The sequence below is a fragment of the Brachycentrus maculatus genome, unplaced genomic scaffold (assembly GCF_059751285.1).
Source record: "Brachycentrus maculatus isolate JH-2025_06_01 unplaced genomic scaffold, ASM5975128v1 h1tg001751l, whole genome shotgun sequence".
Lineage (NCBI taxonomy): Eukaryota > Metazoa > Arthropoda > Insecta > Trichoptera > Brachycentridae > Brachycentrus > Brachycentrus maculatus.
In genome coordinates this window covers 4,642-66,207 of record NW_028282349.1, presented here as the reverse complement: position 1 = coordinate 66,207, position 61,566 = coordinate 4,642, and the positions used below count along the sequence as shown (strand labels likewise).

The 61,566-nt window shown below is 32.8% G+C and overlaps 3 protein-coding genes across 3 annotated transcripts in view; 2 read left to right on the top strand and 1 right to left on the bottom strand.

Moving 5' to 3' along the window:
- Positions 1-1,679: 1,679 nt before the first annotated feature.
- LOC148298680 (zonadhesin-like) lies at positions 1,680-9,663 on the bottom strand (the record flags this gene model as incomplete). The annotated part of the gene is made up of 6 exons (XM_088276720.1): positions 9,581-9,663; positions 6,854-7,011; positions 5,887-6,054; positions 4,450-4,659; positions 2,447-2,614; positions 1,680-1,823 (listed from the first exon to the last, which is right to left on the bottom strand). Coding segments are annotated over exons 1-6 (931 nt in total), but the record flags the coding sequence as incomplete, so codon positions are not given.
- Positions 9,664-21,740: 12,077 nt separating this feature from the next.
- Positions 21,741-52,747, top strand: LOC148298679 (uncharacterized). The gene is made up of 7 exons (XM_088276719.1): positions 21,741-21,753; positions 22,513-22,725; positions 23,695-23,823; positions 32,190-32,381; positions 33,672-33,800; positions 46,048-46,239; positions 52,560-52,747. The coding sequence occupies exons 1-7, from the start codon at positions 21,741-21,743 to the stop codon at positions 52,745-52,747; spliced, it is 1,056 nt and encodes a 351-aa protein (XP_088132845.1).
- Positions 52,748-57,947: 5,200 nt separating this feature from the next.
- LOC148298678 (uncharacterized) overlaps positions 57,948-61,566 on the top strand; it is a gene marked incomplete at its 3' end in the record, with an annotated part of 8,065 nt that continues 4,446 nt past the window's right edge. Inside the window, exons 1-2 of the mRNA XM_088276718.1 lie at positions 57,948-58,020; positions 59,032-59,271. Coding sequence (XP_088132844.1) covers positions 57,948-58,020; positions 59,032-59,271 — 313 coding nt within the window. The remainder of the gene's footprint in view (positions 58,021-59,031; positions 59,272-61,566) is intronic.

The following is a 61,566-nucleotide window of genomic DNA, read 5'->3' as shown; positions in this document are numbered from 1 at the left end:
ACTCAAAATGTTGTATATATATATGATAATATGTGATATATATATGATAATATGTGACGTGTTGTGTCTTATTAAGACATTATCAAACACTCAATAAGACAAAACGCGTCACATGTTATCATATATATGTAAATAAAAGAGGAATTCAATCCAATAACCGTGTTTAATTTTGGATAAACCATTTTACCCAAAAATTCAATATGGAATTCTACCAACTGTCTGCAGTTACAATAAATGAGCTTATAGATTTATAACTAAAAACTCTCATTATTCTTATTATAAAAGGAAAGGGAATTAATGATGATGTAAAGACGAGAATATTCATTGTATCCCATACAAAATTAGAAAATATTTTATATGTAATGACTTTCCTCAAATTGTTAGTTTGTATTTTTTGTTGTTGTTGCATTGTTAGTTTTTTTTTTAATCGAAAGAGATACAGGCAGACCATCATACATTTGAATAGATCTATTTCGAATCGTTGGGTGTGAATCGCATACTCACAAATATCTCCATACTTACTACTCAACCGATATTTGTTATGTTCCTCAAATTTGTTTTGAGAGATGGTTGAGATGGAACTTACGACAATTTTCCGGCTGGATGCATTTGCCCAGATGAAGAAGTAATCCAGGTTTACAGTGACACCCCATCACACACTGACGCGTACATTTCACAGGGTTCCGCTTTTCACAAGTAGGGGGACATGCAGATCCGCATATATTGTATACCATGTTAGGGTCCTCACATCTTGCTGTAATAACATAGATTGCAATAAAAAGATTATTTCAAGAAATGTTATAATCGAAGCTGTGTATTTTTTCGTCATAACTAACATAAATGATATCCGGGTTCAATTTTCAGGGGGGCCAGAACAAATATTTGTCGTTTTTTCACTCATAAAATGATACTTTCACTCATAAGTGAAACTCTTTTTTTCACTCGTAAGTGATGGTACTTTGTAAAATGGTAAAACTAATCATACTATCCTTCATAATACTCTTCAAACTAACACTGCGTCAATGTACAATAAACCAATGGGTACTGACAAGGATCTGGAGGAATTTTTTAAAAAGAGAGATAAAATAAAAAATTAAGTTACCTGGAAAAGAACTAAAGTAGAGGATATTTATTTATCTATTTATTGAATGGGTAATGCCTTTAACAAAATACATATATGCAGTATCTAATATAAAAATGCAGTAATGAATACACTAAAAGGTAAACAAAAAGTCTAAAACATAAAATAATAATAAAATTACAAATACTAAGCACTGGTAAATACACGTCTCCTTCACACACTATCAGCGAACAGCAAGAGAGAGTGAAACACAACCAGGATATCACGGATTGCGTGACAAAACTTGAATGGTAATAGGCAGGACATATTGCAAGACAGGGATCCACAAGATGGACCCCAAGAATTTTACGATGGAGACCTTGGGAGAACAAAAGAGGTGTCAGAAGACCCCAAAAGAGATGGTCCGACGACAAAGTTGCTGTGGGGGTAGAAACTGGCTGCAAGCAGCAACCGACCGGAGGAAATGGAAAGAAGGGGAAGAGGCCTATATCCTGTAGTGGAGGTCAGAGGGCTAATGAAGAAGGTGTGGAGAAACCCAGATTTATAAACAAGATTTTGGACACAGCCAAATATGTTGTGAATATTTAATTTCACTTACGACAGCTGGACCGTGGTACGCAGGAGTTGTCTCTGTCGCGGACGTAGTCGGGGGCGCATTCACATCCCGGGACGCAGGGTCCTGGGGAGCAGGTGGAATACGGAGGGTCGGTGAAGCCATAAGGTCTGTAATAGTAACAGTAATCTGCGCAAGTGTTCACACAATCTACGTATACTTGACTGGGGTATGGACATACTGGAGCTGCAACCAAAAATTACAGAACTTAGATTTGTATCAACATAAAATTGGCTAAAATACAACATGACTATATCAGTTACAAAGACTAAAAGCATGGTATTCTCTCCAGGTGGGATGAAGGTGGGATGAGGCGTGACTGTGAATGGCATCTTAGTGGAACAGGTGGAAAAGTTCAGATATAGATATGTGTGGTCAAATGGATTTTCCATCTCAAGATGCCTGAGAAATTGTATATGGAAAAACCCTGACATGAAGATTGGCAGCACAATTAAAATACATTAAACCTGTTTGCGACCCGTCATGATATATGGAATCGAATGCAGATCGAACACCGCAGTCAACAAAAAATGCACTAATAGTCTCAGAAATGAAGACTCTAAGGAGCATATCCGGCGAGAGTCTACAAAATAGAATAAGGAACACCAGGGTAAGAGAAATATGCCAGATTGAAGATGTCAATAGGTGAGGAAGGCAACAAAGAAGTCAATGGAAGTTAAGAGGAATGGAACCAATAAGATGGATAACGGAATACAATTAGATAGTCAATTTTAATACGAAAAATAACTCACGGCAATCCTCTGGTTTGATACATTTGCCCTTGTGAAGGACTAAACCAGGTTTGCAGTGGCATCCATCCACGCATATGGGAGGACAAGTTATAATGTCCCCAGTTTCGCAAGTACGTGGGCACGCAGAGCCACATTGATCGTATACCATGTCTGGGTCGTCACATATTGCTGCAAGAGATCATAAAAATGCAATGTGTATTATTGGATTAAATTTGAAATTCAGTTAAATGGCAAATTAGATCTAACGCGACCTATACAATTCCTGAATTACTCCAAATGTATTATACTGTTGTGAGACATGAAACTTACAATGGTCCAGAGCAGCTATATATCGTGGGTATACTGGCAAAAAATGGTAACTGGAAAATATGCAATTATAAAGTTTTCAACGTTCTATGAACTGGAAAAATACACTAAGCAGTTTGAAATGTCATAAGCATATGGTTTAAAAAGTAAATTCAAATTTAAGTTTAATAGGGGGTATTTTATTCAGGATAAAAGCTTTAAATAACAGGGATTATTCAAACAGGGATTTTAGAGTCAATGTTTTTTGCAAGTATACCAACGATATTAGCTCTGAGATTAGATGTGCGGTAGTTTGAATTTTTTCGTGTGATGATAGGTTTGCTTCTTTCATGGTCAGTCTTCACCCGGCTCTATCTTCTCCTCCAAGTAAAGATCAAACAGCCACTGTGACATTATACTTCAATGTTTAATTGAATTGACTTGTCAGCACTCTTCAACACTTTCCTTGCACACTTCATACACCTTTGACACCAGCTCCTGCAGATCGTCTCTAAAGGACATTGGTAAACAGGACTAAGGTAGGACACAAAATGCCGAACCCTCTTCTAGTGGAACAGAAGGTCTGCTGATGACAGTCAACAGTCTGCCATCTCCTGAGGAGTTTTACGTGGTTTCCTCCCAGCAATGAACAAATGCTAAGAAGTTCCCACACTAGATTATCCCTCCTGTTCCCAACCAAGATTTAAATACAAACATATTTATAAATATAATTTATATTTGAAGCACTAACTTTGTGATTTTCCATTTTACAATTAAAATGTAACTTTGTTTTAAAATCACTATAAATACTATATTTTATTATAATTTAATTATATTGTCAACGGGTTTCGAAGCTAACCACTTCTTTATCAAAATTATAATTAAGTTATAATAAAATATTTATGGTGATTTTAAAACAAAATTGCATTTTAATTATACATATTTATTTAGTTAGAAGAAACAAAATTCCACTTAAGAAATGCAATTCCCATCCTCCTAAAATTTAATAATTTAACCTTTTAACAGCCGGCAGGGACATGTACCCAGCACGCCGCGAATTTTACTACAAAAATAAAACTTTCTAAACATATCGTTATTGAAAGTGTAATAAGGTTTATTTATAAAACTTACCAAACAAATGAAAAGCGCGCCAGTCGTGCAATCATTTATCCATATTCATAAAGTTAATTGTTCATGGTGCAGGGTTGTCACAAAATTTGTTATAGAAAATGTGAAAACTAAATTATATGTCAAAAGTAATTTTTTATGTTAGTTTAATATTAAAAGTATACACACACACACATACACACAATGATTTAAAAAAAATTAAAAATCAAATTAAAAAACATCAGAATCAACACTAAAATCACTGTCATCAGATTCGGCAGTGACGGTAACTCGGGGATTATTGGACAACCCTGAGCGCCATCAGTTGTTCCGACGACAAAGCTCTCTTTAATTTACGTTTAAAGTGGTAAAAACAAATTCTGTTTCAATTCTAAGTATGCAAAGATATTTTCAATAGATGTCACTATGCGTTCAATATATTTGTACATTTTAAATAATTGATTTTCTTAAGTAAAAGCCCATTTAAAACGGCGCGACTTAAGACACAATTTTTGTATGAGTGGCGCTCCGTTCACCGAAAATAATGCGTCTTAAGACGCTTTTGGAAGTTAACCTGATAAAGATACTAATTGTTTATTTTCTTCACTTACGGCACATAAACTTTGGGATGCAGACGTTGTTCCTATCTCTTATGTGTTCCGGGGCGCAGTCGCATCCCGGGAAACAGGGTCCAGGGGTGCAGGGGGGTCGCGGGGTGCGCTGTGGTATGGGGAACTCGGCATAAGTGATATGTTCGCAGGTCTCAGCACATGTGTCCACACAATTCACCAGAACCTCGTTAATACCAGGGCACGATATATCTATAAAAAATTTAGAATACAGTGAAACCTCTATCTATCGTTTTTAATGGGACCTATTAAAATAAACTATGAATACGGGAAAATAATGAATGCGGGATTAAGAGGTCAATACCCATCTGTATAGCCATTCGTAGGCTGAAATTCTATGAAGAATACAGGTTTCAGATGCAAATGTATTTATATTTTTTTTAAATACAAACCTGAATACAATTTTTAAAAAATACTAAAATTTATTGATCCAAATTTGTTTTTTAACTGTTTTATTTTCGTAAGTCAATAGTATATTTTCTCCTGCTATCGGTTACACAAGCTTTTGATCATTTCTATCCCATACGTTGCCGTTGAATGTAAGAAAATTGAAAATAATGTAAAAAAAACAGACAAAATGTATCAAATATGCAGCTTAATTCGAACGATAAATGCGGTAAATGGTAATAGAGAAACGATCGCTGCGATCTATTTTAGTATGAAATTAATTCAGGATAGAAGAAATAAACGACACATCCGGGAAAACGATTATTCGAGACACGATAGATAGAGGTTTCACTGTACTCTATTAGCTTATCTTTTTACGTTTAGACATATGTATTGAGATGTGACAGTGATGTGAGATGTGTGTTGTCCACCTCCATAGTGTAATGGTCAGCACGCTCGACTACTGTTCTGGAGGTCCCGGGTTCGATTCCCAGGAGGGGGTCAAATAAATATAAGTGATTTTTTCACTCTAATATTTATTCAATATTACCCTGGACTGGTCCCTGAGGCGCAGGAGTGATTACCTTGCCTTCATTTAAGTAAATATCAAGATAACACTGCGGCAATACGATGCAGTGTCCTATGGGTTAGAAAAAGAAGTAATAAATACGAAGGAGTAATATAGATGGATTGATGTATGTGATTATAATCCAGACCTCACATACTAATAAAAGAGTTTCTGCTCAATAAAAAGCTTCTTTTCATCTCACCAATAGAAGTCACTAGTAAAGTTCTAGTGATTCAAAAACAGTGTTTCTAAATTGGTTCATATATATAGAACTTCCAAGAATTTGAGTAGTGTGGTTGTCAATAATGGGTAGAATTGGTGAATGTTACACGTGTGTAAAGTGATCACTTAAACCAGCCTATGACGGTCTTTAGCCCCGTAAATGGCCAGACTTCCATATTCTTCTTCATCTTTTATGAGATGTCAAAAAATAATAGTTAGCGTTTTAGTTAATTTTTTCTTACCGCAGTCCTTTCCTAATATACATTTCCCGGCAGAATTTTTCACGAATCCTTTCTTGCACACGCACTTTTTCTTCCAGCAGCGTTTGGAGCCACAATTCGGAGAACCGTCGCAATTTACATCACAAGGGAATTCGCAGTCCACGACAAGAGCATTGGGGTCATTGCAACCTGAAAAGTATATTTTGTTAATACATTTCGGTAACAGACAAGACTACTTGTATTTCATTTTATTAACATACATATAATAATAATTATAATAAAGCCCTTATCCGCACCCCAATGGTGCACAGGGCACTGTGTCATATTAACGCAGTGTTATCTTGATCATTTACACATGAAGGAAAGGTGATCAGCCCTCCGCTTCAGGTACCAGTCCATGGTAGTGTTGAATAAATATTACAGTGAAAAATCACTAATATTTATTTTACCCCCCTTGGGAATCGAACCCGGGACCTCCAGAACGGTAGCCGAGCGTGCTGACCATTACACTACGGAGGCGGACAAAATACAAGACTACATTTATATCATATTATGAACATACAAGATTACTGTATAAAATAAAACCACTTTTTTTTAACCACTTTTTATTGAGCCGAACGATAGTTAACACACCATGACTGACGTCGATATCTTTATTTGTATCTTTTCATCATTTGTATGTAATAATCCAATAGACTAAAGAAGAGATAGCTTTACAATATACAATGCAAAATGACTAACCGGCAAGTCATTGATAAGCTAAAATTAGTTTTATGTTTTATGAGTGACAATGTTATCACTGGTTATATTCGTTAGAAAGAGATTTGTGAGATTTGACTAATGGCTAGTGGCCAGTATATTGTATACGTATTACAACTCCATACAAGCATCATGATATAATGATTTCTTGATGTATCATAGTATTTGTAGCTGTGACTGATGTACTAGGAACACCTCTAGGTTTCACCAAAAATATAAGGGGACTCACAGAATTCAGGGGACACGCAGCTGGCTCCGTTTCTTATAAAGCCAGGAAGGCACTCGCAGCGAGGTCGGCAGATGTCTTCGTAGCCTGGAGGAGGTCGCACGCAGTCCCGGATATACCCGTAAAGGTAGGAGCCGCAGTCGTCGTCGAAGGAGCAATACCTTGGACACCAATTCCACCTCTCGTTCGGGCCACAGCTTGGAGCGGCTTTAAAATATGAGAGATGTCAATATAAGTTACTCTTAATTGGACAAATCCAGACTTGAGAATAAAAATTTGGACAAAATATTGTATAATCCATATGTATTTGCAGGGTTTTTTCTTCCATGTAAGGACGCTTGTGCACTACATGGAATTTTACTGTCCGGCAGTTCGGTTTTTTTCAAATAAAAGCAACTACGACAGTTTAGCGTAATCGAATTTACACGCACCGTGATCACGCACCGATCAAACTCAATTCAATTCAATTCAATTCAATTTATTTAATAAAAAAATAATATATACATAACAAACAATATTCATTATAAAAGTAAGCAATAAGACTTAAAGGTGTAGAAGAATCCCGCTTCGGAAAACTCCTTCGGACACATGGAACAGATCAATATCCAATGTGATATTGTTCAACATAGCGGTAGCTATACAGATCCGAAGTAAGACGGTCAAAAGTACAAGCCAATCATCACAAGCGTAAAAGCGTGATAAAACGATGATTGGCTTAGATTGGCTTGTGCTTTTGTCCATCTTTCTTCGGATCGGTGCTCTTGAGCTGTGCGTGAATTTACTGCGCGTAAATTCGATTACGCTAAACTGTCGTAGTCGCCTTCATTTTTCAAAACCGGAATGCTGGACGGTAAAATTTCGGGTAGTGTACAACTGGGTCACTAACGCTGTGGAACGGCGTTCCGGCACATTTTTTACGGATATTTTTTTGTGTAAATTTTTTAAATAAATATATATTTACACATTTAATTCGTCAAAATTATGAAAAATGGTATTGTAATAAATATTTAAATGATATTTGAATATTTTTTTAGTGAGTTCTGGGACCTTTTTTGTTTTTAAAAAAACCAGTGTATTTGGAATTATAAAATATTACAACATTTTGAGTGTGTCCAATGCTTGTTCTATAATCTGGATTATCTCCAATTATGAGTTATTTTTTTAATATTATATTGACATTTCAATATAGACGAAAAAGAATATGGAATTCTGAGCATTTTACAGGGCTTACGACTTATCATAGGCTGGTTAAGTGATAACTTTACACACGTGAAACATTTGCCAATTCTACCCATGATTGACAACTACACTACTCAAAGTTTTGGCACTTCTAGAATCTTAATCAATCTTACCCCCTCTTCATACTTCAACATCCTAAGGGCACAATTAAAAAAAATTATACTTAGCTTCGCATTTAGTGTTTGACAATGATGCTGAATGCTTCAAAGTACGTATCACAATATATTTTAAGAAACAGTGTAATTTACCAAGTAAAATTTTATTTAAAACGATGTAATTAAAAAAACATGTCGTGTTTTTTTCGCTTTTTATAACTCTTCTCTGGTGGTAATCCTTGAAGTAAAATTATTTTTTATCCTACACACTTATAATATCTACTTCTTTTGAAACATTGTTTGTGGATGAATCAAGGATCCCATACATTGAGGCTACTTCGAGATACCACCGGGTAACCGCCTTCCCGGAAGACCATGATAGAGATGGAAGGATATCTGGGCGTCGACATCACAGGAGGAGTCACTTTCTTAAAAAAGATCAGATCTATTATCAAAACAAACGTACCACCGGACTTTCGAAGATTACACTCTACAGTAGAAAAAAATAGTCATCATATCAGCCCGTTGAGGTCCACTGCTGGACATAGGCCTTCCCCTTCCGCCTCCACTTCTCCCGATCCTGCGCTGTCCCCATCCACTGTCTTCCAGCAAACTTCCTGATGTCGTCCACCCACCTCATCGGTGGACGTCCTTGAGGCCTCTGGTTCCTCGGTCTCCACACCAGAACGCGTTTCGTCCATCTGTCGTCGGTCATTCTGGGTTACGTGACCTGCCCATTTCCACTTCAGCCAAGCAATTTGCTCTATCACGTCACAGACCCGTGTCTGGCGTCGGAAAAAATAGTATAAAACATAAACCCCATCCACCAGCTTTAGGAAATATTTTCACTCGGGCTTAAATCCCGTAAACCTATTTGGACAGTGGAGGTAGACGAAACCAACATATAGGAAATGTAGAAAGAAAAATGGGCCACTGAAACGTCACAAACAAACAATGAATCGTGGACCCAACATTTCGAGTACCGGGTTTTGGTCTACCCCGAAGGACATGGGTATAGCAGAACAGAGTAAGAATGGAGCAAGATTGCTGCAACTTCTTGCTTAGATGTGAGGGAAAAAGAACAACCCTGATTGTGAGTGTGGAGCTGAGCAGACCATAAGACACATAGTGCAGGACTGCCAGCTCAAAGGTTTAGGTAGTGACCTTCGGGATATCCATGAGGTGATCCCAGAGGCGATAGACTTGCTGACAAAACTCTAATCCCATAAGACATAACCCATATGTGTGAAGAAGAAACCGGAGCTACACGCAAAGTTAAGCCAAGTATGTAGATCTAATATAGGAAAAATAAATAGAATCTGAAGATTTATTTGTACTTGTATATCAACTCACGACAATTGTATATGCTGGTGCATTCGTTGTTTTCGTTCCTCACGTGTCGCGGTATGCATTCGCAGCCGGGGTTCCTTCCCTCGCAGGGTTGCCAATTCCAGGGTGGATCGACTGGGAGAGTGGCATTTTGACAGGACCTCGGCTCAGGGTTCAGGCAGAAAGTGAATTGTTCGTTTACTCCATTGCAAGTAAAGAAAGCTGTAAACGCATGTAATCATCATAAAATTATTGATTAATTTAAGTTTCACTTGGTAAATACCACTTTTCCTTAAAATCTATTGTAACACGTTGTGTTTCGATGCATTCCGCTTCATTTTCAAACACCGTATGTGAAGTTTAGTCTTAATTTTAGAGTTGTTTCCTTGGGATGTTGAATATTGAAGTAGAGGTTGGAGCTAATTCTTATATTTATTTATTTATAATTTTTTATTAGTGTGACCATAGACAATAAAGGGAGGCTTTTGTCATTGTAATATTGTTGATTATGGGTTTATTATTAAGCATGAATGTGTAAAATTAAAATACACCGAAATACATGTCAATAGATTTTAAGAAAAAGTGGTGTTAACTTAGTAAAACTTAATTTTATAATGGATAGATTTTACCACAAAGTGACTGCCAAATCAATCAATAAAATTAATTATACTAGCCGGCTCGGAGCTACTTACTGCATTTTTTGCTATATCAAAAATAGCACTAAAGAAAATTTCCCCTGCATTATTTTATAATTTATAATTTCAAAATATTGATTTTTTTAAAGCACAGTAAGTCGGTTTCGTGTGTTCTTTGTACTTATACATTGTAATTATATATCAGGACTTTGATATTAAATTTGAAAATACATTTAATTGCCTTAAAATTACTTGTATGCTATACATAACTTACAAAAATTGAGTTTGCTATACATAACTTACCACATTCAGCGGCAGGAATGCATTTATATTCAGGGCTATAAACATAACCAGGGATACACACACATCTCCTCATGGGACATTCGATAGTGCAAGAGCCGTGAGGAATTGGGTTGTCACATGTAGCACCGCAGTCTGTCGGACACTCTTTAGGGACTGCATTTGGATCCTCACAGCCTGATTAAACAATATAAACATAAGGACTTTTCACTCATCCAGGAGTGTGGCCGTACATGGTCGTCCAAACAAAATATTCCTCAAAGGAGTATGGGCGAACAAGAATGACCGCGCTTTTAATTTAAGCCTGGCGACAGAATAGAGACCGCTCATACAGTTTAAATATGATCAAACATATATTACCTATATAACGACAGCCTTAATTTAAAACTACGGCAAAGAATGGTTAGGTGTCATGTTTAGTCAGTACTTGTATTTTTTGTTTTAATATATTTTTAAAAGTTCTTTAGTTAGCTTATATTACATCTAATACAAACTATTTTTTACACTTACAGACTCTTTTCAGTCTTCGTACATTCAAGCATCTCATCATACATTTAAAAAAACTTATATACGGAGTTTAATCGTGGACCCTCAAGATAAGCAGTATGAACCAATTAGAGGCATTCGAAATGTGGGTACTTCGTAGAATGCATTCTATGGACCGTTGTGTCAGCAATGTAAATATTCTCCAAACATCAAGAGCAGGGAGTCAGTTGCTAACTGATATCAAGGTCCAGAAGGTGTCCTATCTGGGGAATGTGCTAAGAGGAGAGAAGTGGGAGTACTACACCTAATAAAAGGCAAAATAGAGGGTAGACAAGGTGTGGGCAGAAGACAGATCTCCTGGCTCCAGAATATACGCGATTGGATGGTGATCAGGATCGTCGAGGCGCTGATTAAAGTTGGCCAAGATAAGGATAGTTATTTTCAAGTGATAGTCGACGTCAAGGGCACCTGACATGACACCACAGGAATTCGCTTTTGGGGAAAAAGAATGCACAGATTGACCCAAAGATGAATGAAGGATAATAAATCTTTATAAAATAAAACAACTTTGTTTTAACCACTTGTTATTAGAACACTTTATCCAACCGGTTTCGACAAGAACCTTGTCATCATCAGGACAAGTTGTCATCCGGAGTTGACGTATTCGCTGCGCAATGCTCAATAAAAACAACATTTAGGAGTTTTTTTCACGTTTATTAAATCATATTTTCATATGGTGTACGGAGTGCGTGGATGTTTTTGGTATAGTAAAGGAAGGGTAATATTAGTATTAACTATCACCTAACTATGAGTATTTCAATGTTTTAGAATTCAGTACATAAACCCTAATGATGACAAGGTTCTTGTTGAAACCGGTTGGATAAAGTACTAATAAAAAGTGGTTTAAACAAAGTTTATAAAATGTGCCACACTGCGAAAAACATTCAAGAGAAAATAAATCTCTTAAAAAAAACCCTAAACATGATCGTATACTACATATATAATCCAATTAAATACTCACAGTTATTTGGTAAGACACATTGGCCATTAATTCTGACAAATCCTGTAAGGCATTCGCAGCGACCAGTGCACTGGTAGTCAGGAGGCGGAGCCTCGCACTCTTGTACCACTCCATCCAAGTAAGAAGAACACGACTCATCAAAAGAACAATATGCCGGACAAGAGTTCCACACTTCATTTAGACCACACGGCGCTGTATACAGAACAATGTGATAAAGCAAAGCATACAAATCACAATAAATACACTATATGGTAATTTGCAAAGAACTGCAAGAACCAAAACACAGAAATATATTTCAAAAACCTACCAAAAAGGGAAAATCAAAATACAAAGAACAGGGTGACCAAGGAAAATTAATGTCTTCTCATTCCTGGCTCTATCTTAACTTATCATCTTTGTAGATTGTTGGGGTCAGCTCTCCTCATCCTCAGGTTGTAGGTCCTTTTATCATATACGTCACCTAGGCAATGCTTTCGAATCATGCTATCTTTCAGTATCATCCATGACTTTTTGGTCTTCCTCTATATGTCTTTCGAGGAAGATCCATGGCGATTGCCGGATTCACAATATGATCATGTTCTCTGCATTCTATGTGCCCATACCATCTGAATTGCCTTTCCTCTAACTTATCACTGATGCCTGTTACACCCAGGCTTCCATTTATGCGCGAACTCTTTATTTTGTCTCTAAGGGACACTCCAGCCGACTATCTAAGCATTCGCATTTCAGCAGTATCTAGTTGTCTTTAATAGGTGTTACACATCGTCCAGCATAGAGGAGTGTGACAATTTTGTTGACAGACTTTTTCCTTTAACTTGGTTGGCATTTTTGGGTAACAAAAGACACCTTTCTCGGATTAAAGCTTTATCGATTGCATACATCTGTTGCACACCCTTCATCCTGACCAGTATACGGACCAGTTAAAAGAAAAGAAAGACATAGTAAAGTTCAAAAAGCTAAAATATATTTTTTCTTTAAAAAAATGAGAAATATTTGTGTTTTTTATTATTTACACAAATATTTCAATTTCATACTACTTATGTGAGCCTAAGCAGCTCATTTTTAGAAATAGGTATCAAATTGTGGTAGAGTGGGTTCGAACCGAGAAACTCTGACTTAAGAGTACAATAACCACGGGACCACAACCCGACACGATATAAATAGTATTTTAAACCAAACGTATAGTTACTTCTTTTGATCAAAACACCTTTATTATTATTAAATAATGAATTAAAACCTTCTTCCATTATCCATAAAGTCATTAAAAATAGAAACTTAATATAAAAGAACATGTAAACATATGTGTTTACATCTATAATATTATTATAAATTTAAACGTATATATTCATAAATAGATAATGAAAGCGGGGGGATCACTTAACCAAGCCTATGATTGTCGTAAGCCCTGTAAAAGCCCAGAATTCCATATTCTTATTCATCTAAAGATGTCAAAAAATAATGTTTTTTTTTTTATTAATTTTTATAATTAATAAAAAAAAACATTTATTTATCTTTTAACAGTTGTTTAAAAATAAAAAAAGAGTTGTCATAAATAAATTATATAATATAAATTTATTTACGTACTTGTTGAAGGTGCAAGTGTTGTAGGAGTCGTGGGTGAGGTTCGTGGAGGAGGTGAACGGGTGCGGAAAAGTAGCGGTGTTTGTGTAGAAGGTGGTGGAGGAGGGGGTGCAACTGGTGGATAAGTGGGTGGTGGGGGCGGTGGACGAGGGGGTGCAACTGGTGGATAAGTGGGTGGTGGGGGTGGTGGACGAGGGGGTGCAACTGGTGGATAAGTGGGTGGTGGGGGTGGTGGAAGTGGTGGACTGGTGGGGGGAGGAGGTGGTTCACGAGTGGGTGGAAGTGGTGGACTGGTGGGGGGAGGAGGTGGTGGACGAGTGGGTGGAAGTGGTGGACTGGTGGGGGGAGGAGGTGGTGGACGAGTGGGTGGAAGAGGTGGACTAGTGGGGGGAGGAGGTGGTACACGAGTGGGTGGAAGTGGTGGACTAGTGGGAGGGAGAGGTGGTGGCTGAGGGGGTAATGGAGGCATTAGAAGAGGTGGCTCATCTACCACGGGATCATCTATAAAGAAGATTTTATAATTAGACTTGTGTATATATATATATATATATATATATATATATATATATATATATATATATAAATATGTATATATATATATATATATATATATATATATATATATATATATATATATATATATATATATATATATATATATATATATATATATATATATATATATAGGGTCCGCCATCTAAAGTTTTTTTTTTCAACTAGTGCTTATTTCGTGAATGGTAACACTTAGCTCATGTCTGATTTGACAGATAATTAGTTTTATCCTTCCGCTGAGCGAATATGGTTGTGTATACGCTTGAACAACGCTGGGAAATATTGCGACATTACTTTGAAAATCATGGTAATGTTGCAGAATGTGTGCGAAAATTGCGTACGGTTTTTGGAAGAAGAGAAGCACCGTCAGCTCCGTATGTTCGTTATCTTGTGAAAAAAGTGAAAGAAACTGGCATCCTCATCGATAAACCAAAGCGTGAAAAGCCAAAAACAGTGCGTACACCCGAGAATATCGATGTTGTGGCAGAAAGTGTGCGTGAAGCGCCATCAACATCAATTCACCGTCGTTCTCAACAATTGAACATTTCGGAGACATCATTGAGACGAATTTTGCATAAAGACCTTGGTATGACGCCATACAAAGTCCAATTGGTTCAGGAGTTGAAGCCAACTGACCATCCAATGCGTTTTCGCTTCGCTGAGTGGGCCTGCGATCGACTTACAGAAGATGCCGATTTTGCCAAAAAAATCATCTTTTCGGATGAAGCTCATTTTGATCTTGGCGGGTATGTAAACAAGCAAAATTGTCGTATTTGGGGCACAGAAAACCCGCACGCATACATTGAAAAGCCGGTACACCCAAAACGAGTCACTGTTTGGTGCGGATTTTGGTCCAGAGGCATAATTGGGCCATTTTTCTTTGAAAATGAGCAAGGAGTGGCCGTTACAGTCAATGGCGATCGTTATCGGGCCATGTTGAACGGATTTTTGTTCACAAAAATTGAAGAGGAGGATATTGGCAACATTTGGTTTCAACAGGACGGCGCTACGTGCCACACAGCCGAAGCTAGCAGCTTTTTTTATTATAGCATTTTCAAAAAAAAAAAGTTATTTGGCGGACCCTGTATATATATATATATATATATATATATATATATATATATATATATATATATATATATATATATATATATATACACAATATATTTATATATATTTTTTTTTAAGTTTACCAATTGGAGGATGCCATAGGCAGTAAAAGCCTTGAAGACGAATCGATTTCACACGACCTTGGCACTTTCTTGTGAATGAAAATGTTCTATTTACAACATTTTGAGTGTGTCAAAATACTTTTTCACATAATCTGGATTATCTTCAATTACAGGAGTTATTTACATCTCACCAATAGATGTCTCTAGTGCTAGTGATTCAAGAACAAGGCTTCTAAATTGGTTCATATATATTGAACTTCTGAGAATTTGAGTGGTGTGGTTGTCAATAATGGGTAGAATTGGTGAATGTTACACGTGTGTAAAGTGATCTCTTAAACCAGCCTATGACGGTCGTCAGCCCCGTGAATGCCCAGACTTCCATATTCTTTATCATCTTTGATGAGATGTCATAAAATAATATGAAAATGTTCTGTTTTTTCTCATGTCCAAATGATTTCTTATTGAACTCTGGTACACGATTTCACGCGTACCAGAGTAGTTGTCGACACCTTGTCGAACTTTTACAACTGAAAAAAAAAAAAGGTACCTACTCACAAAATTTTGAGTGTCCCCAAATACTTGTTCACACATCTGGATTATCACCGCCTAAAAGTTATTTTTTTTTTAATTTTTGACATCTTAACCCTTTATAACGCAGACCCCCAGGCAGACCTCCAAAAAGATGGAAAGACAGCTGGGAGTCAACATCCCAAGAGCGACAAGCGGAGGCATAAACAGATCCTTAGGATCTACAAAAAGAAGAAGAAGAAGACATCTTAACAAAGATGAAGAAAACTTCTTTTTATTTAGTTGAGATGTCAAAAATGTTAATAATAACTCCTAATCGGAGATAATCTAGGTTTGTGAACAAGTATTTGGACACAGTCATAATTTTGTAAATAAAATAACTGGTCAAATTATAAGCTACACGAAAAATTCTAAATCATATTTTCAAGTAGGAATCAAGTATGTATATGAATTTAATCCAAGATTCAGACCTTGAAATACAAATAGAATGTCTTTGCTCAAAAAGCTTTTCCTATTCCAGCATAGATGGCTGTTGAGAACTCACATGTCACTCACATGGATAGAATTGGTGAATGTTACACGTGTGCTAAGTATGTCACTTAACTAAGCATAACCGTCATAGGACGGTCGTAAGCTCTGTAAATGCCAAGTCCTTCAAATTTTTCTTCATCTATTTTGAGATGTCAAAAATATTTAAAAAATAAACTATTTATATATTTTTTAAAGGAATAACCCGCAAAGCCGTTACTTTTAGAGGGTTGACTGCAGGTAAGATAGGGTAAATGTGAAAATGAAATGTATGTTTTGTCCGCCTCCGTAGTGTAATGGTCAGCACGCTCGGCTACCGTTCTAGAGGTCCCGGGTTCGATTCCCAAGGGGGTAAAATAAATATTAGTGATTTAACACTGTAAAATTCATTTAATATTATTTGGGTAAAATAAATATAAGTGATTTTTTCACTGTAATATTTATTCAATACTACCCTGGACTGGTACCTGAAGCGGAGGGCTGATCACCTTTCCTTCATATGTAAACGATCAAGATAACACTGCGTTTATATGACGCATTGCCCTATGCACCATTGGGGTGCGGATAAGGGTTTTATTATTTATTATTATTACATACATGCAAGACAATTTTTTTGTATTTTATTAACATGCAAGACTATTGTATTAATTTTATTTAAATATAAGACTTCAATGTTTATGAGGATACATTCAAGAATTTTAACACTCTTATGGTAGAGAAAGTCCAAAAGAAGTTTTTGAGGTATCTCTACATCACAAACAACTTGGCCAATTGAAAAAATATATTTCTTTAAATTATGTTGTAGTTGACGGGAATCGAATCCGCGACGCAAGTTTCGCAGTCGAGAGTCTACCCAACTACGCCACCGTGCCAGTACATCTCACAAATTTAATAATATTAAAATATGGAATTACTAAAGCCAATATCAAGAAGGATGTCCATATTTCCCTACCTTCATTTTTCGTAGTTTGCACATAATCTAAGGAGATGAACAAAATAGTAAAAAACACAAAAGTACATTTCATTTTGGCTACACACTATCCAGTAACTCTCCTATGAAATAATAATTGACGACTTTTATATGCGTATTCAAAATTTCAGTTTATTACTCAGTGAAATCGTGATTCACGATAAAAAGAAAACGTGTGTGAAATACTTTTTTATGATTTTCAGAGTCAGGTTAAATGTTTTAGTTTGTCAATTTTTTTCATTTTTTTTAATTTGTCTTAATTATTTTCTTTTTTACGTCGTTTATCAATCGTTTTTATTGTATTGTATTATATACAATGAAAGCGATACTGGAATGAATATATAAACAGAATGTCAGAAGACAGACTTCCACGTATCGCCCCTAAAGGACGCAGACCCCCAGGCAGACCTTCAAAAAAGGTGGAAAGACAGCTGGGAGTCAACATCCCAAGAGCGACATGCGGAGGCACAAACGGATCCTTAGAATCCACAAAAAGAAGAAGAATATATATATATATATATATATATATATATATATATATATATATATATATATATATATATATATATATATATATATATATATACAATATATATATATATATATATATATAAATAAATATATATATAAATATATATATATATATGTATATATATATATATATATATATATATATATATATATATATATATATATATATATATATATATATATATATATATATATATATATATATATATATATATATATATATATATATATATATATATATATATATATATATATATATATATATATATATATATATATATATATATATATATATATATATATATATATATATATATATATATATATATATATATATATATATATATATATATATATATATATATATATATATATATATATATATATATATTTATATGGTTAGAGGCATTCGAAATGTGGCTACATCGTGTAATGCTACGCATTACATCGATAAAAACGATCAGTAACTTGAATGTGCTCCAAAGAGCAAGAGCAGGGAGACAGTTGCTGACTGATATCAAGGTCCGGAAGGTGTCCTATCTGGGGCATGTGCTGAGAGGAGAAAAGTACGAGCTATTGCACCTAGTCGTTAAAGGCAACATAGAGTGTTGACATCAGGGGGACCTGACATAACAAGCACAGAAGAAGAAGAAAAAATATATACTTGAGTAATTGTGACAAAATACATATAATTTGTCATAATTCATCTATAATAGATTTGACGAACTTCAGAATTGGACCTTTTTTATCCAATCTGTATCCTTATCTGTATCCAATAGTGTATAGGACACTGAGTCACATTTAAGCAGTGTTATTTTCATTGTTAATTATATAAATACCAAATCTCTGTTCCGAGCTGCAGCATCCAATTGAAGATAGCCATGATGATCGCCGATCTTCGTTAGAAGTGGCACAGAAAGAAGAGAAGAATTATATAAAGGCAATGTGACTAGTGCCGCGCTTCAGGTACAAGTCCAGGGTAAAAATCAACCAATAGATTGAAAATCACAAATATTTATCTTGTACCTATGGAATAAGATTCTGGAGTATCCAGCATGGTAGCCAAACGTTCTGCAATATGGAGGTGAACCATATACGTATATTATTGTTTTTTTAACTTTACAATTTTACCTGACTTTTTAATATGGGTATCACACAGCATAATATAAAATAATAATAAATACATCAAATATACGAGTTCTCATATTATAATTATTGATATATAAAGGTTGTTTATTGTTTTATTTTATGAAAAGACATTTGAACGATTGAAAAGAAAACATTGAACATAAAAAAAAACATTTGAAAAACATGAAACATTCACATTAACATTTCTATTTATTTATTACGTTAACTGACCATAAGTATGAATATATGTATATAAATATATATATATATATATATATATATATATATATATATATATATATATATATATATATATATATATATATATATATATATATATATATATATATATATATATATATATATATATATATATATATATATATATATATATATATATATATATATATATATATATATATATATATATATATATATATATATATATATATATATATATATATATATATATATATATATATATATATATATATATATATATATATATATATATATATATATATATATATATATATATATATATATATATATATATATATATATATATATATATATATATATATACATATATAAAATAAACATTTTTTGAAATATTGTTAACGTCAGATAGGTAAAGAAAGTTTAATATCAGCAAATTTACCTCAAATAGTATACCCGTGTTATGAATGGAAAAATCGTACAATATGAATCGATCCTTGGAGATCTTTTATTACCCCAAAATGTACATATTTCCATATCGTGGATATATTATTTTTAGCAAAGTTACTAAAACAAAACCACCTTTACCTTGGCAATGTATTTTCCGGGAAAGAATCGATACGTATGTATGCTGTCTACCAGTCTGACATTGCGTACTGCAGTTTTATCTTCATATAAGAGTTACATACGGTTGGCAATTTATTACGACCAACACAAGTTTTGAAGTTATTTTTAAATAGGGTAGAAATGCAGTGAAAAATATAATAGTATCCCAGTGCTTTCTACATTCGAATAATTGGAATAATTAAAAATTTCCTTTCCATTCCCATATTTTCCATTCCAAGGTTTTCACGTTTTTTCAAAACCAATTAAGGTGTTTTTTAAAAGGTTTACAAATTCAAATTATCCCCAATAAATTGATGATGACACCCGCAGTGTGGTATGCTGCGCCATCTTATTAAAATCACGACTCTGTCACATCAATGCCATTATACTGAGGTACGAAGAAGTCAATAATCATGGTTCTGCAGCGCTCTCCATTGCTCTCCGTAACATTCTGGCTGGCATCGTCTTTACAGAAATATCGGCCAATGATCCACCTGCCCATAAAACACACCAAACAGTGACTTTTAATGGATGCAAGGTCGTCTCGACAAAGGCTTCTGGGTTTTTTCCACTCCAAATTCAGTAATTCTGATTATTGATATAGCCATTCCAACTTTAGTCATACATGCCTCTGATTGCGTAGACTTTTGATATCACCAGATTTTAGGTCCTGATTCATCTGATCGTGCCAAGTTTATTCAGACATCCTCGTTCTGTTCTCCCACTCATGTTCGCCAAATATACTAAGTCATGCTCTCGTTATCCATTCGCTCCACATGTCCATACCACCTTTTCTTCATCTTTTCAATTATCCTTAGATTACATTACATTCCTTTCTAACATCTTTGAATTTGATTCTATCACATTTTCTTCACATTTGTCTAAGGGAATGCATTTCAACGGCGTTTACTCTGCTTTTATCCTTCATTTGCCAGTTCCACGTTTCACTTCCATACATCTCCAAATCTCCGATCTCCGTTGTGAACCGCATGGTTGGCTTCGATTGACATTGTTTTTTGCAATCACTCTGTTCAAGGCAGCATTTATACTTGTCTCTTCATAAAAAAATAAACACTTGTTATACCACATAATGACTTTTATTTTATTTAAAAAATAAAGGAACGGGTAAATGATCGAGAATTAAGTTTTTGAAAATTGTAAAATAGTTTATATTCTAATTTTTTTCTCTCTTTTTTGTGTGTATATTTGGTTAAAATGGTTAAAAACAATAAAAATGTTTGTAAAAAGAAATCCACCGACAAGGCAAACAAGATGGCTTGGTGAGTCTCCGCAAAAAATGTTTTAAATATGTTTAAAATTGTTCTTTAAATAAATGTATCCAAATTATGTTACTAAAAAAATGAAAATCTTTCATTACACACAGGTGAGTAGTAAAACTAAAAATAATGTCATTCCACAAAGCTAATGCCGAATTAATAAATAATACTCTATATTCTTGGCTATATTAAACTGCCATCCGACTGTATTTATGTCTTCAACCAAATCACGACGATTTTTTCTACTGTAACAATATCGTGAATTCGCAATATAAAAATATATTTATTCGCATATATGTACTATAAACTGATTTTACCAGACTATAAAGGCTTTAATATATTTTTTAAAATCACGATTGCGATAAATTACGCACGATGACAGTTTAAAAATGAATAAAAACATCGTTTTTCATGCTTAAAAAATTCATTTTTCCATGTAAACAATTGGTATCATTGATTTTTGTAACTGTGTCATGAGATTTTTGGGTACGGTCATCATATTTGTCGTACTTGGAGCCGTTGTATGTGATAGTGATAAAGGTGATATTTTTAATGTACTTTTTTTATTTCTTCTTCTTCTTGGTGTAGGGCTTGTAGCCCATTTTTAAGAGGGATTAGCCCCTGCGATATTGATTATCAGCTGTCAATCCATCTCTTTGGTGGTCTGCCCGGGAGTTGGCCGTGCAGTGCGAAATGGGGGAGTCTGGTTGGTTCTTTTCTCCTCACATGCCTATATCATTGTCTTCTTCGTTGTCTTCCCCACCTTACAACATCTTGGATCTCGCATATTTCTCTCTGATATTTTAAAAAATAATGCCAAATGCGCCGAAACACGTGTCACAGTAGATGTATATCGCTCACTTTTTTCAAGAACGTCATAAATAAAAAAACTCGATTTTTTACGTTTAAAAAGTTTAAAAATATAATACAATGTATCAAAAATAAATATCAAGCCACTTACTGAACTTTTTACTGTGCAACAGATTTTTTTAGGTAAAATCTGAAGGTTTTTTCACCATTTAAAAAATATTTAGTATATTTAAAAAAATTATTAAACAATACCTTTTATTCAAAATGCAAAAACAAGACTTTCTGCCCTGTAGCTGTTTTGCTGGGATATAGTACACTTTCTGGGTATTCCAAAAACACGCATAACTGAAAATTTACGATTTTTGATTTATGACGTTCTTGAAAGGAGTGAGAGATATGTGTATGTACGTGTCCGTTTGGTGAATAATACAGTGTATGATGAGTTATAAATTACTAGTTATATAAAACATTTTGATTGTGTCCAAATACTTGTTTACAAAATCTAGATTTTCTCCAATTACAGAAGTTATTTTCATATTATTTTTTGACAAAAAATAATATGAAAATAACTTCTGTAATTGGAGATAATCCAGATTTCCAGACTTCCATATTCTTTGATGAGATGTCAAAAAATAATATTAGTTATATTTTCAAGATGGAAACAAGATAGGGAAAAAGGGTCGAGGATGCAGAGGTGACCCCAATGCAGTTTTCAAGCCTTGCGGGGACCCTTGCCCTTTGACCTGCTCCAACAAGGACCTCCCAGGACCTAGGCCATGTCGCCTAGTGTGCATAGTCAACGGCTGCGCCTGTAAAAAAGGCTACGTAAAAAATGTAGATGGCAGATGCATCCTCCCTAAGAATTGCCGTAAGTTCTGAATGAATTATAAATCATTAACTTTATAAAATTAAACCACTTAGTTTTAATTGTCCGCCTCCGTAGTGTAATGGTAAGCGCGTTCGGCTACCGTTCTGGAGGTCCCGGGTTCGATTCCCAGAGGGGGGGGGTCGAATAAATATATGTGATTTTTTCACTCTAATATTTATTCAATATTACCCTGGACTGGTACCTGAAGCGGAGGGCTGATCACTTTTTCTTCGTGTGTTAACGATCAAGATAACACTGCGTTTATGTGATGCTGTGCCCTATGCACCATTGGGGTGCGGATAAGGGTTCGAATAAATGTTTTAATCACTTTTTTTATTATGAGTACACTTAACCTAACCTAACCTAACCTAACCTAACCTAACCTAACCTAACCTAACCTAACCTAACCTAACCTAACCTAACCTACCGGTTAGTAATGTAGGAATGTAGTATTTTCAATACCATTTCCAAAATTAAAAGAATGATTGTTAGTTGATATATCGCTCACTCCTTTCAAGAACGTCATAAATAAAAAAAAAAAGATTTTTCAGGAGAACGTTTTTAATGTTTAAAAGTATTATACAATGTATTAAAAATAAATATCAAGCCACTTATTGAACTTTTTACTGTGCAACAGATCTTTTTAGGTAAAACCTGAATGTTTTTTCTCCATTTGAAAAATTATAAGTATATTTAAAAAAATAAGTAAACAATACCTTTTCTTCAAAATGCAAAAACAGCACTTTCTGCCCTGTAGCGGGTAAATATTAAGCTGAAAATATGCCTTTTTTGCTGGGATATAGTATATGACGGCCGTCAGCCCAGTAAATGCCTAGACTTCCATATCCTTCCTCATCTTTGATGATATGTCAAAAAAATAATATGAAAATAACTCCTGTAATTGGAGAAAATCCAGATTTTGTATTTGGACACACTCAAAATGTTGTAAATGTTTTTTTTTTATTGCAGCGGGATGTGGCGGTGATCCCAATGCGGAGAGGAGGCCATGCGGGGACCCTTGCCCATTGACCTGCCAAAACAAGGATAGCCGGAAGCCGAGACCGTGCTTAGATATTTGTATTGTAAATGGCTGCGCCTGTAAAAATGGCTATGTCCAAAATGATTCAGGAAAATGTGTCCTGCCAAAATATTGCAAGTGAAATGATACCATTTTTTATTTATATGTTAAATTGTAATAAAATTTTGAAATCAAGACCAAATTTTGATTGTTTTTCTATGCAATAATTTAATGAACGCTTAGTTGAAAGAATCGTTTTAAAATAATGGAACGTATTCCAGTACGCATATATATATATATATAAAGGGTCCGCCAAATAACTTTTTTTTTTCAAAAACAGGGCGCAAAACATCGAGTGTAGCTTCGGCTGTGTGGCACGTAGCGCCGTCCTGTTGAAACCAAATGTTGCCAATATCCTCCTCTTCAATTTTTGTGAACAAAAATCCGTTCAACATGGCCCGATAACGATCGCCATTGACTGTAACGGCCACTCCTTGCTCATTTTCAAAGAAAAATGGCCCAATTATGCCTCTGGACCAAAATCCGCACCAAACAGTGACTCGTTTTGGGTGTACCGGCTTTTCAATGTATGCGTGCGGGTTTTCTGTGCCCCAAATACGACAATTTTGCTTGTTTACATACCCGCCAAGATCAAAATGAGCTTCATCCGAAAAGATGATTTTTTTGGCAAAATCGGCATCTTCTGTAAGTCGATCGCAGGCCCACTCAGCGAAGCGAAAACGCATTGGATGGTCAGTTGGCTTCAACTCCTGAACCAATTGGACTTTGTATGGCGTCATACCAAGGTCTTTATGCAAAATTCGTCTCAATGATGTCTCCGAAATGTTCAATTGTTGAGAACGACGGTGAATTGATGTTGATGGCGCTTCACGCACACTTTCTGCCACAACATCGATATTCTCGGGTGTACGCACTGTTTTTGGCTTTTCACGCTTTGGTTTATCGATGAGGATGCCAGTTTCTTTCACTTTTTTCACAAGATAACGAACATACGGAGCTGACGGTGCTTCTCTTCTTCCAAAAACCGTACGCAATTTTCGCACACATTCTGCAACATTACCATGATTTTCAAAGTAATGTCGCAATATTTCCCAGCGTTGTTCAAGCGTATACACAACCATATTCGCTCAGCGGAAGGATAAAACTAATTATTTGTCAAATCAGACATGAGCTAAGTGTTACCATTCACGAAATAAGCACTAGTTGAAAAAAAAAACTTTAGATGGCGGACCCTATATATATATATATATATATATATATATATATATATATATATATATATATATATATATATATATATATATATATATATATATATATATATATATATATATATATATATATATATATATGTATATATATATATATATATATATATATATATATATATATATATATATATATATATATATATATATATATATATATATATATATATAGTATATATATATATGTATATATATATATAGTTATATATATATATATATATATCTATATATATATATATATATAAATATATATATATATATATATATATATATATATATATATATATATATATATATATATATATATATATATATATATATATATATATATATATATATATATATATATATATATATATATAGTTATATATATATATATATATATCTATATATATATATATATATATATATATATATATATATATATATATATATATATATATATATATATATATATATATATATTATATATATAATATAGAACGCCACACTTATGTGTTTTTCCCAATTTGGTTTGAGTTGGATTTTGAAGAACTTTGGGGTAAATTTTTGCGTTTCTCTAATAAAAAGTTAAACTTAATTAATTTCTGTGTTTTTTTTTAAACTCTTTCCTACTTATTTAGTTCCATTTACTCACTTACTGTGTTCCATTTAAATTGGTTAAAGTAGGGTCAGTTTCTTCATAAATTCCATAAAGTGTAGATTTATGTTTTTCTGTCATTTTCATAAATGCAAAATAAATTTATTCTATCGACTGCATAATGTAAAAACCTTGACCAGTACCACAAGTCTTTTTTTGACTTGTTAGAACGTTGTTCCGCCGCGTGTGTGCCGCGGCACACTGGTGTACCACGGTGATTAGTTAGTGTGCCGCGGAAAAAAGTCTAGTTTTGTGAAAATAACACAATTGCTCCAATTTTTTATTGTCTGTGCTTAGCTATGGAGGCTCATATTTCGTTTAAAACATAATATATTTAAAAACGTTACCATAATATGGTAAGTATGCACCTCTAAAATTTCTTATTAAAATTCGGGAGATGTACCTTAAATAGAAAAAGTTTGCGGAACACTGTGTTAGAAGATATTGATTTTTATCGTTAATCCAAATGTATTCAGGATAAGACATTTTAGAAATGAATCAAATACACAAATACTAAAACAGTTTATCCTGTAATAATATAACAACATAATTACGGTAAATATAAAAACAAAACACGCCTAATTTCAAAATCCGCCAGATCCAACTTTATAAGATTTTGTGAGAATGCCAATTGTGGGTTTTATTGTTTAAAATATTTACGTACTTGAAAACCCTGCTAAAAATACTTAAAAACAGCGTTGTATTTCAAATTCCGCTATATTCATGAAACTTGCCTTCTGACCCATATCAGAGAGCGGGAATAGGTAAAAAATTAAGAAGATGTCATTATCGATTTGTGTCTTGTGTTTTTAATACAATAGGAAAAATTCTCTATTTCATAAAATTATATCTTTGAAACATAAACGTTACCCGGAGAATTTTGCATTTTTTGTAAAATCGACTTACATGGTAGGCGACACATATGTATCAGCTCTCAAACGCATGATAAGTCGTTCGTTTGCAGTTTCAATAGGTATTTTTTTCATAGACCTGAAAATTTCAGGTTTCGCACCAGAATGAGCATTCGCGGGAAATCATGTGTTTCAATTTTCACTGAAAGAAAACTGCTGCTGAAGCGCATGGGATGATTGTTGAGGGTTACCTCAAACATGCTGGACTAGGAAAACTCAAAAAATATTTGGTTGGTCCGGGTCAACAATCAACATCACAGGCAAAATTCATCCATGAGAAGGCTTTTCCCTGCATCTGGTGGGATTAGAGAGGTGCTGTGAATTTTGAAACCTGGTGAAACAGTTACTTCTAATCGCTACCGACAACAGTTATAGCTGTTTGGTCAACTTTTATAGCTATTTTGAGGCGGCCTTTGGCGCGTTTTGTGGTCACGTGTTGGTGATCGTGTTTGTTAATGTAAAGTTAATGTTATAGCTGGGGTCACCATTTATAGCTAGTTGATATGTTGATTCCGGCTGGTTTTTTTGTGGCGTGTTGCCGTTATGATGTGGATTTGGTGACCAGAGTAAAAATGAAAGAGTGTACTTACAGTTGGTTTCTTTATTTAAATAAATGAAAATTTACACTATATACTAAAATCAAATAATGACAAATAATTTATAATATATGAATTTAAACAAGTAAAGTTAAAATCTAGTTGAGGCGTCTGTTCTAGTCAACGATCGAAGCAATTCTCGCGGCTTTTGAGTTCTCTCGCTTCAGAGTCGGGTCCGCTCGGAAATCTTCTGTTTAGTTCGTATCAGAAACGGCAACCCAACGGTGTGGCTACATAGCCCACAAGCTTATCAATCTGAATCGACACATGGCAGTGTCTGTTGGTCCATTCACAAAGTGATTTGCTGCAAGACAATGCCCGGCCGCACGTGGCTAGTCTAGTAGCCAGCCAGTCCAGGAAACGTTGGAAACACTAGCCTGGGAAGTTTTACCCCACCCCGCGTATTCACCAGACATACGTTACAGATTACCACTTGTTTCCTTCAATGCAACATGGACTGTTGGCACAGCAATTCAGTTCTTATGAAGAAGTTCAAAATAGGACAGTCCAATGGATTTTCTAAAAAAAAACAGGATTTCTTCCAGCAGGGATCCCGTGCTTTGCCTGAAAAATGGGCGAAAGTAGTAGTTAGCGACGGCAATCATTTCGATTATTGTAGTTTTTCCTTTGATATCGAAAAAAAAATGTTTCATATGCAAACACCCAATCGCTCACTCCTTTCAACAACATCATATATCAAAAATCGAATATTTTCAGTTGTGCATGTTTTCGGAATGCCCATAAAATGCATTATATCCCAGCAAAAGCGGTATATTTTTAACTTAATATTTGCCCGCTATAGGGCAGAAAGTGTTGGTTTTGAAGAAAAGGTATTGTTTGATTTTTTTTTTACATATACGAAATATTTTTTAACTGGAAAAAAAACGTTCAGGTTTTACCTAAAAAGATCTGTTATACTGTAAAAAGTTCAATAAGTGGCTTGATATTTATTTTGTAATACATTTTATTATATTTTTTAAACTTCAAAAACTTTCTCCTGAAAAATCAAGTTTTTTTTATATTTATGACGTTGTTGAAAGGAGTGATTGATGTGTAATTACATGAGTTGTCATCTCAACAAAGAACTCAAGAAAACAGAGCAGGGTTAGTGTTGGAAATTTTGTACAGGATTGTTTCTAAAACAAATGTTGTTTAAAGATTTGTTTTATATTTAGATATATGTGTTCTTTAGAAACATGCGTTCTTTAGTGGGGGTTTTCTAAGACATGTCGCTCACTCCTTTCAAGAACGTCATAAATCAAAAATCGTCAATTTTCAGTTGTGCATGTTTTTGGAATGCCCAGTAAATGTACTTTATCCCAGCAAAAGCGGCATATTTTTAACTTAATATTTACCCGCTATAGGGCAGAAATTATTGTTTTTGCATTTTTGTATTGTTTAAGTTTTTTTTGTTGATATTATAAATATTTTTCAAATGGAGAAAAAACCTTCAAGTTTTACCTAAAAAGATGTTTTGCATAGTAAAAAGTTCAATAAGTGGCTTGATATCTATTTTTGATACATTATATTATATTTTCAAACTTTTAAAACGTTCTCCTGAAAAATCAAGTTTTTTGATTTATGACGTTCTTGAAAGGAGTGAGCGATGTGTTAGACGTACTCATCCTGATTGTTAGTGAATTATGCGGAAAAAATTACGCAGGTCAAGAATATCGTTAAAATATTAACTGCATACGGACGACAAATTTTAAGTAGGTTAAACTGGATAGCGCCAGTAATCGACCACGTTAATTTTCTTGACAAATTTGGGTATTCTATTTCAGCCTTTTTTCTAGATTTTTAGACATTTTTCTAGGCGAACAATATGTTTCCTATATAAGAGGGTTTATGAAGACACAGTTCGAATATAAATCGTGGGAAGTCATGTTCAATTATTAATAAACCAGTTAACTAAGAAACGACTAAAACTGTAGTCTTTTTATTGCCGCTTCATACTTTTTTAATGACATTTTATGTTTAAATTTTTGAGGACGAGTTACGATGTTATGAACGACGAACTTTTCAAATCGCATAGTAATTCATTATTTAAAAAAAAGTTTACTTGGTAAAAACCACTATTTCATAAAATATATTGTACCACGTGTTTCGATGCAAAACTAAAATTTAAAATGTTTCATTATTACCACAGTGTGACCGCTGAAACACATAATAAAATCACATTTTTTCTTTTATCATTTAATTAAGGAACCTTTGGACAAAATTATCTTATAAAAATGGTTCTAAATAGTACATGTCCATTTTTTGCTAAATAATTATTCAAGTGTTTAGATACAATTTATTAAAGCTCTGTAAAAATTTCCAGACTTAAAAGTCTGGACATATTTAGTAAAATATTAACTCTGGAAATTATGAATCATATCTTATTTTTTCCAGCTGAGATATCAATGAAAATATTAAGGGGATATTCACAAACACAGAATTCATCCCACCGGAGACCACCACCGAGGTCACATGTCTGTTTACGTCCGATTTTTATTGAAAAATGGACATTTTTTTTTGTTTTATAGAATATTTATAGAAAAAATATAAATATATTTTTTTAACTCCTTACCTTTTAATAATTCTTTTCTTTTCAAAACCATATAACTACATGTTTCGACGAAAAACTTATTTTTTTGTTACAAAAACGGTGTTTTAAGAATGAAATCAATTACGTTAAATGTTACCAGGATTTAGAGAAATTTAAATTGCGACTTTGTCCGCCTCCGTAGTGTAATGGTCAGCACGCTCGGCTACCGTTCTAGAGGTCCCGGGTTCGATTCCCAAGGGGGGTAAAATAAATATAAGTGATTTTTTCACTGTCATATTTATTCAATATTATCCTGGACTGGTACCTGAAGCGGAGGGCTGATAACCTTTCCTTCATGTGTAAACGATCAAGATAACACTGCGTTTATATGACGCAGTGTCCTATGCACCATTGGGGTGCGGATAAGTTATTTATTATTAAATTGCGACTTAACGAATACTGGGCCTTATGAACGCCTTGTGGCATTATTTTCAGTATTTGTGGACGATTCTGTATAATTTGGTGACACTCAAAATATTGTGCTTTCAGTTGGATATCAAAAAGGCCAATTACTATCCGATTACCCCATATAAAATATTCTTAGAGCAAATAAAAAAAACTTATGCTGTATAAAGCAGTAAAAAATATAAACACGAATGCAATAAAGCCAATACACGAACGTAATAAAATTGTTTTCGCATCGCTATAAAAGGGTGGCTTATAAAATAAAGAAAATGTTGTTTTCATTATTTGTGTGGACGTGAGTTTTGCACATAAAAAATGAAGAATTTACGATATACAACCATTATTTTTATTTTTTTGGGATGTATATTGCGAGCAGTTCTTCAAGGTAAGAAATATAACTCTTTTGGAGACATTTTAAACATCAAGTATTTCCGATAACACGAAAGTCTAATCAGAAATTGGCTTATTTTTAAATAATTAATAAAAAAACGTTATCTTTCTTCTTTCTCTCTTTTACTTTTGTGGCTTTATTTATATGATATTTTTATGAACTATACAATAGTGATCGTACTATATATTAGAACATCATAAGAAAATAAAGGAAAACAATAATATAATGTCAAATCCCTACTTACAAAATTTCTTTAGATGACCGATATTTATTAGAGAGTTTTTAGTGTCTTTTTTTAAATATTTTAAGCAAAAATATCATAAATTTAAAAAATATATATCCGTCTTAACCGAGACTAAGCGTCTATTATGCGAAGGGAAGGTGGAGGTCTTATTTACTGCTTTCTGGTAGATTTCATTTTCTTTGAGTTCTGTATAATTTCAATCAAGATAAAGTCAACATTTCAAATATAAATTATCGACGTATGTCACTAAAACCCTTCTCATCATCGACACATGTCACCAACGGACCTCTCAGCATCAACATATATAACCAATAAATCTCTCACTATCGACATATATCACCCAATGAATCTCTCACCATATGTCACCAACGGACCTCTTATTATCGACATATATCATCAATGAAACTCTCACCATCGACTTATGTTACCAATGAAACTCTACCATCGACATATATCACAAATGAACCTCTCACTATCGATGTATATCACCAACGCACCTCTCACCATCAGCACATATCACCAATGAACCTCTCACCGTCGACGTATATTACCAATGAGCCTCTCACCATCGACAAATATCACCAATGAACCTCTCACTATCGATGTATATCACCAACGCACCTCTCACCATCAACATACGTTACTAACGCACCTTTTAACATCGACATATCTCATCGAAATACTTTTTCTCCAGGGTACCAGAACTTCATAAGAAATATTTATGTATTATTTGTTAAATCAAACACAAATTTTGTGAGTCTACCGTGCTGTCTTTTATTGTTCGTTTAAAAATGCACTAACAATTGTCACAATATGAATTTATACGTGTTTTTTAACAATAAAATACAATTCAGTAGACTAAAAAAATATGTGTTTTGTTTAACAATTAATACATAAATTAAAATGGAGTTCCACAAATTAAACCCCAAATCAATAAATAAATTCATTAGATGTACCCAAAAAATAGAACTCTATTTTTTGGAGAAAAATTGATCTCTATTTTTTATCCTATCTAGTCTTATTATCTTAGATCAGTGGTTCTTAACCGTGTTGAAGGTACCGAACCCCACCAGTTTCATATGCGCGTTCACCGAACCCTGAATTGGAAGAATGTATTGTTAGAGTGATAAATTCCTCTTCAATAATATACTAGATCTATTGCATAAATGAATATATCGTATGTCGTATTATTTTTTATAATATTTTATATATTCCTTTCATATAATATACTAGATCTATTGGATAAATCAAAATGTCGTACAATAAGTCGGGTGTGTATTTTGACCTCCGCCGAACCCGGGAGACTGACTCACTGAACCCCTGGGGTTCCATCGAACCCAGGTTAAGAACCACTGTCTTAGATATTGTTTGTATTTAAAGTAACCGGTGCCTGCGGATTGGACCCCAACGCCATTTCCAAACCTTGCGGAGACCCTTGCCCTGTGACGTGTAGTAATATGGATATTCCTGGACCCAAAGTATGTCGCAAGGTATGCATTGTCAACGGATGTGCCTGCAAACCTGGATACGTTAAATATCTCAATGGAAAATGTATTCTACCTAAGAATTGCCGTAAGTTGAAAAAACGTTCATAACTTGTGTTTTTCTTTGTGTAATTATAATAGACTAATAATATTTTTTGTTCAAAACGATGTTCGAATTGTAATATAAGGAAGTATTTTATTTATTGTTTCGGCATTAACTTTATGGTAAGACATGTGACAATGATTAAAGAAAACACTAGTTTTTTACCACTTGAGTTTTATTAAAGACAACATGTTTCAGAAGTTTAACTTCCATCATTATGTCTGTATAATAACTAAAATATAAAATATTAAATTGTTCTATAAATAAGGAGAGGATTTTTATTCTAGATTTTTCCATATAAAGGCCAAATTATGAATTATCTTGAAAATTTAGAAATCCAAAAAACCTAAATTCTAATAATAATTTATTAAATAATATATTGTTTCAAAATTCTTCACCTTTGCTTTCCATTTTTCCTTTGTTTTCAAACTCCGCCCCTTGACTTACTCCCTCCCCCTAACTTTCCCCTCTCCTTATTTATAGAACAATTTTATATTTTATATTTTAGTTACTATACAGACCTCAATGATGGAAGTTTAACTTCTGAAACATGTAGTCTTTAATAAAACTCAAGTGGTAAAAAACAAGTGTTTTCTTTAATCTTTAATAATTTTTCTTTCTAAGAAAAAAATTGGAAAAATATAAAAAATAGGACTGTTACATAAATTTATTCATAATATTTAAATTTAGTTATCCGTCGATTTTTTAATTTCCAAAATCTCTAAATAATGCATTGAGTTTACTTTTTCATTAGAATGTAGTATTTTCAATACCATTTTCAAAATTAAATGAATGATTGTTAGTTATATCGCTCACTCCTTTCAAGAACGTCATAAATCAAAAACACATGATTTTTCAGGAGAACGTTTTCAAAGTTTAAAAATATATTACAATAAATTAAAAATAAATATCAAGCCACTTGTTGAACTTTTTACTGTGCAACAGATCTTTTTAGGTAAAACCTGAATATTTTTTCTCCATTTGTAAAATTTTTAGTATATTTAAAAAAATAATTAAACAATACCTTTTCTTCAAAATGCAAAAACGACACTTTCTGCCCTGTAGCGGGTAAATATTAAGTGGAAAATACGCCTCTTTTGCTGGGATATAGTATATGACGGTCGTCAGCCCCGTAAATGCCTAGACTTCCATATCCTTCTTCATCTTTGATGAGATGTCAAAAAAATAATATGAAAATAACTCCTGTAATTGGAGAAAATCCAGATTTTGTATTTGGACACACTCAAAATGTTGTAAATGTTTTTTTTATTACAGCGGGATGTGGCGGTGATCCCAATGCAGAGAGGAGGCCGTGCGGGGACCCTTGCCCATTGACCTGCCAAAACAAGGATAACCGGAAGCCGAGACCGTGCTTAGATATTTGTATTGTAAATGGCTGCGCCTGTAAAAATGGCTTTGTCCAAAATGATTTAGGAAAATGTGTCCTGCCAAAATATTGCAAGTGAAATGATACCATTTTTTATTTATATGTTAAATTGTAATAAAATTTTGTAATCAAGACCAAATTTTGATTGTTTTTCTTTGCAATAATTTAATGAACGCTTAGTTGAAAGAATCGTTTGAAAATAATGGAACGTATTCCAGTACCCATATATATATATATATATATATATATATATATATATATATATATATATATATATATATATATATATATATATATATATATATATATATATATATATATATATATATATATATATATATATATATATATATATATATATATATACCGTAAAGTGGGTTTACTTTGCACCATGGGTGATACTTTGCACCACCTTCTGTAAAGAAATTGTGGAGCTGGTCATCCCTGATACATGTCATTTTTCATTCTACTTTCTTTTGTTTCTGATAGATGGCACTTCAATCTACTTTTTGGTTTATAGAAGTAACAGTCGGTCGCTATTGCTTCAATGCGTTTTTCCTGTCCGAATGTAAAGAAAGTTTTCTGTCTGAAAATTGTGTCCGAAAAAATCCAATGTAATCAGTATACTGAAACAAGTTACAACAAGTGAGTGGTCTCTTAATCGTAGGTAGGTAAGCCCTGCTTTTCTCAAATGCTGTATTTTTTAGTTACGTTGTCAAGTTTATGTAAAAATAATATTTTTTTAAGAACTGACTTGTATTGACCACATTTGGGGTAACATTGCACCAGGTGCAAAGTATCCACAAAAGGCCATAGTTAATTAATTTGATGAAAAGTCTTAAAACGGCTAATACAACTTGACATTTTTGCTAAATATCTATAGGTTTTGTGTACTTACTTAATTCCTGATGGTATATTTTTTTCAAAAATCTCAAGAACACACAAACAGCGGCCTTATGCCAGACGATACTGCGATTTTACACCGAAGAGAGTGGAGCAGTGTTTGGAGGCCATTCGAAATGGTACAATCAGTCAAAGAAAGGCTGAAGAAAATCCCCAGAAGGACGATTAACTATAAGCTCAAAGGACCTCCGATATGTGACAAGGGCGAAGAGCAATCCTTCGTAAACTGCATAGTAGACATGAGTGAGTACGGTTTCCCAGTGAGTGTTTTTAACATTCGCTACATTCTTATAGCCTATTTGGATAGATTTGGCAGAAGAATACGAATATTACTATCTGTCATTAGAATCCTAACTGTCGATCAAACTTCCTCCCTCTACCTCCTTCCCTAATCTCCCTTCTTCCTTTGCCCTCCTTATTATCGTCTTTTGTTAATTTATGTTTCTTTTTAAATGTCAATTTGTAATTTATGTTTTTTTAAATGTTCAAGTACTATCTGCCCACTGATTGCAAACGGCTATATATGGTATCAAACGTTTTGATCAATATCACTAGTCCGTCTTTGGTCGGTTGGAAGATATTGCTTTTTAGCAATAAGCCCGCCAATGTACTTTTTTTATTTTCTGTACATGAAGTTTAAAAAATAAAAAATAAAAATAAAAAAAAATAAAATAAAATATTAAAGAACAACGTACCAGGCTCTGAATGGATAAAATCATTTTTGCAAAGACATAAAACCTTGACTGTTGCTAAAACTAGTCAGTTGCTTAATCGGTTGCCATTAAAAGCGTATGACGATGACGTGCGCCAGAGTTTTCAACAGTTTTTGGAAGAAAATTCAACCCAAAGAATTCAGTCTTAAAACGCAGGAAAACGATACCGATAGAACCAGGTAAGAGCATTGCTCACGATCCAAATGTCGAAATGAACGTTGACGAGACACAAATGCTACCTGAACCAACTACATCAATGATCCCATCTTCCGCATCGAAACTTCCAGCATATTTAGCATAAACTGATAATAGTTCACACGGAAGCTTTGAGGAAGAGGGAGAAGAACAAAAACGATGACTGAAACCAGTTATCGTATTTGTTCTTCCGTTTCATTAGGACCAGTAAAAAAGAAGGTGGGAGAATATGTTGTATTTCATTATGAAGGAGAACAATTTCCGGGACAGATTTTGGAAATAAAGAAAGACAGAGCTTTTAAATCCATGCAGGAGAGTCTCAAATCGTGGATGTGGCCGATGAAGGATGACTTTCTTCAATATTCTTGGAAGGATGTAGTGGGTTCCATAAAAGAACCGAAAATGCAATCCAAAAGAGGTTTCTTTACCGTCCCGGAACTTGACTATATTTAGACCTAATTTAATTTTAATTCTTATTACCTATGTAGTACGATATGTTTAAATATCCACCTTTTATTTTATTTTTTTTTTGAACCTTCAATATTGGAAAAAAGATCATTTTTGTTAGATTTTTCAATATTTTTTTTTTAAATTTCTATCAAGTGTCTTATTTTTCCATAATTATACAATATTATAATCTGCTTTTAGCGAACTGTGAGCCAAAACCCTTCATAAGGTGCAACGAAACTTGTAGGATAGCCTTTACTTTGCATCAATTGGGATTCTAGTACGAAAAGTGTAGAGAAAATATCATGGTGCAAAGTTGTACTTTACCCGGGGATACTTTGCACCAAAATATAAATATAAAAAAAAATACAGGCAAAATAGATAAAAATTTAAAAATGTATCAGACATGTTACAGGTATATGTGTTATTACATTGCAATAGTTGAAACCTCAGAAAAAGTAAAAAACCTGATCTGAATAGACAATTTTTTGAAAAAATGCAGTATTTTGGTGAATGTATACCCACTTTACGGTATATACATATATATATATATACATATATATATATATATATATATATATATATATATATATATATATATATATATATATATATACATAAATATAATATAGAACGCCAACTAATGTGTTTTTCCCAATTTGGTTTGAGTTGGATTCGGAAGAACTTTGGGGTATATTTTTCCGTTTCTCTAATAAAAAGTTAAACAAAATTAATTTCTGTGTTTTTTTTAAACTCCCTCCCACTTATTAAGTTCCATTTACTTACTTACTGTGTTCCATTTAAATAGGTTAAAGTAGGGTCAGTTTCTTCATAAATTCCATAAAGTGTAGATTTATGTTTTTCTGTCATTTTCATTAATGCAAAATAAATTAATTCTATCGGCTGCATAATGTAAAAACCTTGACCAGTACCACAAGACTTTTTTTGGCTTGTTAGAATGTTGTTCCGCTGCGTGTGTGCCGCGGCACACTGGTGTACCGTAGTGATTAGTTGGTGTGCCGCGGAAAAAAGTCTAGTTTTGTGAAAATAACACAATTGCTCCAAATGTTTACTGTCTGTGCTTAGTTAACACCTCCTCTGCGATGGTGGGTCTGATCAGACCCACCATCGCGGAAAATTATTAATTACTTAATAGGTAATTTTTTTACGTCGTTTTCCTTCAGTGTAATCGTTCTTCAAACAATTACCTACAAATTGAGATATAAACAAAAATTATCGGACCAGATTCGAATGAGTTATTTAAAAAAAAGAACAAATAAAAGATCAAAAATCATATTGAGTAAGGTCAGTTGTTCGCTATCAATGTGTTAGTGTGCCGTCTGCCGTGCCCTCAAACTCCCCAAAACAAAAGCAAACATTGTCAATCTTTGGCGATTGATTCTGTGTATTGTTTTTTTTACATTCGTTTTAAACTGATTTATTTGTTTACTTGTATGAAAAATACTAAGGATCACGTTTAAAAAAGTGTAATTATTACATAAGTTGTTAATATTTTCATAAATTGATTCGGCAGTTACTTTTTGGTAAAATCTAACCATTTTTAATTTAAGTTTTACTTAGAAAATACCACAAATAGTGGTAATATATAGTATATAATAGATTTATGTATATATACAACACCGACATACACAAAGTTACTAACTTCAAAACTTCACAATAAACTGTTTTATGTTTGAACAATTTCTAGTTTTTAAAAAAAAAATCTTTACGACACTTTACCACAATGAATGGCAGGAAAAAAATAAATATCTCATAACGAGATTGGACGACTTTTGGACAGTTCTAAAATTGAAAGAAAAGTGAGAAAGTAGTGTAGATGACAGTGATTTAGAATTCAAAAACCTTAGATACAGAATTTTAAAGTGAAACAGAAAACTTGGTTTTGTAAGAAATGTCAGTAAGTGATGAAGACATCGATTTTAACAAGAAAAGTAGCGATTGTCTTCTGATTTTTTGATAATAATTTACTTGTCAATATTAAAATTAAATTTGTTACCTATTATGTCTAACGAACTTGTATATAAAAATAATTTATACCCAAAAATTAGTTTTATTTAGTACCGTACAAAATTATATTCATAATTTCTAAGACCCGCAAATCTGCGTAAGAAATGGCGAACATTAAATGAATATTTACACCATTTTGGGCAATTCTGTTTATATTTTTCAATGAAAAAATTACCATTTTCACTGTATTTAAAATAAATTTTAATTGCATTATGGACAAAAATTTATCTTGAATTATGAACTCAAGTCAAAATCCCAGAATCATTTTGTGGTTTTTGGAGCTAACCGCCACGTTTTATATTTGAAGATAACAAATAAAAGTTAAAAATTCTATCTTTTATGATGTTGACTTAAAATATAGTTAAAAAATTAAAAACACAAATTATTTGAATTCAGTAAAAATAAACATGTTTACAACCACTGCTTCATGCCGATCATGCCTCACGCGGATGCGACATGCTACGCGGTGGTAGTTAGCAGCTGCGCTCGGTCGAGTTCGCATGTAAAATGAAGCGCTTGGATAATTTAAATTCAAAACTATCAAAAACTTGAAAATTCTCATACAAAACTTATGACACATTATCCTATTGCTATGTAGCCTATTTTGATAAATATATAAAATATAAAAACCCGACAAAAAACGTCTAAAAGGCGATTTCTGTACTGGGTCAGATCAGACCCACCACCGCTGGGCGCGTTTTGTTTGAGGGCATCGCGCTTTAGGTGTTAAGGAGGCTCACATTTCGTATAAAACATAATATGTCAAATGTGTTACCATAATATGGTAAATACCAAAGATGTACCTTAAATATAAAAAGTTTGCCGAACACTGTGCTAGAAGATATTGCTTTTTATCGCCAGTCCAAATGTATTCAGGATAAGACATTTAAGAAATGAATTAAATACACAAATACTAAAACAGTTGATCCTGTAATAATATAACAACATAATTACGGAAAATGTAAAAACAAAACACTTCTTATACAAGACCACTTTTGAGGTTATAAATGTAAACGTGGCTAGTTTACAGAACTGCAAATGTACTCATCAACAGGTGAAAATATAAACTAAGAAGCATGCTAATGAACTCAAAATGCATATGTATATATATATATATATGTATATATATATATATATATATATATATATATATATATATATATATATATATATATATATATATATATATATATATATATATATATATATATATATATATATATATATATATATATATATATATATATATATATATATATATATATATATATATATATATATATATATATATATATATATATATATATATATATATATATATATATATATATATATGTCAAATACTTGAAAGCGGCCGGGTCAGGAGTCGTAATAATCGTCGGGTATGTATGAGGAGATGCATGAATGTAGAAGAGGCAAAGAATGTTTGCAAAGACAGAGTGGTGTAGCGTTCGATTCTCTCTGCCTACCCCTGCGGGGAAGCGGCGTGATGGTTAGTTAGTTAGTTTTTATATATATTTAAAATAAAATTATTAAATTTTAGACAGGAGAAGTTCTAAAAACTAGAAATCCAGTCCAATGAGACATCCAACTTTCATACTTAATAGGTGTACGCACGTGAAAATACCGTTTGCTGATAGATGGCACTAGCCTTTGTATGTGTACGTACTTGAAGTTGGCAATACATTGGTTAATGCTCATAATATGTGTCGCCTAAAGTGAAAATCCGCCAGATCCAATTTTATAAGATTTTGCGAGAATGCCAATTGTGAGTTTTATTGTTTAAAATATTTAAGTACTTGAAAACCCTGCTAAAAAATACTTAAAAACAGCGTTGTGTTTCAAATTCCGCTATATTCATGAAACTTGCCTTCTGACCCATATCAGAGAGCGGGAATAGGTCAAAAATTAAGAAGAAGTCATTATCGATTTGTGTCTAGTGCTTTTTTTTTAATTCTGAAAAAAAAATCTTAAAAAATAGGAAATATACTCTATTTCATAATATTATATCTTTGATACATAAATGTTACCCGGAGAATTTCGCATTTTTTGTAAAATCGACCCTCATGGATCTGTCGGATTTTAAAAGTAGGCGACACATATGTATCAGCTGTCAAACGCATGATAAGTCGTTCGTTTGCAGTTTCAATAGGTATTTTTTTCATCGACTTTTCAGCGAAAATTTCAAGTTTCGCACCAGAAAGAGCATTCGCGGGAAATCGTGTTTTTCAATTTTCACTGAAAGAACTGCTGCTGAAGCGCATAGGATGATTGATGAAGGTTATGTCAAACATCCTCGACTAGGAAAACTCAAAAAATATTTGGTTGGTCCGGGTCAACAATAAACATCACATCATCAAACAGAAGGCTTTTCCTTGCACCTGGTGGGATCAGAGAGGTGCTGTGAATTTTGAAATTTTGAAACCTGGTGACACAGTTACTTCCGATCGCTACCGACAACAGCTTATCAATCTGAATCGACACATGGCAGTTTCTGTAGGCCCATTCACAAAGTGATTTTGCTGCACAACAATTCCCGGCCGCACGTGGCTAGTCTAGTAGCCAGCCAGTCCAGGAAACGTTGGAAACACTAGCCTGGGAAGTTTTACCCCACCCCGCGTATTCACCAGATATACCCTACAGATTACCACTTGTTTCCTTCAATGCAACATGGACTGTTGGCACAGCACTTCAGTTCTTATGAAGAAGTTCAAAATTGGACAGTCCAATGGATTTTCTCAAAAAACAGGATTTCTTCCAGCAAGGATCCCGTGCTTTGCCTGAAAAATGGGTAAAAGTAGTAGTTAGCGACGGCTATTATACTCTATTATACTATCATTTCGATTACTATACTCTTTCCTTTGATATCGAAAAAAAATAGTTAAATAATAATATTAAATTTAGCAAAAAAAACGATGTTTCATATGCATACACCCAATATATCGCTCACTCCTTTCAAAAACGTCATATATCAAAAATCGACAATTTTGACATGTGAAAGTATTGTTTCTGCATTTTGAAGAAAACGTATTGTTTAATTATTTTTTTAAAATAAACTAAATATTTTTAAAATAAAAAAAACGTTCAGGTTTTACCTAAAAAGATCTGTTGTACTGAAAAAAGTTCAATAAGTGGCTTGATATTTATTTTGTAATACATTTTATTATATTTTTAACTTCAAAAACTTTCTCCTGAAAAATCAAGTTTTTTGATGTATGATGTTGTTGAAAGGAGTAAGCGATATGTAATAACATGAGTTGTCATCTCAACAAAGAATTAAAAAAAAAAACAGAGCAAAGTTAGTGTTGCAAATTTTGTACAGGATTGTTTCTAAAACTAATGTTGTTTAAAGATTTGTTTTATATTTCGAAAAATCGCTCACTCCTTTCAAGAACGTCATAAATAAAAAAAAAAACAATTTTCAGTTGTGCATGTTTTCGGAATGCCCAGAAAATGTACTATATCCCAGCAAAAGCGGTATATTTTTAACATAATATTTACACGCTACAGGGCAGAAAGTGTTGATTTTGCATTTTGAATAAAAGGTATTGTTTAATTTTTTTTAAAATTTACTAAATATTTTTCAAATGGAGAAATAACATTCAGGTTTTACCTAAAAAGAGATCTGTTGTACTGTAAAAAGTTCAATAAGTGGCTTGATATTTATTTTGTAATACATTTTATTATATTTTTTAACTTCAAAAACGTTCTCCTGAAAAATCAAGGTTTTTTATATTTGACGTCGTTGAAAGGAGTGAGCGATGTGTAATAACATGAGTTGTCATCTCAACAAAGAATTCAAGAAAAAAGAGCAAAGTTAGTGTTGGAAATTTTGTATAGGATTGTTTCTAAAACAAATGTTGTTTAAAGATATGTTTTATATTTAGAAATATCGCTCACTCCTTTCAAGAACGTCATAAATAAAAAATCATCAATTTTCAGTTGCGCATGTTTTCGGAATGCCCAGAAAATGTACTATATCCCAGCAAAAGCGGTATATTTTTAACATAATATTTACCCGCTACAGGGCAGAAAGTGTTGATTTGCATTTTGAAGAAAAGGTATTGTTTAGTCATTTTTTTAAATATACTAAATATTTTTCAAATGGAGAAAAAACCTTCAAGTTAACCCTAAAAAGATCTGTTGCACAGTAAAAAGTTCAATAAGCGGCTTGATATTTATTTTTAACACATTGTATTATATTTTTAAACTTTAAAAACGTTCTTCTGAAAAATCAAGTTTTTTTATTTATGACGTTCTTGAAAGGAGTGAGCGATATGTGTTCTTTAGAAACATGCGTTCTTTAGTGGGGGTTTTCTAAGACATGTGTTAGACGTACCCATCCTGATTGTTAGTGAATTATGCGGAAAAAATTACGCAGGTCAAGAATATCGTTAAAATATTGACTGCATACGGACGACAAATTTTAAGTAGGTTAAACAGGATAGCGCCAGTAATCGACCACGTTAATTTTCTTGACGAATTTAGGTATTCTATTTCAGCCTTTTTTCTAGATTTTTAGACATTTTTCTAGGCGAACAATATGTTTCCTATATAAGAGGGTTTATGAAGACACAGTTCGAATATAAATCGTGGGAAGTCATGTTTAATTATTAATAAACTAGCTAACTAAGAAACGACTAAAATTGTAGTCTTTTTATTGCCGCTTCATACTTTTTTAATGACATTTTATGTATACATTTTTGAGGACGAGTTACGATGTTATGAACGACGAACTTTTCAAATCGCATAGTAATTCATTATTTAAAAAAAAGTTTACTTAATAAAAACAACTATTTCATAAAATATATTGTATCACGTGTTTCGATGCATTCCGCATAATTTTTAAACACCTTACGATTGAAAATAATACGAAATGCATCGAAACACGTGTCTTAATAAATTCTAAGATATGGCGGAATTTAAATCGTACAACTTAAATTTTAAATGTATCAATATTACCACAGTGTGACCGCTAAAACACATAATAAAATCACATATTTTTCTTTTATCATTTAATTAAGGACCCTTTGGACAATTTTTTTTTATAAAAATGGTTCTAAATAATACATGTCCATTTTTTGCTAAAGAATTATTCAGGTGTTTAGAAACAATTTATTAAAGCTCTGTAAAAATTTCCAGACTTAAAAGTCTGGACATTTTTAGCAAAATATTAACTCTGGAAATTATGAATCATATCTTATATTTTCCAGCTGAGATATCAATGAAAATACTAAGGGGATATTCACAAACACATAATTCATCCCACCGGAGACCACCAGCGAGGTCACATGTCTGTTTACGTCCGATTTTTATTGAAAAATGTACATATTTTTTTTGTTTTTTAGAATATTTATAGAAAAATATTAATAGTTTTTTATTAACTCCTTACCTTTCAATAACTCTTTTCTTTTCAAAATCAACGGTGTTTTAAGAATAAAGTCGATTCCGTAAAATGTTACCAGGATTTAGAGAAATTAAAATTGTGACTTAACGAATACTGGGCCTTATGAACGCCTTGTGGCATTATTTTCAGTATTTGTGGACGATTCAGTATAATTTGATCACACTCAAAATATTGTGCTTTCAGTTGGATATCAAAAAGGCCAATTACTATCCGATTACTCCAAATAAAATATTCTTAGAGCAAATAAAAAACTTATGCTGTATAAAGCAATAAAAAATATAAACACGAGTGCAATAAAGCCAATACACGAATGTAATAAAATTGTTTTCGCGTCGCTATAAAAGGGTGGCTTATAAAATAAAGAAAATGTTGTTTTCATTATTTGTGCGGACGTGAGTTTTGCACATAAAAAAATGAAGAATTTACGATATACAACCATTATTTTTATTTTTTTGGGATGTATATCGAGGGCAGTTCTTGAAGGTAAGAAATATTACTCTTTTGGTGACATTAAAGGCACCGGGTCAAGGGTTTTATTTTATTTTTTATTTGTTCGGGAATTGTAACATTTAAAAAAATATATTATAAAAAATAGTTTCGTTGACAATGATAAACATTACATTACATTAACAAAAATATTTTATTTATTAAAATTAAACACTTGAATAATCCACTTTATCGAGTTTTATTTTTATTTACTAGTTTCGAAAACGACAATTATTTTCATCTTCTGGTACAAATTGAAACTAGTGAATAAAAATATATTTAGGTGTATATATAGGTTAGTAAATATAGGTAGGGGGGTTAAGGAACCACATTTTTTGTAAAAGGAAACATTGATAATAATGGTGACGTATTTTGAAACAGTATATTATTAATTATTGTTTTATCTGAATTAAAATTTTTATGTATTTCTAAATTTTCTAAATTATTAAATACGTCACCATTATTATCAATGTTTCCTTTTACAAAAAATGTTGTTCCTTAACCCCCCTACCTATATTTATTAACCTTTATATACACCTAAATATATTTTTATTCGTTAGTTTTAATTTGTACCAGAAGATGAAAACAATTGTCGTTTTCGAAACTAGTCTTAAATAAAAATAAAGCTCGATAAACTGGATTATTCAAGTGTTTAATTTTAATAAAATAATCATGTTATTCCACAAAGTTAATGCCGAATCAATAAATTAACAAAAATAGTTACATTAATAATAATAAAGCCTTTTAAACAATTCCACATTTATGTTACAATTACTTTTAAAATATTAAGAGTGAAAAAAAGAAGAAAAAAGTGAAGAGTGGGAGTTTGTGTGTGAGGAAGGGAGTAAAAGGGTAAGGGTATGGTATAAAAAATGGTATGTGCAGGAAGGAAAAGGAAAGGAAAGGAATTAATGAGAGTGGTAAAGGATTTTTTTCTACGTAACAAGATTAAAATAAGAATATATTTATAAATATACTTCCATACATATACATACACACACACACACACACACACACACACACACACACACATATATATATATATATATATATATATATATATATATATATATATATATATATATATATATATATATATATATAATAAAATACCTAGGTACCTACCTATACATTTTATTAAGTACTTACAAATAGTACCTACATAAAACAGTTCTACCACCAGATGTCGCATGCGTCGCACTGAATAAAACAAAAGACATCAGATAGAAAAAATATAATATTCTGAACTGTCAGAATCAGATAGATAGATAGAAAAATATTATAAAGATAAATTAAGAATAAACTTTAATTACAAAGCAACACATTGTTTATTTTATTATTACACAGCCACTTTACATATTATTTACACCCAATTTACAAAAGAAAATTATTACCAAGTTATATATATATATATATATATATATATATATATATATATATATATATATATATATATATATATATATATATATATATATATATATATATATATATATATATATATATATATATATATATATATATATATAAACATATATATATATTTATATATATATATATATATATATATATATATATATATATATATATATATATATATATATATATATATATATATATATATATATATATATATATATATATATATATATATATATATATATATATATATATATATATATATATATATATATATATAAATACATGCATACTAGGTTATTGGTGGAAAGTAAACAGAGCATGACAATTTTCTGCTAAATCCTTTTTAATTGTAGCTATGCTTTTTCCAAAAATATCAATATCATTAAATGTCTTGTTTGTCATTAAGTGTCCACGATTCTGTTAAGGGTGGTATTTTGTAAGAAAATAAAGGAAAACAACAATATAATGTCAAATCCCTACGTACGAAATTCTTTTCGCCCTTTTTTATATATATATAATATACTAGATCTACTGGATAAATCATTGTGTCGTTCTTTGTATTTTGACCTCCGCCAAACCCGGGAGACTGACTCACCGAACCCCTGGGGTTCCATCGAACCCAGCTTAAGAACCACTGTCTTAGATATTGTTTGTATTTTAAAGTAACCGGTGGCTGCGGATTGGACCCCAACGCCATTTCCAAACCGTGCGGAGACCCTTGTCCTGTGACGTGTAGTAATATGGATATTCCTGGACCCAAAGTATGTCGCAAGGTATGCATTGTCAACGGATGTGCCTGCAAACCTGGATACGTTAAATATCTCAATGGAAAATGTATTCTACCTAAGAATTGCCGTAAGTTGAAAAAACGTTCATAACTTGTGTTTTTCTTTGTGTAATTAGACTAATAATATTTTTTGTTCAAAACGATGTTTGAATTGTGATATAAGGAAGTATTTTATTTATTGTTTCAGCATTAACTTTGTGGTAAGACATGTTACAATGATTAAAGAAAACACTTGTTTTTTACCACTTGTGTTTTATTAAAGACAACATGTTTCAGAAGTTAAACTTCCATCATTCAGGTCTGTATAATAACTAAAATATAAAATATAAAATTGTTCTATAAATAAGGAGAGGATTTTTATTCTAGATTTTTCCATATAAAGGCCAAATTTAAAATTATCTTGAAAATTTAGAAATCCAAAAAAACCTAAATTCTAATAATAATAATTTATTAAATAATATATTGTTTCAAAATTCTTCACCTTTGCTTTCCATTTTTCCTTTGTTTTCAAACTCCGCCCCTTGACTAACCCCCTCCCCCTAACTTTCCCCTCTCCTTATTTATAGAACAATTTTATATTTTATATTTTAGTTACTATACAGACCTGAATGATGGAAGTTTAACTTCTGAAACATGTAGTCTTTAATAAAACTCAAGTGGTAAAAAACAAGTGTTTTCTTTAATCATTATGTAAGGAAGTAATGGAAGGCTGATATAAGCATTATCGTAAAAATTGAGAAAGGTGTTTTGCGATGGTTTGGCCCAGTGATTCGAATAAGTGAAGAGACGTGAGTGTATTAAGATAATGTAGTTGAAAATTGGAGCAGGGGAAGACCGATGAATTTTTTAATCTACATAAATTGTATACATTTATTTAAAGAACAGTTATAAAACATATTAAAAATATTTTTTGCAGAGACCCACCAAGCCACCTTGTGTGACTTGTTAGCGGAGTTCTTTTTACATACGTTATTATTGTTTTTATCTATTTATTTTATTTATTGTTTCGGCATTAACTTTGTGGTAAGACATGTTACAATGATTAAAGAAAACACTTCGTTTTTTACCACTTGAGTTTTATTACAGACTAAATGTTTCAGAAGTTAAACTTCCATCATTCAGGTCTGTATAATAACAGTTTATAGAACAATTTTATATTTTATATTTTAGTTATTATACAGACCTGAATGATGGAAGTTTAACTTCTGAAACATGTAGTCTATAATAAAACTAAGTGGTAAAAAACGAAGTATTTTCTTTAATCATTTTATCTATTTAACCTAATATACACACAAAAGAGAGAGAGAAAAATTAAAAATATAAACTATTTTACAATTTTCATAGAATTAACTCTTGATCATTTACCCACTTCTTCATTTTACCTTTGTTCCATATTTCTATTTTGCCCTCTAACCTCCGTGTGATCAAGTATTTCAAATACTTGAAACTGGTCAGGTAAGGAGTCGAAATAATCGGCACATAAGACGAGGAAGCAGGGTATGTATATATGAGGAGATGCATGAATCTGGAAGAGGCAAAGATTGTTTGCAAATACAGATTGGTATGGCGTTCTATGTCTCTGCCTACCTCTGCGGGGAAGTGGCGTGATACTGAGTAGATTATTATTTTTACTCCTGTTTCATTGGCAAAAACGTGATTTGAATCATCATAGATGGTCATCATCTCATGATGATCGGCAAATTTGGAGACAGTGTTATTGTTATGGCATAAAAAAAATATGAAAAATAACTCATATAATTGGAGATAATCCAGATTTGTGAACAAGTATTTGGACACACTCAAAATGTTGCACATAAATTTACTGGTCAAATTTTAAGCTAAAATAATAAAAATGTAAATGATATTTTCTGGCGTTTCTCATGTATGTGTTTATAATCCCGGATTCGGACCTTACATTCTAATAAAGAGTTTCTGCTCAATGGAAAGCTTCTTTTCATCTCACCAATAGATATCTCTAGTGAAGTTGTGATTCAAGAACAATGATTCAAAATTGGTTTCTTATATATAGAACTTACAAGAATTTGAGTTGTGTGGTTGTCAATCATGGGTAGAATTGGTGAATGTTACACTTGTATAAAGTGATCATTTAAACTGGCCTATGACGGTCGTCAGTCCCGTAAATGCCCAGACTTCCATATTCTTCTTCATCTTTAATAAGATGTCAAAAAATAAAATGTTTGCTCATTCTTTAAATCTTATGTTTTGTGACTTTCGTGAACGCGACTTTCTACCATAAAACCTTGATCGATTCTGATTGATATATCGATCTTCTTCTAGGCTTGTCATGTCAAGTCCCCCTGACGTCGACTATGGTATTACTTGAAAGTAGCTTTTCTTGGCAGCTCTCAATAGCCCCTCGACGGTTCTGATCGCCTTATCATGCATCATGTATTCTTCTTCCTAGCTCCATCCCAACTTATCGTCTTTGTAGACTGTTAGCGTCAGCTATCCTCGTCCTCAGGTTTTAGGTCCTTCTATCATATCGGTAGTGTAAAGGCAAAGAGGTATATCTATCAAAATTTTCATTTTCTAAGTTTGTTCCTTGTTTTTTTTTCTAAATATAATATTTATCCAATATTACCCTGGACTGGTACCTGAAGCGGAGGGCTGATCACCTTTCCTTAATGATCAAGATAACTCTGCGTTTATACGATGCAGTGCCCTATGCACCATTGGGGTGCGGATAAGGGTATTGTTATATTATTATTATATTATTTTTTAACATCTCATCAAAGATGAAGAAGAATATGGAAGTCTGACCGTCATAGGCTGGTTTAAGTTTCACTGAAACTAGCCTATGACGGTCGTCAGCCCGGTAAATGCCCAGACTTCCATATTCTTCTTCATCTTTGATGAGATGTTAAAAAATAATATGAAAATATCTCCTGTAATTGGAGATAATCCAGATTTTGTGAACAAGTATTTGGACACACTCAAAATTTTGTTATTATTATTAAGTTTGTTCCACAAAATGTCTAAAATAATGTATTCCATAATCTGGCAAAAGGATATAGCTGTAGTTGCAATACTTATTTGGTTTTATTAAGATATGTACATATAAAAATACATAAAACAACCGAGTTGTTTAATTTCATAAGTTTGTTTTCGCTCTCCTGTAAAATTGGGTCTGAGATAGATATACATACCCCTTTCCCTTTACACTACCGATTTATCGTAAAAAAAAATTCGCGGTACACCTTAACTGAAGGTCAAAAAAACATTCAAAGTTAACTTTTATTAAAAATAAAACTAATAATTTTATTACAGACAAGTTTAAAATTACATTGGTAAAATAAAAAGTTAAGCCCCAATGAATCTTTTCTTGCGGCGAAAATAATTTAATGTGACACCTGAGCTTGTCGGCATTTACAAATTTCAGCGATATTAGGTCAGAGAGCATAAACATGCTCTCCTGTAAAATTTGGTCTGAGACAGATATACCCCTTTGCCTTTCCACTACCGATATACAATGTCACCTAGGCCATGCCTTCGAATCATGTCATCTTTCCTCAGCATCCATGATTTTTTTTATTATTCTTCAATACGTGTTTCGATGTAGATCCGTGACAATTGTCTGGTTTACAATATGTTCAGATTCTCTACGTCCTTTGTACCCATACCATGTGAATTGCCTTTCTTCTACCATTATTTTATCGATTTATTTTTATTTTTTTATTTGGCAGTCACCCAATGAGAGGAGTTTCTGCTAGGTCCAGTCATATTTTTATTAACAAACAAAATAAAACACTTTTATAAAAATAATAGCTAAAATGCGTTAAGCTTTATCATTTTAGAAATCGCTCACTCCTTTCAAGAACGTCATAAATCAAAAAACTTGATTTTTCAGCTGAACGTTTTTAAAGTTTAAAAATATAACACAATGTATTAAAAATAAATATCAAGCCACCTATTGAACTTTTTACTGTGCAACAGATCTTACAGGTAAAACCTAAAGGTTTTTTTTCCATTTGAAAAATATTTAGTATATTAAAAAAAAAAAATTAAACAATACCTTTTCTTCAAAATGCAAAAACAAAATTTTCTGCCTTGTAGCGGGTTAAGTTAAAAACATGCCGCTTTTGTAGGGATATAGTTCATTTTCTGGGCATTCTGAAAACATGCACAACTGAAAATTGACGATTTTTGATTTATGACGTTCTTGAAAGGAGTGAGCGAAATGATGACCCCAATTCTAGAATAAGCTTCAGAAATAAGGGTGGATATTTGGATGGGGAGTTGGTTACCTTCTTGTATAAGCTATTTAGAAAGTTCTCTTTCTTTGTTGTGAGCAGACACTAAAATAACGTATGGTTTTCATCCCCTATACCTTGTCCATATTCGTAATTTGGTGATGTAACGCACTTTACCTTATAAAGATGCACAGGCAGTGAACAGTGCCCAGACCTTAGGCAACATAACATCGAGATGGAAGATCTAGACCATCGATACTCAACCTGCGGCCCGCGGGCCGCATGCGGCCCACCAATCTTTTATGTGAGGCCCTAAACGCATTCATTATCAGGAGCATGATTTTAATAAAATCTGGGATTCTAAATTTTGTACACTCGTTTCAACTTTGATGCATTAATAGTAACACCCGATGAGAATTGTCATCATTGTCCACATCAGATCTAGTATATCTAAGAGTGTTGCTATTGCACACGCTATAAAAACAATTATTTGACAGGCAAAGTACGCGCCCAAATAATTTTGTTATTTTACTTATTATTTTGTTTTTGTTTACAATTTTTAAATCTCAAAATTGTTTTCTAAAGGGCGGGGTGTTTCGTGATTTTTTTTCATCATACCAGTATATGTAGTGTTGCTGCCCGCGTAACTTCAAAAATATATGTATGTGGCCCGAAGAATAAAAGGTTGAGTACCATTGATCTAGACAAAGATAACTTCCAGTGCCACGGATGAGTGGAATTTCAACCAGAATGTTGGCGTAATATGCTCCTCGATACTTTTTGGACTCTTCCCAATGTTTTCCCCAGATTGATCTATGTATTGATACTATCTATATCTGTAGAGGTACTAACCAAAACGTTGCATTTCCATTATTTTATTTTTATTTATTAATGGTTCACAATGCCCGCCTCCGTAGTGTAATGGTCAGCACGCTCGGCTACCGTTCTGGAGGTCCCGGGTTCGATTCCCAAGGGGGGTAAAAATAAATATAAGTGATTTTTTCACTGTAATATTTATTCAATATTACCATGGACTGGTACCTGAAGCGGAGGGCTGATCACCTTTCCTTCATAAGTAAAACGATCATGATAACACTGCGTTTATAAGACACAGTGCCCTATGCACCATTGGGGTGCGGATAAGGGTTTTATTATTATTATTAATGGTTCACAAACAATGGAAAACATATTACAATAAATGAAATACAGTGCAATACAAATTGTTTGAATGTTTTTCATCAATTTGATGAGAGCACAACAAGCTTACAGAAACTATAAAGGTGCAGGGCAGGTTAAACACATATATACAGAATAGAAATTTGGTTGTAAAAAAGGGTAATAACAATTAAAAGTAATGAAGTAAGAAAAATAAAAATAAAAATTAGAAGTAAAAATTCAAAGTGAAATAAAACTATGCTACATAAGGTACAAAATTCAAGACTTCACCAGATTGGTAAAATCAATTTGAGATTGATTTCACCAATCTGGTAATAGTCCTTTTGTGTTTCTCCGTATTATGAATGGTAATCAGGAATTCTAGCTTGTAAAATTGTTACGTTTTGGTGCGATTTAATGATTTCATATTGGTTTAATACAGGATTGGTCACGCTTTGTCGCAGCTTTAATTAAGATTTCGACAGAATACAGTAAACATAACAGATTTGCATTTAAAGGATTTTGTTGTGCAATATTGGAAATGCAACTTTTTGGTGAGGACCTCCACGTCTTCCCCACATACATCCAGGCTCCAACTCATGCTTCATGTATTATTTTTTTTATCAAACCATATCCGCTCCCTAGGTGGAGCATATGGAGTCCACAAACTGTCTCCAGGCTTTTCTGTCGGCTGCCAGCTCCCTTGCATCCTCCCAAGTCAGATTCGCGTCCCGAAGTTCTGACGAGAACTGCCGACGAATTGTCAGCAGTGGTCGTCCTGGGCGGCGCGAACCTGATGCCTTGTAAAAGAAGCATGCTTGATTAAGACTCTCAGGAGGCATGCGGAGTACATGGCCAAGCCAACTGAATCGCCTTTTCTTGACGACAGTTGTGACCAAGATTTGCTGCGTCCTACGCCTTATCTCTTTATTCCTCACAAAGTCAAACCACCGCACGCCGCACGCCTAAAATTCTCAAATGTTTCATGTATGATGTATCAAAATCCCATTGTTTCTTTACAGCGGGATGTGGAGGAGACCTGAATGCAGAAAGACTACCTTGTGGTGACCCTTGCCCTTTGACATGCGAAAACTGGAACCTCAGCTTCGCTAGAAATTGCCGGAAGATATGTATGATTGATGGCTGTGCCTGTAAAAAGGGTTTCGTAAGAGACAAAGTTGGAAAATGTATTCAACCAAAATACTGCTAGATAATATTGTGAACTTCATTAAAAAAAACTAGTAAAAATGTATTTTATTATACCTTCCCATTGCTCCGGGACTCTACGTAGTTATAGAAACTCTAGTCTAATGTGCAAATGCAACTTGCCGTTACTCAAGTTGCGGTTGTTGGGCATTATACAGCTTAAAGCATTTTTATAATTGGCCTCTATCATATACAATCAAAAATTTTGCTCTATCTCTTTCCTTTACTGAGATATTCAAAAATTGTATTAATTTGATACATCGCTCACTCCTTTCAAGAACCTTATAAATAAAAAAAACTTGATTTTTCAGGAGAAAGTTTTTTAAGTTAAAAAATATAACGCAATGTATTAAAAATAAATATCAAGCCGCTTATTAAACTTTTACTGTGCAACAGATATTTTTAAGTAAAACCTGAAGGTTTATTCTCCATTTAAAAAAATAAAGTATATTTAAAAAAATAATTAAACAATACCTTTTCTTCAAAATGCAAAAACAACATTTTCTGCCCTGCAGCGGGTAAATATTAAGTTTAAAATATGCCGCTTTTGCTGGGATATAGTACATTTTCTGGGCATTCCGAAAACATGCACAACTGAAAATTGACGATTTTTGATTTATGACGTTCTTCAAAAAAGAACGTTTTACGTAAAAGCATCATTTTAAGTTTACTATAAACGCATTTATCTCAAAACTACTGTTTTTACCTTGGGGCTATTTGCCTTTGCACATTACTGGTGTAGTGATAAATCAATTATTTTAATTTAATTTTTACTTAGTAAATACCACTATTTCTTAAAATCTATTGTGACACGTGTTTTGATGCATTGCGCATCATTTTCAAACACCGTATGATTGAAAATGATGCATCAAATGCATCGAAACACGAGTCACAATAGATTTTAAGAGAAAAGTGGTATTTACTTAGTAAAACTTAAGTAAAAAATGGATATATTTGATCACAAAGGGACTGCCGAATCTCTTAATGAAAGTAAATTAAGTAGATACGTGTAAGGGAAGAAAGTATATACCTAGTACATAAGAAAAATAATATCGTATATCAAATCATAGAATATTAATCATATACATATCGCTCACTCCTTTCAAGAACGTCATAAATCAAAAATTGTCAATTTTGAGTTGTGCATGTTTTCGGAATGTCCAGAAAATGTACTTTATCCCAGCAAAAGCAGCATATTTTTAACATAATATTTACCCGCTACAGGGCAGAAAGTGTTGTTTTTGCATTTTGAAGAAAACGTATTGTTTAATTATTTTTTGAAATATACTAATTATTTTTCAAATGGAGAAAAAACCTTCAGGTTTTACCTAAAAAGATCTGTTGCACAGTAAAAAGTTCAAGAAGTGACTTGATATTTATTTTTAATACATTGTGTTATATTTTTAAACTTTAAAAATGTTCTCTTGAAAAATCAAGTTTTTTTATTTATGACGTTCTTGATAGAAGTGAGCGTTATGTAACTCCATTGCTAACTTAGCATCATTGAATTGTTTGAAATCATGCCTCTAGCGAGATAGCAAGTGTTTTTGCCTAGAATTTTCACTCATGAATTATAGTTACCTTAAACATAAAGAGTAAATCCACTCACGAGTAGGTAAAGGCTATAAAACCAAGTTGAAGCCAAGTAGGGCCATGATAAGCGGTGTTGCATAAGCCGTAGCTAGATTTCAGAGTCGTTGGGAGTTAGGTAATTTAAATCATATATTTTTTTTTTGACATCTCATCAAAAATGAAGAAGAATATGGAAGTCATTTACGGGGCTGACGACCGTCATAGGCTGGTTTAAGTGATCACTTTACCCAACACAATTCTACCCATCATTGACAACCACACTCTTCAAATTCTTGGAAGTTCTATATATATATGAACCCATTTAGAAACCTTGTTCTTGAATCACTAGAACTTCACTATAGACATCTATTGGTGAGATGTAAGGAAGCTTTTTACTAAGCAGAATCTCTTGTATTAAACTCCTGTATTTTGTCAAAAAATAATATGAAAATAACTCCTGTAATTGGAGATAATCCAGATTTTGTGAACAAATATTTGGACACATTCAAAATGTTGTAATTAAATCATATATATCTTTTCATCAATTTTTACCCTGATTATTCTTATTAATATTGATTAAAAAAAAACACTTAGAACAGATATCAGATTAAACATCTTTACAGGATAAACCACGGCACCAAATTTATTAAAAGTTAAAAACTTGTATTAGACCACGTATCGAGTTTTATTTAATTTCACATGACTAGTTTTTAAAAAACCCCGGTGTGGAGGAACGAACACATGAGAACAGAAAGTAAAATGAAAATATACAAAACATGTGTTCGGCCAATAGCCACTTATGGAATTGAGGCAAGAAAAGATACTTCCAGAACAAAATCTTGACTTCGAACCTCCGAGATGAAGTATTTGATAATATAAGTATACTAATATAAGAGTTTCTGCTTAATAAAAAAGCTTCTTTACATCTCACCAATAGATGTCTCTAGTGAAGTTCTAGTGATTCAAGAACAAAGTTTCTAAATTGGTTCATATATATATAGAACTTCCAAGAATTTGAGTAGTGTGGTTGTCAATAATGGGTAGAATTGGTGAATGTTACACGTGTGTAAAGTGATCACTTAAACCAGCCTATGACGGTCGTAAGCCCCGTAAATGCCCAGACTTCCATATTCTTCTTCATCTTTGATGAGATGTCAAAAAATAATATGAATATAAGTATTTGTGTTTTCATAAAATTTATGATACCTTATATATTTTGCAATATATAATAAGCGTAGCAGTTAGTACATTTGGCTACTGCAGGATGCTGCACCATGCTAGATACTGCAGGTTCTATTCCCAGGAAGTCAAGATAAATATTAGTATATTTGTACTCTATTATCTATTTATTATCACCCTGGAATCATACCTGAAGCGCAGCACTGGTCACATTGCCTTCATATAATCAAGACAACACTGCTACACTACGATTCAGTGTCCTAAACACCATTGGATTCATATAAGGGTTAGAAAAAATAAAATAAAACAGGGTCCAATTCGTCAAATCTAGATGAATTATGAGAAATTATATACATTTTGTAATAATTATTTCCGTTTATAATTTATATCTTGTTCTATGCGTGAACATAGAACAAGATATAAATTATAAACGGAAATAATTATTACAAAATGTATATAATTAATTAATATATATTTATATATATATATATATATATATATATATATATATATATATATATATATATATATATATATATATATATATATATATATATATATATATATATATATATGTATATATATATATATATATATATATATATATATATATATATATATATATATATATGTATATATATACATATATATATATATATATATATATATATATATATATATATATATATATTTATATATATTATATACATATATCCTTTGCGCATGATTTTATAGACGTCTACAAGTCAACATATATGCTCTTAAAACGTGACCAAAGTGCTCATGGCATGAACAGATCCTTTTAAAATATAATGTAAAATGACCAGGATATATAATTTTAACAAGCACTTTGGAAAATTCTATTATCCACATTAATAAAGTATGGTTTACGATTTAATTGTTTTTTCAACGCATCAAATTAACTCTGAATTAAAAACTTTTATTCCCACCTCGTGAGTTAAATTAAAACTTGCCCAAGCATTATATTGTTTTAAGGACCATCGTAACGTAATATTTTTTATCGTATTCTCTCTTGTGAAAGTTCAAATAATATGATTATAAAATTGTTTTTTTTTTAGTTGAAGTTGAAAATGTTTTATTTTACTTCTTAATTTTGCTAACCACAAACGCAGAAGTTCTTCGCCGAGTCGAGGTCGGAGTAGACCGTAAACTGATAATGAATTGAAAGAATTCTTTAAGATAGGATGGACACTTGGAGCGAATGGATAACGAGAGAATGACTAAGAAAATATATGTGGCAAATGTGGCCTAAAAATACTTGGCACGATCAGATCAATCAGAACCTTAAACATAACCTAACCTAATCTAATCCAACTTTACTATAAGTATGGTTAGGCAATGCTCAATAAAAGCAGCATTTAGGAGTTTTTTCTCGTTTTTTTAAATCACATTTTTAAATCACATTTTCATATGGTGTACGGAGTGTGTGGATGTTTTTGGTATCGTAAGGGAAGGGTAATTGACTATAACCTAACCATGAGTATTCCAATGTTTTAGAATTAGTACATAAACCCTGAGGATGACAAGGTTCTTGTCGAAACCGGTTGGAAAAAGCGTACCAATAAAAAGTGGTTAAAACAAAGTTGTTTTATTTTATAAAGGGATTGGTATTTATCAAGAAATCAACATATTGCAGAGTTATCTGTTATTTTTCGAAAGGTTTTTGTTGTGTAAAACTTCATCGTGAATTTGAAATGTGTTGGAGACGCGTGCTCCGAATCCCATGTGCAGCTAGACGCATCAACGAGTCAGTAGTTGCACTTGGATGGCTGGACTCTGGCCAGTGTCTGTACACGATGGGGTTTTCAGTTATTTGGACACTTTGCTCGTGGCAATAATGATAGCCTGGAACAACTGGTTATGATTGGTAGACTCAAGGGGAAGAAAGAGAGAGGAAGACCCCCACACTATGGACCTATCAAGTTAAGGTAGCAGCAGGCTTCTCGGTGGTTGGAGCGCTACGTACATCGCAGTCGAGGGATAACTGGAGAAGAGTCATTGCTTCCACAAGGGTCACAACCCTCAGTAATGAGGAGTAAGAAGGATAAAAATAAAAAAAACCTTAAGGATCATTTCAACCAAGTACAGGATGATGCAATGGGTATTGACCGTTTATTATATCGCTTTTTTTTTAATGGCGCCATAAATACTGTCAATACCCATTACGTCACCATGTACATGGTTGAGACGACCCTTAATGTTTTTTTTTAAACCTAAGTTCAATTTATAGCAATTAGTAAATTAAATTAATAAAAAATTAACAATTCACGACATGATGCGCGGCATGACACGCTCCGCATTTTTATATGCGTCGATAAGTAATTTTGCAATCACGACTAGGGTGATAATTCTTTTGCCTTGAGCCGTATAAAAGGACACATTGGCAATAAACAAGGTTAGAACCGTTTTTGCTTTTAAACCATTCAGGCAGAATGGTGGGATTTGCGGGAGCCTGGCTGACTCTGTTCCTGCTTCGCTTAGCAAGGATTAACGGCCAAACCGCAAGTATGCTCATAGGGTCTTTTCAGTTATTTTATTAAAATTTGTATATATATATATATATATATATATATATATATATATATATATATATATATATATATATATATATATATATATATATATATATATATATATATATATATATATATATATATATATATACATATATACATATATATATACAGATTTTATTTTAGGTCCGAATCCTGGATTCTAATCACATACATGAGAAACGCCAGAAAATAAACTTTTCATTTTATTATTTTACCTTATAATTTGACCAGATAATTTATTCACAACATTTTGAGCGTGTTCAAATACTTGTTCACAAATCTGGATTATCTCCAATTATAGGAGTTATTTTTTATATTATTTTTTCACATTTCAACATAGACAACATTTTAACGAAGAAAAATATGGAATATCCATTAATGCAATTTCAATCTTTAAAAAAGTACCCTATGCACCAGGGGTGGGCTGCCAATTTTTGTAACAAGAGGCTCGCGGGTGGGGTTAGGTGTATAATTTTGTTTTTACTTTCCAAAATAGATAATAACTAAAAAAATAAAAAAAATACGATAAAATAAAGATGACTTATTATATTATGGTAGAAAATTCTTTAATTCATCGAATCAAATATTTAATATTAGTTGTTAATATATTTCTCGACGAATTTCAAAAGACAACAAAGTTTTGTGTCATAATACATTTAAATCGACCACTGAAATTGCACTGATTTCATCAGAGAATATTGATTTCTCTTAATTTATCAAGGGGCCCAAGTCAAATTAAGCAATGGGCTCGCGCGAGCCCCTCCGAGCCCCCTGCAGCCCACCCCTGCTATGCACCATTGGTTGCCAATGAGGGTTGCTCTCATACCTCCGCCGACATCAAATTATAAAAATGGGTTCTACCAACGAAGAGAAGATAATTTTTACAGTCGGGTTTTAGGTATTCGCTTGTGTTGTGTGATTTTCCCTACAGTTTTTCATTCGAATGAAAGTATCGTTGCAGGTGACCAATGCGGCTCCAACGAGGTTTGGGTAGAGTGCCCCCAATACTGCACCTTCGAGGCGGACTGCTCTTCTTACGTTGACGGGCTGATCAGAGATTGTCCTCCAGCTCCTTCCGACTACGTTTGCCAGCCGGAGTGCAGATGTGCTGAAGGATTCGTCCGAATCGGGTCCAGCTGTGTGCCTCCCGACTTCTGTAAGAAAATCATAATTCATTTAAACCTCTATAACGAGCAAAAAAGTGTGAAAATTTGCTCCCTTAACCCTTCCCTTACGGTGCTAAAAATTTCCGCGTGATATGTATTTTGTACACCATATGAAAATGTCGTTTAAAAACGGGAAAAATGTGAATATTCCTAAATAGTATTATAAATACCATAGTTGAAGTTGAAATGTAACATTTATATAATGTTAGCTCTGGCAAGTATCTGAAAACGAGAAAAAAATACATCGCAAGTAGCTGCAATAGCCAGCGTAGCGACACGACCGTCGCGTAAGACGATCTGCGCAATACTGGCGCAGTAAACACGTAACGACATGCCACAAAGTACGCCACATACGCACACATCAAGAAACGTTTTTGCAGTGATTTTATGCTCGATTTTTTCGCAAATTATTTATTTCCGTCGCTGCAAATGAATATTTTTATACAATTATACTTTCATGCAATACATAATTATATTACGGAGGAATACAAAAATTCTGAGCCCTTATATACTATATTTTATATTGATATTCTCATGATAAAAGTCTTGTTGTAGTAAATATATATCACTGGGAGGAGAAAATTAACGAGCGACATTTCGCATAACGAGCTACAGAGAAAGAGCAAGTCCCTTTTTCACGACATTCACTTGTAAGCCGCGCTACTAAAAAAATCCGCTTAACGAGTAAGAGTCTGGAACGAATGATGCTCGTTATGAAAGGTTCCACTGTACTTTAATTAAATTCAAGGAGTCAAAACCATTGGCGAACATCAAAAACATTTGGCGAATCTATCTTTGGATAGAATTCATTTTGCATTTTAAAGTACTAATTCTGAACCTTTTTGATGTCAGGAGCACTTTTGATCATAAGGGAAAATCGCGGTACACCAATATAAAATATACAAAAAACATACAAAGATAGCTTTTATTACAAATAAAAGTGATTATTTTATTACACACAAGTTGATATTATATTAATTTAAAAAATATAAAATATAAATACTACAATAAAACTTTTTGCGGCGAAAATTATTTAATATAACGCTTGAGCTTGTCGGCTTTTGCAAATTTCAGCGATATTAGGTCTTATCTTTGATATATCTACTCTCATTTCTTCATCCAAATTGCTAAGCCTTCGTTTTAATATTTGCTAACGTCGAGAAATCGTAGAAAACTTTAAAATTTTCAATGCCCTTGTGGAAAGAGGTGGGTATTCGTCTTGAACAAAAATCCAAAACTCATCCGTTATTTCAGACAATTTTATGCTAGAGCACGATCTGTCGATGGAGTAATTAATTGTATTTCTTCTTGATATTTTAACTCAAATCGCACAATAAATGAGCCAACATTAAATTTCGGTTTTCATAATTTCGTGGAGCAATTTCAACAAGCTCGCGGAGTACCGGTCAAAAAGCACTGTACTAATTCCTCATAAGCTACAAAGATTTGAATGTAGTTGTAAGAAGCTGGTTACATTTCAAGGATTCTTAATAGAATATCCTTGTGATACATGTTCCAATTAATTATTATTGACCTTTCCCTTCCGATGCTTAATGCGAAATAAAAACGTGCGTCCTGGTGTTGGATAGTCACTACACAATAAAAAATTAACGATTTTAAATCGGAAAAATTGGACATTCACAGCTACTCATAGCTCCTTGTTATAAAACAAACCCTGAAGAGGGCAACAGGATGTTACCAAAACTAGTTGTTTTTTTAGTAAAAAAGTGAGTGGATCAAAAAACAAAGTCTTTTTATGTCTCCAAATAATATAACATATACTTATATTCATCCATAGGTTGCGAAGATATTAATGCGATACCACAGCGATGCCCAACAGAGTGCGACAAGAGTTGTGAGGACCAAAACTCCCAACCCGGGTGTAAAGTGGAATGTCCTTTGAGGAGGTGTGTGTGTCGCCCAGGATATGTTCTGAATCCAATAAACACTTATTTATCAGGGGAATATATTTGCATACCCGTCGACCAATGCGGTGAGTATTCTATTTTTTTCACATTGTTCTATGCCCTTAACTCTGACTTAAGAGTCAGAGTTTCAGCGGTTCGAACCCACTGTACCACAATTTGATACCTATTTCTAATAATGAGCCGCTTAGGTTCACAGAAATAGTATGAAATTGAAATATTTGTATAAATAATAAAAACACAAATATTTCTCTTTATTAATTAATAAAAATATGGACACCTTTGAATCCATGCATACACTAACAACTACAATACATATAGAATTTATTCAAACTTTCCCACAATAAATTGATGGTGCCACCTGTCGTGTGGCTTATTGCACCATCTTTTTTTTTAAAGAGAAAT

Coding starts and splice junctions, on each gene's coding strand:
- LOC148298679 (XM_088276719.1), top strand. Junction 22,726..23,694: donor CATCCTCCCTAAGAATTGCC/GTAAGTTCTGAA, acceptor TTTTTATTGCAG/CGGGATGTGGCGGTGATCCC. Junction 33,801..46,047: donor TATTGTAAATGGCTGCGCCT/GTAAAAATGGCT, acceptor TGTATTTTAAAG/TAACCGGTGGCTGCGGATTG.